The following is a 72,089-nucleotide window of genomic DNA, read 5'->3' on the forward strand; positions in this document are numbered from 1 at the left end:
TTATTCCGGGAAAAAAATCGTTTTTTTTGTTTTTTTGTTATTTGTTAATAAAACCTTAAACAAATTGTAAAACGGGAAAACCCTTTTAAATAGTAAAAAAGTTTAAAAATTTAATAAAGTAGACAAATTTAACATTAATTTGCCATACATACCAGTACAGAATGAAAACAGATTAAATGTGTGAACTTTAAAAAGCCATGTATTAAATAACCAAAACTTGTATCAACGCGGGCTCGCCCTCTCTGAAATTGTTATATTGTACAATAATTATTTATAACGTCAGTGCAAGCATCATATAAAAATGTTCACATGTTACCATATATGTTTGTAGTACTACAGACGCATTCTGATGACTGTAAAAGTAATTAAAGTAAGATAAGTGAACTATATCTATAGAATTTTGGTATGTAACCGCGTAGAGAAATAATAAGAATTAGCGTAGTGCATGTAAGTAGCATATTTTAAAAAGACTATCAGTCTTAGTAACCTTGTTAAAACATACTTTATTTCAATATACATCATGTTTTTATCTGATGTTTTGTTATGACATAGCTTTAATATGAATATTAGTCCGGCAAATACCGACAATAGATAAAAAAGTATGTTTATTAACCATAAAGCAAGGTGTTTACAAAAAGGGGCTACTGCTGAAAATCAATTGTGGTGACAAACAGAAATTTACGGCAGCATAATAAAAAAATCCATTAATGCTTATATGAGAAACATGGTTAAAGCATTATGAATTATAAAGTAATGTTTCGTCAACATTTGTAGAGGCTCTATTGCTTTATGCAATAAATTTATGATTCATCAAAAATAAGATTGAAAGAGTGATATTTGTTTTTTTGACTTTCACTTCATAAAACACCTTGGCATCTAATAATGAATCATTATGAAGATCAACTCTAGAAAGGCTTTGACTTTTGTTTAAGATGCATTGTCTTTTCTTAAACATGAAATACAATAATTTGCATACCTTATTGTAGTGGGAACACATGAAATATCTGGTGTTTTAGATGTGAAAGGTGAAGCAACAGACGCCTCCGCTTCAGACAGAGAGATACCAGCATGGGCTGTCTTCAGCGCACCACAATCATTGGCTCCGTCTCCACACATTCCTACGTAATATCTGAATATAGATTACACCATGTAAACAATAAACATTTATTTACCCATTTACTTGTTGATTTAATTGATGATGGATTTGCCTTTCTTTGGAGCATTCAATTTATTTAAGGATTTCTGTTACATGATACAAAAATAACATTGAGGAACAAACGGTGACGAGTCTGGTAACATGAACGGATGTGTCCAGATTCTACAGAAACGGATATGCAGGTTAATTCGGCTATATCCTTATGGCAAAAGCTAATCACTTTTGATCTCAGCAGATTAAGGGTTACCGTTCACTGAAAATTGCTCATTCAATCCTTTATATTTCTGGTTTTTTTTTTTGTTTGTTTTTTTGTTTTTTTTTTTTTATAAAGCTTTTTGTCATTTTCATAAGGTACAGTTAACTTAATATTTGGAAGAATCCAAGTTTTTTTATCATTGAAAAAGAAATTCCTAAAAGTACAAAGAAGGCACGTTCACATTGTTTTAGTGGAGCAATTTACTTTTATTATATAAAATAAAAGAGTTAAGACTTGTATCATATAGCTCAAGTATGTCGCAATTAAAATGTCTGTATAAGTAAAATTTACCCTAAATCTTGTAACTGTTCAACAAGCTGAGCCTTCTGGTCAGGTGACATTCTGGCGAATATTGTCCCTCGAACTACAATCTAGAATATACAGGATATTTCAAAACAATAAAAAATGTAGTACATTATCCTGTCCAGGCTCAAAAATAAGTGGATTTGTATATCTTTCAATAAAACCATAAGCATGCGTCATTTTAGGATTAAAAACAAAAGCATACTGACTGGTAGAAGATGATCAAGTGCCGGATGCGCCTGATGATCTTGGTCTGCACTGGCCCAATGGTCAGAATTACTTGCCACCTGCAGCAGGCCATGGGTGAAGACATTTTGTTGAAAATTTCTTATATCAAATCATCATAGATTCAGTGCAGAATTACCGTGAACTCATTTTGATAATTTAAGTTGGATTAACTGGTTAAGATGCATTTAATTGTTTGATAAAGAAATGATACCATTGTGGTATAGCTTTGATGGGAAAATCAAATTAATTCCACATGTAATAGAGAATGTAAAACTTGACCTGGCACAAAATACTCTAAAAATGGACAAAAACTATGATAATTTCCGTTATTTAATGGGCATGTATGATAAAAAATGGAATAAAACGTCCCCTAACATTATATTCGTTTGGCTTAGCGATGATTTCACACATGCGTACCCGTCAAATCAGAAATACACATTTCAATTACCTATTTTGTGTAGTTGATCCAAATGTATATTTTCTAAAGCATGCCAGTTATTTTACCAGTTTGAATATCAATTTCGTTATAAAAATATAAATAAACATTTTAACATAAGATACACATATTTACGGGTTATTTGTATGAAAGTGAACAAGTTACCTTCTGTATAAGATCGGGATAGTACTGTCTAAGTACAGACCATGATTTCCCTGTCACTGCAAAATGATACCGCTCTTTCTTGCCTACTTCTACATCTAAAGATTTGCCATTCTATTCGATCAAATAGACAGAAACATATAGAAATGTTATTTTCATCTTTTACATATAAATTCTATTTTGATAGATGGAGATTAAATATTTAACTATAGAAACACACTGAATTATTTTGTCTGGCGGATAAGTTTATATCAAAAACCGTTGGTATTTGGCAATGTAACATGTCAAAAAGTGCTATATAACTTATGTTCTTATAGATCTTTAGCAAGCTTTAGTACATTTTCTGATACAAATTTAACAAAGCCTATTTGAAATGAAATCTAGTGTTCATAAGATTTATCTTTACTACATAGTTATAACTTCTCGACTCGAAAATGTCCAAAAAAGCGTTGACAAATCGTTTAAAATACCGTTAATTGGGCCATATTTATATAAAAAGTGTATCATACAAAGAAAAACATTTTCATAATGGTTAAATACTGTATTGCAACGATCGAATTCATTTGATATAATCATATATTACACGTAAATAGTAATAACTACATCACCAGATTTAAAACATATGAATTAAGTACCTGACTTCCTTGGAACGTTTGACTTTTTTCTTTCGATAAAACTTCCCGCTCTTCTTGTGTCTCCGTATAGACATATTCCACGTGCGGGGCAGATACCTCATTACCATACTGGTCAGTTTGCACGGGAAACGCTTGCACGAGTACGATAGGTTCAGTTGGTTTAACAAAACCACATTCCCGTGCAACGCTTAATGCCGTCAACATATTGTCTCCTGAAAGGCACTCGACGGTTAATAAAGTCATAATAGACCGATCACGATAAAGAAAATGCAAGACTAAAGGTTATTTATATGGCACCAAAAAGGTGTTAATATATATCAATAAAACCTCTATGTTTAATGCAAGGATAAACAACGGGAAGCTTAAGGTTTCAGTAAAATACTATGATTTACATGTAACTGTAATGTTATGGATAATCCTTTTTGTGTGTTTTTTATGTTTTTTTCCTTTGAGTTAAGTAAGATCATTAAATTAGATCTATTCTTATAACGGTGTATGTTACTTTGATATGTACTTTATATTATCACATTATCAAAAGAAGTATTATTTATATCATCTGCATTTCACATGTTTTATATGAAATGTGTTAGTATATGTAGCATACACGTGTCTAAATGGTAAATAAAGTATGTACTCAGGTATGCTTGAATGCTATACTAGCTTTCTTTCAGTTTCGTTTCGGTAAGACTGATTTAATATGAGATTATTAGTATCATCATTTATCATTATTATTATTACTATTATTAAAATATATATAACATAACATAACATAATGTAATGTAATGTGATATGATATAAATTAGTATATCATATGATATATTATGAAATAATATAATATAAATACAATACAATACAATAAATATACAATACAATACAATATAAGTATGTCTCTTGTCTCAATAATTAGATATGTCGATAAACTAATTGAATATAATGATTTATGTAATGAACATTAATTATGTTTGTTGTGACACTACTTCATAGTTAAATATTGGTAAACTTTATAAAAAAATTTCGGGTAGCTTAACATTTACCGGAATTGAGGACTTGTAAATCATACAATCATTTTAACAGATAGGAAGGAGGTGAGTGAAACACAAAACATAAATAAATATTTTTCATTATTCTATGTTCTTACGATGAGTTGTTATTATGACCTTCTCCTGTAAAGTCATAATTATATTGTGTTATTGTGATAATGTTTTATACATTAAAATATACACAGTTCATTAACCAGTAAACAAGGTCTTATCATGACGTCATAGGCGTATAAGCCTTATTTAAATGAAATGTATAATATTATCGCAAAACTCAAATTCACTGATTTTAAAGACATTTCTTATGCTTAAACATGACACTGATTTTAATAGACATTACGCACGAAATAACTGGGCGTACCAAATCAAAACAATACTAGATAACCATGGTTTTAGTTATATTTGGGACCACCAATTTGAAATCGACATTCCTTTTGATGAAATTAAGAAAAGAATTTATGATTCATACATGCAAACATGGTATTGGGAAATTAATCATTCAAATCGACTTAATTCATACGCAATATATAAATATAAATTCGAGCTTGAGAAATACCTTAATATCATCTACGAAAATAAATACCGAATAGCATTAACTAGATTTAGAACTTCGTCACATAGCTTAAATATTGAAACTGGAAGATATAATAACATCCAAAGAGAAGATAGATTATGTAGGTTATGTAATATGAATCAAATCGAATCGGAATACCATTTTCTTCTAGTTTGTCCTTTTTATCGTGTTTTGAGAAGAAAATACTTTCAGCATCAAGAAACTTGAGTTACTGTTATCATCACGTTCGAATAAAACTATTTATAATGTAGCTAAATTTATATACTATGCGAATCTAAGTCGCGACGCGTAAATAATGTTCAATCTATAATTAGTTTAACTCACGATTTTTTCCCGTATTTAGTTGGTTTACTACTAGATAGAAGTATTTTAAGTATTGATAACGTTTAACATACACGCGCACGAATCTCATTTTACGCGCGGGTGGTAATAAACAGAAACCTTGTGTAGCCGATTCAATTTATATTAAAATGATCAATCTTTTTCTTGTATCAAAAGTTAAATATAATCAATTAAGTATTAATCATTATTGATAATCATGTACTCTTCTGTAAACCATTTTCTCTTTGTATATTATACTCTGTATGCTAAAAACATTGTAAAATGTTTAATGCGGAATAAACTATTAAGTTTATAGTTATTTAGTACTTTGTATGGAAGTCAAAATACTATTTGTTTACATTTTGTTAATTTTATGACAAATTATTTCATATTCAGCTCTACTTTCTCCGCGTTAAAAGCGTCCTTACATGCTTTAGAATCATTATCTACATGTTATAAAAATCATAAATGAAAAAAACCACGAACCTGTTACCATTATAGGCCGGATGTTTGATTCTTTGAGACCTAGGATAATCGGGGTGGTTTGAGGTTTAAGTCTATTCTCCATCACAATTAATCCAAGAAATGTTAGACCTCTTTCAACCTGTTCTCTGAAAATATATTAGCATGACTAGAGTTACTTATTAAATGTTTTCATGAGTTAATTGAGAAATGTTTAACATACGATTTATAACATCTAAAATTACATTAAGGCTATCTAATGATCGCAATAAAATAAGTGTATTGTATAATCTTATATGATTGATATAATCTGATTACAAAACATTTATTTACTTAATTAATGAGCTATAAACATTTTGAAGTTTTAAGGGAGCCCATATCAAGCCTTAGACAATAAGTACATGCAGAGTAAATCACTAAGGAGGAAAAAGTCCTATGAGGATAAAAAGCATAATGAAAACTCTTAAAAAAGTAAGAATTATTAACAACCAACAAAGTTTTGGTTTTTATAATTCAAGTATCATATGCACAGGTATGTACTGTATGTGATATTATTTATCATAATTATTTATGATTTCTTTAAGATTCCAAAAGAAATCGATAAATAAATCGGAAATGAAAAAAAAAGTAAATGGCAGATAAATACAAAGTGGATTCTCAAAAACTCTAAAGTATTTGCACATTTCTTTTTTATTTACTTTACTCCTGCTTAGAGATTTTTTTTAATTTTTCTACTGGAAGTTTAGTTAACAAACTCATCATTAACTTTATTTCAAACATGTCTTACCTCTGTATACGTTGTAGTTTCGGATACTTCAGTTTAGATGGTAAAGGTTTATGTGCAAGTGCGAGTACTCTATACCCATGTCTCGTGTATCCGTTAAGGACTTCGTGAAAATCGGAAGGCACTAAAAATGGTGATATCGTTATGAATATAACATTCAAATTTCATGGTTCAGATTTGTTCAATTTAGGGGATAAGATGTCTAGTGGTCAGCTAACTCAGTCGGTTAAGTCACGAAACAGTATGCCGCGGATTCCGGGTTCGAGTGCCAATTCAGGCTGAATATTTTTCTCGACCTGTAACATTTGGCGCCCAACGGGGGATCGTCACTGCATATATTTCAGAATGTAATTTAACTCTGTTACCCTGAGAACGAGTTTCAATATAACAGGGAGGTTTGTTACGGTTTAGAACTATTCACTATTTAGGGGAGATGATGTGTCGGATAGCTCAGTAAAAAGATCCTCGGAACGATATTCCGAGGGTCCGGGCTTCTGGTTCAAGTCAGGCAGCACATTTGTCTTACAAATATCAACCAGCTTTAATAAGAATCTATTTTGATTATATTGATATAATAAGATTTTATAGGTCAAAACGTACATTTTATTGAATAGAGGTGAGGCATTTTAAGTATGTATTTGCTTGAAATTATGTAGACCAAACTCGATCAAAACCAAATGTAACCACAAACGTACCTGTATCTGTTACACAAAGGGAGGCAATCATTTCAGGTGCACCTTTAGTATAGATGTCAAAGTGATCTGCCCCTAGGTGACGAATTACTACAGACATTCTCTGCAAACTTGACGTAAATGTAAATTGTCTCACGATGCCGATTTCTTCTGATAATGTCTATGTAAAAATGAATATTTTATAAACAATAGTTGAAAGTAAGATATAAGTTTGAAGAGCGTTCTGTTTCTAGTTTCCGGTAGTAAAACATGACTTAAAAGGTGAGTTATTATAATTATTAAAACATACCAACTTCTACAAATATAGCTTGAAAATGGCTCTATGTATAACTATTTTTAAGGCCATTTAATGTAAATTTATATTAAAAGGCAAATTTTTAAGATGCTATATTTAAAAAATTGATAAAAGTCCGAATTAGTTAACATGGTGTCACTGGCCCGATCCTTAGATGGGGCGAAATTTCTCCGTGACAATTGATCTTTGACATAGAGTCAATTAGTTATCTGTCTGTCAGAAATCATGTGGGATTTGTTAGTTTGATTTTAAGGCGCACCACCACCGTTTAGAAAGAAGAAAGATGATTCTGGCTAACCTCTGGTGTTACAAACAACAATGGAGGTCAAAACCACTTCACCTGCAGAAGCTAAGAGATGCATAGACTCCAGTTACTCGAACTGATTTAGTCGTCTTTTACGATCACGCAGGATAAGATGGTGGGTTATATTCTGATTCCTCAACTCGTACAGGCAACCTCTCAGCAACAAAAGGAATGTGCGATTAGAAGTAGGTTACTTTCGGATAAGTATAATTACTGGTTTGTTATCCACGAAAACCGGTTACGTGAATCGTCTGCTGAGATATAACTAAATATCTGATTAATCGGCGTAAAAAGCAGATAAAAACAAACAAACAAAAACAACAATAACACCACCAACAATAAACAACAAAACAAACGAACCGTGTTTCCAGACGATAGATCTGCAGACGCTGTAAGTCGTGTAGCTTTCGGACAGACAATAGTCGGACATATCATATCAAATCTTGATGACTCTTCGTTCCCAGGCTCTGATAATTCCTGAAGAGGTCAAGGTCATTGTAAAATTGTAATGACGATAATGTAAAACTAATGTAAAAAATATCATTTCAATGTATTTTTAAATAATACAATTTATGTAATGAAATTTGAATGCGCCTTTTTATCTCCATATGCGTTATAAATATGCCACAAAGTAGGCGCGTGTATTTTAATGCGCTTTTCAACAGGCCAAGAACTGTGTGTCTATTTTTTAAACGAAATGACTGAGTTATCACTAATTTTCTTAAAAAATCAAAATAAAAACAATCACTACAAAAGACAAAATGCAAACAATACCTTGAATAGGTAATTTTGATAGTCATATACCGGACAAATATACACATAAACATTTACAATATTAATTTGGAATGAACAATTTCTGGCGGTATCTTCTAAATTACCTATTCACTTATGCTATCCACATAGTTCTGTTTCTTTTGGGGTTTTTTAAAATTTTATTAGTAGACGACATGTGCTTACCCAGCCAGTTGATTCGAACATTATCAGCTCTAGGGGATCTCCACTGAGAACTCCGTCAATAATAGTAAGACTGTGACACGTTGCCATACCAACCATAAATGAACCACGTGGTACAAGATTCACGTTCTTTATTTCTGTGTCAAACCTTTTTGACAGTTAAAAATGCAAAAGTAATCATAATTGTATCTATCTGAATCAATGTTCTTTCTTTCTTTCTTTTTTTTTTTTTTTGGGGGGGGGGGTATTGTAAGTAGCATTCTTGTAACATAAGCTTATTATTAGAAAAAAAGACGATCAACTGTTTTCATGACATTATAACGAGAGAAATAAAAAGAAATTTAAAAGAGAATAAACGAATTCTATGATATTTATTATCATATACAAAAAAGTCTAGACGAAAGTGTTTGAAAAGAAAATTTGACAAAAGCAATGTCAATAAGACAAGATATTTACTTTCCTTCCTTTGCGGTAACGACTCCGTGCATGTCTAACCCGTCTTCTGTTAAGGTTCCAGTCTGACAGAAAAAAAAGAATATAAAAATAATAAATAAATACCAAACGTAAGTCTGTCAGTAAAAAATAATATTAATTCAATCTTATTTTGCAGGAAGATAATTTTAGGGATGAATATCCTAAAATCCTTCGAGTTTATTTTTTAAGCCTTGATTATTTTTATTGATTTATTTTTCAAATAACAGTCGTGGATTGCATTTCGAGAAAAAAGATTATATGAATTATTATCACTAATTCATTAGGGTAAAACTAATGTATACATTGTAGATAAAGACAAATTTTACAAGACGAGTATGACTGTCTCAACATTAAATTTGAACGTCAGTTCCCCATTCAAAATATGAGCCGTGTCATGACAAAACCAATATAATGGGTTTGCGACCAGCATGGATCCAGACCAGCCTGCGCATTCGCGCAGTCTGATCAGGATCCATGCTGTTCGCTTATCAACTCTATTACAAGTGGAGAAACTGACAGCGAACAGCATGGATCCTGATCAGACTGCGCGGATGCGCAGGCTGGTCTGGATCCATGCTGGTCGCAAAACCACTATGTTGGTTTTGTCATGACACGGCTCATATGTCTTTATTTATCAAAGAGTTTACACCTTTCAAGCGCCGCTTATTTTTAATACAGACAGTCAGATACTTTACAGGAAGAATTGATGTGCATCAGCACGCAAGTCATATTTTTAATATTGATTGGTGTGTTCTGCATTCACTATATTAGTTATAAATGCTGTGAGTTCGTCCGTTGAGGTTTCATTCATTGAATGCAACCTTTCCTTGTTGATCTTGTTTATCATATTTTTGGTCAATATGGAAAGCATTGGATTTGAAATCCGCCGTCGATGGTTATATTTTCGGGCGAGGCAAAAAAAATTCCATTGCATTTGTTTTCGGACATTGGGTGTAATAGTCATTTGACTCTCTCTGCTGATTCAGAGATGGTATGGGATAGGTAGATGGTCATTTGCTGAGAAAATGGTAATTCCTCGTTAGTTACCCAGGAAAGCCAGTGAGGTTGATCGACTGCCGAAAATGACAAAAACCTGTTTTAAAATTCGGGAAAAAAATCAGAAAAAAACAACAAACAAACAAGTGATTTGAATGTCTTACTTTGTCAAAACACACAGTATTAAGGCTACCACAGACGTTTATACTTCTAGGACTAATACAGTAGATCTTGGCTTGTTTCATTCTCCTCTGGGCAAAAACAATACCGACAGTCAACGCGGCCGGAAGTGCTGGAGGAACAGCGATTGTAATCAGATCTAGTGAACGCTTGACAATGTCCCCAGCGCTATCTCCTCTTTCAGTCTGAAAAAAGAAATATTTCAAATATGATTTACTTATGATTTTGCCACTGTTTATTACTGCAGACAAATAATATGAAATAATTTGAAATAATTTGTGAGTCCAAAAAAAAAAAACGTGAATCTTCGGCATGTTCCGTAGCTTTTCGTACCTAATAAAGATCAGATGAGCGTTTCAATTATCATGATTAAGGATATCTTGCAAGACTAAGTTATATCACGACAAATTACGAGTTATAAAAGTGACAAGTGACGACGATCACATAATTTGTACAAAGCATTGAGGGATCGAATTTCACTTCTTAACGCGCTTCAATTCTTAATGGACTTGTCCATTTTTCAATCACAACAAAACTTTTGTATCACTTTTAACTTTGTTTCACATTACGACCTTGTATATTTATCTTTTAGAAAAAAAAAAACAATGGGAGGAAAAGTTAAATGACACGCTTATACTAAAAACACGTGATCGCAGTGGAAAGCAATTTTTCAATTTTGACAAATTCGTTTCGAAACAGCATGTTACATAATTTAAGAAGTTTAAATACAATCGACATTCGCTCATTTGAAATATATATTGTTAAATAACACAAAATAGATAATATAAGTATATTACCATTAGAACTACTGTGTAAATGAAGCCCATCAGTGCAATGCCAGCTAAAATACCGACAAACTTGTACGTATCTCTGTTAAACTTGAAATCTACCGGCTTTGGGTATAAAATACTTCTCACCAGTCCTCCTTTTGCGGTAGAAAACCCTAAATGAAAAAATATATATTACATAAATTTCTTATTTGCTGAAAAAAATGATATGGATGCAATGTGTTTTTATATACTTCTCTTCTGTTATATCTACATAACTTACTTTGTAAATATGTTTTGCTTTCCAGAATTGGGGGATAATAAAAAATAGAAAAAACAGACATTGATGATTATATTTTCGTTTCATTGATAAAGAATGGTCACGTGTATCATGATTGATGATTTATTTATTTGTGTGATAGTGGAATAGTTAATGAAATATAGTCTACTTTGATATTGAGATTAAACGCTTTTTATAGACTTTTTTTCCATGCTTCTATTTATGAATAGCAATACGAACATTAAAAAAAATAAAAATAAAAAAGGAACTAGTGTAACAATCGAAATTGGCGACTTTGCTCTCTACCAATTCTGCAGGTAAGCTTGTGGCGTCAAGAGTCGTGTGGCAGCAGCTGTTGAAAAAGGTTTGCCTGTGTGCACTTCAATTCAGTTTTCCTGTTTATGATTTATGTCAATGATTCGATTCCAGCACAGTGTTAAAGATTGAGTACCGCATAAGCCGGTGCGGGGGGGGGGTTTAAGAGAGATGTACTTTTACATTATTTTTTATGGACAGACGCAATCAAACCGAGCATGTAACTTTAAAATCATTGTGTTGTTTTCATTGCTTCTGGGGTATTTTTCATTTTTATAGGTTTTTATCACTTCATGAAAATAAAAATGCTCATTTTTATTTGTTATGGTCGTCAGACAAAACAAATAATGGTAGCGAAATTTCAGACCTGGGTTAATTGCAAATGCCGAAAGTAGTCCGCTATTTTGAAGCGGTTACTTCCCTTTATATGTACACCAACGCCGAAAAATTCAGGGGAGATCACTGCGTAAAGATGGTCAAATGACAGGCGCATTAATTTTCAAGCAAAATAATTCCGAATGGTCGAATATTTCTAATATTGTTTTATTCTTTATAGATATACATGCTTATAGTAAGCTCCATGATTATTTACATCTGTGTTATACAACAGTTAGCGTCGCAATAATAAGGGTTACAAATCCTTGGTTTTCTTCAGGCCGTTAACATATAACTTCACCATGGCCGAGGGGTTTGCGCGCTTGCTTAGGGAGCGAGAGGTCTGGAATACAAATCCAAGTTAAGGCAACTCATTTTTTTTTCAAATTGTTTAAGTCAAATAAATATTGAATAGAATATCAGTCTTGCAATGAGTCTAATAGCCAATTTACTACAATTAAAACGCTGAAAAGCATTGGTGGCACTATACAAAACAAATTGGTTTATAATCTCACAACCTTCACCTTTCTGACATTCTGAGACCCAAACAAATTCAGTGCCTTCTGTGCTTTGATTAAGGCCTGTTATCTTATTTTCTATTTCAAAATTAAATTTCTTCTTGAGAACTCTTGTGATCAAAGACAAGTTTCTTTTTTCTAAGGCATTCCTTTCTGCTGTTCTTAAGAATGTAAGAAATCAAACTGACCTGTCCTAAATACCACTGCTTTTACTTTATGCCCGCCGTAGAAACGCGTCTGTATCACGTGGGTTCCAGAGAAGAGCACGTGACGAGCATGATCCTTTATATTAAAGTAGAGGGTGCTTTCCTCGTGCGTCAACAACGGGTTTGGTAAGGGTGTTTTTGTTACTGGGACACTCTCCCCTACAATGTATACAAGCAACAGCATGATTGATTTGTCTGTACAATTTAACTCATAATTTAGGACTTTAATTATTTTAAGTAATACATGAAACATTGAAAAAGCACCAACCAATTCACAAGCATACATTGTGTACATATTGTATATTGTTTTTATTTGAATGGAACTAGTAAAGCAACCATTCCTTTACCATACTTGAGCATCATTTTCATCATCGTCATCACCATTATCATCGTTATCATCATCATCATCATCATTTTCGTAATCATCATCATCATCATCATAATTTTCATCATCATCATCACCATTATCATGGTTATCATTATCATTATCATCATCATCATCATCATCACTTTCATCATCATCATTATCATTATCACCATCAATTTCACAATCATCATAATCCTTATCATCATAATTACCTTAATTATCATACAAATCATCGTCACCATCATCATCATTATCATAACTGTTGTTGTCATCATGATTAAGCATAACATTTTTGTCCTTTTAAATAATTAGCATCATCTTAATTGGCAGCAACAGCAGCAACAACAGTAACAACAACAGTAATAACATCAGCGACATCAGTCACAATTACATCATTATCATCATAAATTGATTTTTTCTTGTGACTGTTTTACCTGTTAACATGCTTTCATTGACAATACAGTTTCCGGTGATAAGGATAGCGTCGCACTGCATTATACATCCGCCACGTGGTATTTCAATAATATCTCCAGGGACAAGATCTTCTGATGACACTTCGTGAAATTCTTTAATACAAACAAGGCAGTTTCAGCATCGGTTGAAGAAGATGTATTACCATTCATGTACAGTATGTATGATATGTATATAAAAAATTGCATATACTGGTGTAAGTTTTAATAAAAAGTACTTTTAACAGAATAATACATGTACTATTTTTATTGAATTGACAATGTCAATGACGATAGTAAAACGTGATACATTGTACTCGACTTGTTAACATGCGATCGATAAGAAAATGGTATTTTATTGTAAAAGAAAAAATGAAAAAAGCAAGTTAGTGCACGTGAGTTAAAATATCTAACCATTTTCTCCTCTACAAACACTGACAGTGGTCGAAGACTGGATTGTGTTTCTCAATGCCCGTTGCATCTAACAAATAAAAGAAAGTAGAAACAAATTTAAACGATGTCTTGACTTGTTATAACATAATTTACTTATTTCCTTGTGACACCCTGTGACAAATGTGTTACAGTGTAGTAAAATTTTATTTTTGATCTATTTTGCATGTGAAAATTGATCTGATGCGAAAACGATTTTGAATTGAAAAATCGGCATGAATCATATTCGTGGCAAAGCAAGTGCTTTATTTCTATGATACGTTTGTAGCATCTATTAAGCATGTGATTACATTTGTAGCACGTGTTACAAATGCGATGTGTTACAACTTTGGTCAAATTAAGCACAACTTGATAGAGCATGAATGTACTGGAATATATATAAAAAAAGATACATTAGAACGTATCATACGAATTCGTAGTAATGTATTAACACTTCAAGCACGTATAAAGTTTTAAAAATAAAACCTATTTCTCATCAGTTAATCCTTATCCTTCGTCATAAAACATTGTAATTAATACACAATAGAAATGTACGTAATAAAAAGTAGGCCTTGATCGCCAGAAAGCAAACATACTATGGAATGGACATGATACACATGTAGAATAATTATAAAATTCGGTCTAAAATGATTTATCGCATACGTCAAAACATAAAAACTAGTAAATTATTGTAAAAGCAATTTATACCTTTCTAGTTTGATATATTGTGGCTATGATGGACACTATTGAAATGAAAACAATACACGCGGCATAATAGTAATACTCGTCCGCAAACCAGAGACTACAACTGAAAATTTGAAATATGTAGAATGGCGACAAAACCTGAAAATAAAACATAAAATACAATCATGGAAATTCGCGATTACTGATGGTATATAACTATTCTCATATATTTAAAGTCAATTACATTGAATTAAAAAAAGAAAGAGAAAGAAAGAAAGAAAGAAAGAAAGAAAGAAAGAAAGAAAGAAAGAAAGAAAGAAAGAAAGAAAGAAAGATAAAGGGAAAATTTAAATTTATATCATGCAATTTTTAACTAATCTCTTTATCGTAATGCGGAAAAAGGTCGTTAGGTTGAAAGGGAGAAAACTCGTCACCAGAAAGTATACGTTAGCTAGCAAGAGTTATCTGCATACGTGCGCATGTAATTTAAACATGACTCAGTATTTTATAACTAACACCCCAGTTACACAGAGCCATCGGTGATTGATCGGTAGTTTTTTTTAGCCAAATTATGTAGTGAACCGATGACAACGTATTTAACACCGATATCACCTATTGGTCACCTGTTTTCCACCTATCAACTGCTATTGGGGAAAGATAAGTTTCATCGGTGAAAAATTACCGATTGGGAATTTTAAACATGTTTAAAATTCTCAATCGGTGAAAATATTTTACAAATAACCGACAGCAACCTATATGCAAGCTCTTAATCACCGATATCGCCGATCGGACAAAGATAATCAAATATGAATCACCGGCCATATCTGACGGAAAGTGTTTAACCACTGATGACTAGCTATCAAACACCGATTAATCAGCGTTACGCCCGATTTAGCTCCGATTTACAAACGATGAAAACCGATAGTATTTCAGCATTTTAATCATCGACCCAACCCCGTTTGAGTTTGCTTTCTGTCACCGATGGCCGTTTACACAGAAAACCAGAAAAAAATCACGCATGACAACCGATCATAACAGCGAGTAAATTTAAAATTAAATGACCGATTTGGGACCGACCGTCTGTGTAACTGGCCCCTAAGACTGTGCGTCAGATATCACAGTTTATATCCCATTCTCTGTTCTTGGAAATTAGTATGTAAACATCATAATATCATTTTTCTCAAAAAAATTTTATGATTGACATTACGCCGCCTGCCAAACAATCTGACAGGGGTCATCCAGATAAGCCAGTCGGCGATCGTAATCAGTTTCATGCTAAGATGTCTGCAAAATCCGCCATTTTCCTTAGACAAGCTATTTGTATAAGACAATGGTGCAGCAGTATTTATATTGAAATTATTTTGAATTTTGTCAATGACGGTAATGGAATGTGCAAGTAACCGTCCACGCCCCTACCACTGGCTTAAGCAGTATTCAACATGACCTGGTAAAATTTGGAATTTTTAAACATCCACAGATGTGTCCATATGGCGGTCATCATGGAACCTTCAATGTGACACGTTAGTGCCATTCCAAGAAAAGCGGCATATGGTCCCCGAGTTAAAAAAAATGCGTTTGCCCTAAGCTTCCTAAATAAAATGGAATTTTGAATGGGGATCAGAGATTATGAAGCCTGGCTATACCATAATGCATTAAATAAGGAAAGAGTTTAAACAAATACTTTATTCCTTCCTTTATAACAATTATGTCAGTTAATAATCACATAATATATATTATAAGGTCTGATATGACATTTTTTGTTCGTTCTTAACATAGTGTCAATAAAATGCTGCAGTAGAAAAAAAGTACTTGCAAATAAAATGAGAGGATATGCAATGAATATTCTATGATAGATTATATTCTACCTAAATATTTCTATGAAAGCTCAATGAATTAAGATTAAATATTTGGATACATCTGCTTCAATAGCATCATACCTGATCACGGTTTTAATTCAAAACCGAGGTCTTACCGTCGGGTTGATGCGAAACTTATTTTGAAGTGGATAATATTGCGTTGAATCACGAAACATATCTAATGTGCAAATATACATATAATCATATATCATACTAAAAAGTTATGCAAGGGCAATTTTCTCATTAAATGTTAACAGTTTATGCACAAATGCATTATATATAAGTGATTTCGCACATAAAACCCTAAAAACATTTGTAAATGTTTCTGTGTTATTGATATAATTTTACTATTTATATGTTCCACTATTTTAATTTTAACTATCTTTGAATTTGTAAACTAAAATGATATTTTGTAAGAAACGTCTTTCTTGAAGTCAACGAAAAATAATTATAACAATATCTTTACCAAACGTTTAATTCATAATTAATGCATGGGTGCAGTTATTTTTACTTTTTAAATACCAAAATACATTGAACTAACCAAGAAAAGCATTAAAATTTTATATATACCAAGTTATATAAGGCAAATTCATTAGTCACTTTAGTGGCATAATAGTTTCCTGTAAACGCCGGTACCGTGTTTTGTCTAAGGTTCTGAATGACCGGGTCAAGTGTATCAGTGGGCGGAGCAATCTCTTCTCTGGCGTAATGTCAATTATGTTACAACAATTTAGCTATTTCTTTCACCGGAGTATCGCTAAAAATGATGATACTACTACTACTACTACTACTACTACTACTACTACTACTACTACTACTACTAATAATAATAATAATAATAATAATAATAAATAATAATAATAATTTATAATAATAATAATGATCGCGGTGATAATGACATTGAGTATGTTGTTGATGTGGAAATAGCAAAGCAGATACCTCTTTAAAAAGCAGTTTCACAATTGGGGTAACGTGTATTCGGATTGAGTTATAGCCGTATATTACACGTCTTCTTGTGGCATCATCGTATGATAAATATGATATGTCATGAAAAAAGCCGCACGACACGTTGTCTTCTATACCTCTGAAATAAAATACAAAATATATAGAATAAATTGAATGTGTGTGGTTCAATACTGAATTTATTGAATCTGTTGAATAAAAGTTTACTATGCGAGCCTCTGGTGAGCATTACATAATTTTATTCAACGAGTTTGATAAATTTATTAATGAATCTATAAAAATATAACATTCTATTTATCAGATATCCGAAATAAGAACAAACGGGTGTGTGAGAGCTTTTATCTAAAAATTGAAAATGTATCCTAAATTATGGCGGCACATGTTTAGCTGTATCTATTTTCAGTAATTTGCATTCTCTATTTTTTTATTTTAATCATATAATATGGTCATTCATTGTCAAAATGTAACAATTACACAATGTTTTTCTTTTTTCGCAAGTACATATTTCTTTTTTTTCTTACAACATGAACGCCCAACTGCATAAAGTGCATGTACCCAAAAAGGTTCTAGATAGAAATATATATAGTTTTAAAGTTTGCGAAGTTGTTAATCAAGTAAGGAACTCTTTGTTACCTGAGTTTGAGAAAAGATGAGCTTTCATTGTTCCAGATATATTTCACTTTCTTCGTGATGAAATACCTGATAATTTCAGAACGTGCCTGAAAATGAAATTATCATGATATCGTTAGACTATGTTTCAATAAAATAGAGCAAAACGCATAAATAAATCAGGAGTACTTCAACTATGTGTGTGTGTCGAGATCATTAATCATTCTGTAAAGGTTTTAATCAAAATAGTTCACATGCATTAATTAAAGAATGCATTACAATAATTTGAACATTATTTACTAGCGATACATTTAGGAAGCTATATTTGTACTGTAAGTTTTAGATTGGATAATTTAATATATAACTTTCGTCATGCATCTAATAGTTTATAACATTTTTTCTTAGTTAAATCACAATTAATTGTAAATGTTGTTGTTTTGTTTCTTTCTATACAAAACAGATAAATTTTCACATGCAAACGTAAGACATTAAACATTAACGAACAAATTTACAGTATTTTCGTCATTACTGTAGTTGTACATTATGGGCCACACATTTTAACATCATTAGTGAGTTGTCCTTTCCAACAATTGTTTTCTATTTGATAACATAAATAAACATTGATTTTGTCCTTATCAAAATTACTTAAGCAGATAACAAACGGAGACTATACATATTGTCAATATCTTGATAAGGCACACGTTTTGAATGTTGAAATCGGAATACTAAGTTTTTAGCTAGTATATTTTTATGATTAAATTCATGAATTGTGAATGTTTTATAGGCCAAACCTGGCTGGGTGTTGTTATTTGTTATATCTAAATTGTTTATATCTACATGACACAATGTCACTCTAAGCTTATAAAAATATTTCATAGTTTCGTTTTTGTATTAAGTTTAATATTACATTTTTACTTATTTACTTTTTACCCAACTGCTTACTTGCTTACTTACTTAATGACTCAGCTTTGCTTTACTTTACTTTACTGTACTTACTCCCCTCCACTCCCCTTCCCTTCCCTTCCCTTCCCTCCCCTCTCCTCTCATCTGTTCTACTCTCCTCAAATTATTCTAATCATGATATGATATGAACAAATTTAAAAATTTGTAAGTACAAAAATAGGTGCAATCATTATTGAGATAATACTTATGTTATCTTGAAAGTAACTTAGATTGGTTGGGTATTTTACAAGCGGTGTGTAAGCATATTTTGTGCATGTACTATAAATACATGTAATATGTACTGTAGTCATTTTTCACGACCTGAATAAGAAATATACATCGGTAAAACGAAATCTTGCATTATGCAAAGTTTATAAATCCCCAAAAATAATTTTACAAATATGCTGCAACCGAAGCACCCAAGCGTTATAAATTTACATAATAATTTACATATATGTATACGTAGTTTTCATCCTTAAAATGGTTCAATATAATTATATTTTCTCTAAAATACATTTTGACATATTTCAGAATATGATACAGAAATCGTTTAGTAAAGTGATAATTATAGGGATCACCGATGTTATTTTTGAAATATTTACAATTGAATTTGACTTGTTTTACTTATGTCAGGTAGATAACAAATGCATATGTCTGTAAAATCTAATATTCATTGTTGGTTATGTTTTTTTTATTTAACTTATAGTCACAGTGGTAAATTTCATGTCATTCTAATTCATACCATTATTTCCAGTTGAAATATAGTATATGTTTAAAAATTGAATGTTTTCTAAGAATGTTGGTAAATGTTCAGGTAAAGAAGAAAACTACAGCAATACAATGATTTAAAAGGGAGTCAGCCACATGCCCATCAGAGCAAGAAGACATTGTTTACCTAAATCCATATTTGTTAAACACGCAATTCGTATTCGAAAAGATATAGCTCAAACACGTTACATCAACCTTTCTAACTTAAAAATTTTCTGTTTTTTATATTCCTGAATTATAAATTTAATGAAAGAGTTTTTGCCATCATCCTATCCTTTACATTTTATATGAAAGCAAATGTTTTTTTAATAATTATATAAACACACTAAAATAATTGTACTCTTTTATGTAACAGAGAGCTTTTGCATTCTAAATTGTGTTACAATGGATGAAGTTCTAATGCCTCAATGATTTAAAAGCAATAAGCCATTCCAATGAAACTGTCACCCATCAGCACAATTACATTTAAACTTGTCTGGCTTTTAAAACAGATAACTGTGAGTTTGTACTTATTTCACCAGTTGTTAAACTTATTGAACTAATTATATACACATGCAAAATAAATACATTACATTCATTACTTAGTCTATATCACCTGTTTTTAAACATTGCCCGCTTTCATACCATTTCGATTTTTTTATATCAATGTCTTGTAAATAAAAGTTGTTCAGTACAACCCGACACCCGGAGCATGTCACATACCAATAAAGTGCAATTTGTATTCCTTTTCACCAGACCCAAATGCCATTTAAAACCATTACAAATTTAATATCTTAGAAATGAAGTATTTACGATAATTGATAAGACGACACCTCCATTACTGTGCTGTTGATAAAACAAAATAAACAGAAATAAATTAACTGAAATGTACGTGCATTCAGTGCAAATTCAGACGAAAATGAACTTCAATTATGAGTTGTTAAGAAACGAAACTTCCCCTTTTGTTAGTTAAGTTATATATCATGAAGTAATCAAATGAATATTTCTGTACAGTACACGTAGTTTGAATGCAATCCGTTGGACTATTAAAATACCCATGACTTTATAAATACCGCTGCAGAGAATGGGTTCATTTACATAAGGATTCGAAGAATAAATAACTACTTCCTGAATGAATGTTTGTCTTTTTAATGACTGTTCTTTTAAATAAATATCTTAAATTCTACCAAATTGAAAGTTTACTAACTAATTTATTATACAATATTCCACTAAAATGTTAAGCAAAGGTGGGCCACCAGAACTGCCATTAAATGCAACAAAATATGCATGAACCACCCCACACGTTCAGTCGAGAACTTCTAAAAGTAAACATATTAAGTTGTCTAACAAGGCAAGCTTGTAGTTCTACTCGTACATCTTTCTGTTAGTATAAATATATTTTCGGTTTCCTCATTGCTTAAACTGGACTCGTGTAGATTAAATACAGCCAAGGAAATAAGATTTTGCCTTATTGATACATTGCATATGAACATTTTGAAAAAAAAGAAAGAAAAAAAAACACGTCTGACAATTCTTAATGATCAATCTACAACTATACCATCGAATGATTATATTGTCAATTATAATTAAGTTGATTTCAATTGGCGTTTTGCAAAATCTCTGATACATACCCGTGCAGTTCCGCTGCCAGATAACGGTGTGCTACTGCCAACCGACCAACTGCGCCGAGAATCCTGTTTGACCCTTTAAAATAGCATGACATTCAAAATCTAATGAACCATCAAATATCAACGACGATAAAAATTACCTTTACAGTTTTTAATAAGAATATAAATGTCTGAAGGTTCGTTAACCTAGGGGTTAATATTTTCATAACAACTACAATTGCTATTTGTAAAATATTCAAATGTTGCACATTTATTCAATTTTAAAGTTTGAAACATATTATCACAAAAACAAACAACGTTTTACTCTAAAATTCATGTTTCTTTTTAAAAACATTAAAATTTATTTGTTTCTGTTGCATAATGTGTCTTTAAAACACATTGAGTCTAAAATTCCGTAAATCAAAGAGAAAATAAAAACAATATATTTTTTCTTGCTTCAGTTCATTCTTTCATACTTTCATTCTTTAAATAGAAGCAGTAAAATGGCACATTTAATTAATTTGTGTGACTGTGCTTTTGGATATTAATTATGACACTTAGCTGACAATTTATACATCACAACACCAACAATGAATCAAACATCAACAGAAATAAAATAAAAAATGATATAATTAATACTAGTATTATAACATCAATTATTGAAATATTTTTGAAAATATAACTTACATTTCACCATTCTTTGTAATCATCTGGACATTCGATACAAACCATTGATCATACTCATCCTGTATGTGAAAAATCAAATAAATTCACATTCTTAAAGGGATTCCACTGGGGTTTATTGACATGACGGGACTGGAAATAATTTTTCGGGATCAATGATCCATTTGATTTAGGGTTTGACCAATAACTTGTGTGCTAAATTTCAGATCATTCGCTCTCTCTGTTTTCCCTACATGATTATTTTAATTGTGAAAAATGACAACAACAAAACAAGCTTAAAAGCGTTGAAACGCTTTTCACTCTGATCGAACCAAGACTGGCACAAAAAACGATTACCAGTTATCTCTGAGTACATTTTTTAATTATCATTTGAACATTTTTCTTTTTTAAGTGTCCCGGCAAATTTATGTAAGAGAGTTAATGAATATGTAATGCTTTCAAAACGAAATACAGGTCAAATGTTCTTACTCTTCGATAGAGCTTAAAGTAAATTTCTGGTTAGCATGCTGTGTGTCTGGGTTAAGAAAGGATATCACTTTTGAATTAAATGTCATTGACTTTCCGGGTTTTCATTTTTTTGAGAAACGGGGGTCATGATAATTTACCTTTCCGCATCAAGTCCATTTTTAAGAAAGCAAAAATAAAGATTTATCAAGCAGAATATAAAATATTGTGCACATAAGAATATCTAGCGACCTTCCGTCTTCTACCTGAGTGCAATTCATTTCTAAGTGGAAGTTAAGCCCAGAAATAAGCTCTTGGTAAAGACTAGTTCCTTTACTACTCGGTCAAAGGAGCTCGAAGTATATTTAACTTACCTTTAAAATGACTGTAGTAGCATCTGCAAGGTCACATCTATCATTCATTGCTCTAACCATCAGATGTGGCAACCAAAAGAAAAACAGACGAAGCAGTCCAACCGTGATGACGATGAAAAACCACGTGATTGCTGACTTGATGACGTTCCGGCGATATCCAGTGATTTCCTGAATAGACATGGTTTACTGTCCGTTAAATTAGCAAAATACAATCAAAATTAGTTATATAAAACAATGAAAATAAAATCAGGATCATTTTATCCTGATCCTGATCTTTTCCTAGTGAACACGGTGCAAGATATTATGTTAACGCTGTTTTTTCAGGTCTAATGGAATCAGAAAGATCCAGCAAATCGGCATTTTTAGGAAGATTCCAGTATGTACAGTTTTTTTTTTCGTAGATTTAAATCTAAATGCTACATAATCCAATGATCGAGGTTATTTGATATTAGAAATGTTATGCTAAGACTTTTTTAAGTTGGAGGCCAGTGTAATTGCATCTGACAAGGAAAAATTGCATTGCTTTTGACTGGAAATGTATTAAGGATATCTAACTTTGTATATAATTTATGTAATTAATATGCCATGTTTATCTAACATATCTGTGCGAATTAAAATAAGTTAAGATATGAAGGGTGACAATCTAACATTTATAAACCGTTACCAATAGTAAAAGTAATGTAATATTATTGTATTACAAAATTAATTTTTATACTGCAAAAGGTTTTTTTTTTTCTATTTTTTTGACATTTCTTTTTCATTTTCATTTTTTTTCCGGGAAACCCAAAAAAAATTTTTATTTCCTTTAAAAACCATGTTTTTAAAAAGGGTTTTAAAAAATCAGTTTGGGCCCTTCTAAAGGAAAATATTTAAATTTATTCTGAGGGAAAAATGGGGGCCCCCTTTAAACAAATTAAAAAAGAACCCCCTTTCCTTCTTCCTAAACTTTTCTTTAACCTTAACAATTTTACATTTTTCCCCTTTGGAAAATATTCACAAAACAAATTGGGGCTTATTACCCCCTCATTTTTTCGAAAAAGCCCAAAATTTCCCCTAGGCCCCCTGGAGGTTTTTTTAAATGTTTTAAAGCAAAATGTACCCCTAAATAAAAAAATTTTTAAATGTACATAGGAACAGTATTTTTAAACAGTATAAAATCTGGTCACGTGGTCTATTTTTTAAATAAAATAAAGTAAAATGGCGGCCATTTTTTTCTCGATTCATTCTTGTTTACTTCTCTGGAGTAACTATGACACTCATAAATTTAGTTGTTCGTACCCTGGTGTGCTTTTAGCGTATAAAATATATTTTTGTTAAATAGTCAAAAAGTGAACATCCGTTTTCAACGGAAGTAATTGCAATATAAATAATTATGTTTCAAACTTGAACATGCAGACGATTTAAGCATGCAACAAAGGGTTATATAACAATTTGTTTCAGTGAAACGTTACAGATATGGTGGACACACATAGGATATCATCGTTATTTTGTCAAAAACCATGCTAAGAATATTCTGGAAACAGAAGGATCAGATTTCACAGATCATAACCGTGTAAATGGGTTAGTGTTTTGTTTTCTAAACAAAACCTAGCTTATTGTATGTTTTATGATTTTTAGATATCATCACTTGCTTAAAAGAATAAAGCAAAAGAAAACTTCTCAAGTAGGCCTTAAGTACACTTAAACCTTAAAAGGTAAGGGCAGTTTAGTTATTGTTACTCTGGTTATTTTTGTTACAGTTAGATTGAGTTGACAATTTCAGATCATCACAGTATTTTTGTTCGAGGTAATAATATAAATAACACATGGGTTTGTGAGTAACAGTAAAAATATCATCCCTCGTAAAAATACGCCTCGGGTAACAGTATTTTCCTTGGGATGATATTTTTACTGTTTTCCACAAACCCATGTGTTATTTACATAATATTTTCAAAACGTTTCCCTAGAAATGATGAATGGTTACGTCTAAATTGTTATCTTTTTACGATGGACAAATCCATTTAAGATATTTAGGAATGTATGGGTTAATATCGTTTTAAAATAAACAACATATTGTAGTACCGCTTTAAATATAAAATGTGACAAAGAGTGACGACAGTAAAGTTGCCATTTCTAAAACAGAGGTTCAGTGTGAAAATGATAAAAATTTGATAATGTGGCATTATTTTAATTAAATAATTTAACCCCCTACTTTTAACCGAGCTAAATTTGTGTGATAAAATCAAAGCAGACCGAATCAACACAATTGTTTCAAGGTGGGCATTTGTATATAAAGTAACAATGTAATTTGAAATTTAATAGTTTGAAAAAAAGTTTTTTTTACAAGTGGTTTTGAAAAATTCTTTGAACATTTTAAACTGGGTGTTAGCCATTTAATAAGATTTTCAGAATGGGTCATGGGTAAATAATTTGCAAACTTTCACCGGTTTTCACGTATTTTCACTGAAAAAAAGATAAGTTGCAATCCAACGTTTATACATGTATAATCTATAATTTCAGATTTTTTTCTATTTTGCACATTTCCACATTAGTTTTGCTAGAATAAATTCCAAATAGTAATTAGACTCTAGATTTTTTTTAAGAATAAAGAAGATAACTAAAATAATTACAATATAGCTCTTATCAAGTCACTAACCACTTAAAAAGTTATATTTAGAATAAGAATAACTTTTTATGTTAGAACAGACAGTCTTACTGTTACGAAAAACCGACTGGGCCATTTCAATTTCATGAAATCCCGAGTGCATCTTCGTGAATTCATAATTTTAACTTCGTGAATTTACGTTTATTCACGACTTCAACTTCAACAAATTCAATTGCACGATTTTACGATTTCAACTTCATGCATTCACGTTTTCATGAATTCATGAAGTTGAAATCGTGAATTCATGACGTTGAAATGCTGATTTCGTGAAGTTGAAATCGTGAATTCACGAACTTGAATTCGTGAAGGTAAAATCGTGAATTCGTGAAGTTGACATCGTAAATACATAAACTTTTAAGATGAAATCGGGAATTCATGACATTGAAATGTCCCCACCGGTCTTTCGTATAATGTGACATTATTGTGACCTTAACTATCGCTGGTTAATGTTAGTTTGACCTTTTCGTAGACAACAGTGTCCTTAAAAAAGATTTCACACAAAACTGAACGAAATATTACCATCTGATCATCTTCGCCTTGATTTAGAAAATCCTTGCTGCCCATAGGTGGCGCCATGATCTAGGGTGTGTCACCTGAAAAATGTTAGAAAATATAATTATTACTCTTCCACTATATACTTTTTGAACTCCATTTATACAAATAAACGGCGGCACAGAGGTGGCTGTGTGTTTTTATTTATCTCGTGCGCACGAGATAATCAGTTTGTGCGCACAAGATACATACACATGTCACCTCTGTGCCACCTTAATGTTCCCAGCATGTAACGACAACCATTCACCAATATTGAAAAAAATTATGTTTATAATATTTGAAGGCTATGCATATGTTTTGAACATTAATTGAAAGTGCGCATGAACTACGTAAGGCTTTAACCGTAAGTCCATCTAAATAAAGTAGATTGATCTGAAACGTCTCAAATTCACAATGTAGAGTAAGTTTATGCATCAAAAGAAGTAGGCTATGATATACAGACTTTCGTCTATGCACTAAATATCAAATTCATACTAAAACCATAAAGAATTTCATTTTGTGCAAAGCACCGTTTCATTTTGTATTAAAGAGGGCTTACTTTAGCTTTTAACCAGTTTTGCAATTATAGTGTGTGTTTACAATAATGGATGTAACCTTAGTTGCGAATGTTAATTAAACCTATAAGAGATATACGAGATATACAAGGGGGAATAGTTTTGCAGAAATAAATATAACCACCGGCTGGCACCTTGGGTAATATTCATCTTATTCAGGCTTTTTTATACCCGGTATATCCCGTCAGCAACTTGTATAAAAAGTATATTTGATTGTGAAAAACGACTAGTATAGTTTATGATTTGTAATTTTCTAAAGAGTTAAACTTGTCATGAACTTTTTGGCTAAACTTGCAACGCTTGTCATGAAAATAAGTCGTCTCTGATTAAGTGTTTAAGTGTCCTGCATATGAAAATTTAAGAAATATATATATTAAGAATTATTATAGAAATAGACCAAGTATTTTAAGTTTACTCAGTTATTAAAAGTGATAAAAATAAAGAAACAATTATGCTTTTTCAATATATTAATGAAGCTTTCAAATTACGATATCAGATTATTAATGCTTAGATATGTTTTTCAACCTACTTTTATGTATACCTAACAGGTCCAAACTAATGAAAATTTTATTGTGTATACTACTGTGTATGTAATAGCCATTATGCTTTAATATTTGTGTCATCTCTATTTTGTTTTGTCCATCCAATATAATTATTATGTTTACTTTCATGTCATTGTATTTTTCATGTCATTATATATGTATGCTTGTATATATGTTAATCACGAGAAATTTGTAGTTTAAGTGAAATAAACGTTCTTCTTCTTCTTCTGATTCTCCTTCTTTAACGGAAACTAGCGGGTTAAATCGGTCTTGCCCGAATGGTCAATTGGAGACATTCAACATTGTTTGTCGTTCTCTCATTCATCAAAATGGGTAAATAGCATTAGATTTATAAATACATGTATAAATAAACTTATTTACATAAAATGACCGCATATTTGACGATGTATCAGAATTGTTGGTTTGTAATTAACAATAAAGCCAGTTTAAGAATCGCGCGGTCTTTGTAACGTTATTATGAAATAATCGTATAATTTTATGATAATTAGATAACAGCTTTTGGTGTAATTTAAGGTAATAAAACAGTACACAGATAAAGGAGGTCATATTGTACTGATATCACATATATGAGGTCATATCTACTACATTAATGTCGTCTCGTGTCATCATATGGTATTTAGAACGAATCTGTCATTAACTTTAAAGGGACTCAACTGTGAATTTTTGAGATGACGGGACTAAAAATATTTTTTTCGAGATAGGTAATGCTTTTGATGTAGGTCTAGACTAATAATTTGTATGCAAAATTTCTGATCATTCGCTCACAACATTTTTTCCTGAAGTTTTTTTTTTCTAATTGTGAACAACGAAAAATTTAAAAAGCGTTGCTATTATTTTCACTCAAATTGGGCTAAAAAGGCAAAAACATACGATTTTCAATTTACATCTGACGATAATTCTTCTTTATATATTGCATCTATTCTTGTTTAAAGATGGTCTATGTAAGAATTTCAAATGTTTTGGCTTAGAACTTTGGACCTCATTGGAGTATCTTTCATAAAGCTATGTTGAAATAATGACACAGTACTGCGGGGTATTCTTAAAATGCCCCCAGCTTTGCTTGAGATTAAATATGTTATTTTTAGATAAATAATTTCATATAATACTCAGATCAAAAGAATTAAAGTGGAAAAAGAAGTTTGCCCTCGATAAAATACATAAAAGATAAGACCCCCCCCCCCATAGCTAAAATTGATTTATGCTTCCGGATGTATTTAATATTGACTTATCAACTTGTAAAATTATTGAAAACTTTTATGAATTTATTGATATTTGTGCTATGAATTTGTTACTTTTAAATATAACTAACTAAACTATTGCCTATATATATCGTGTGTATAATGTATGTTGTTTAACCTTTTTTTTAAGGATTTAACGTAATGATTATAACATACAAAATAATTCATTTTAAGCACTGTTGAAATGAGCGACTTAAACCTCAAAGACTCATTTTTTACTTCATTGTATGAAACACATTGATTATATGATTTAAAAATATCTTGTTTTGTATAATAAGCAATGACCAATCACTGTGAGCCTTTTCATATTGATTTATACCATCAGTAAAGTTTAACACAGAAAACTCAGTTATATTATAATATTATAACTCTATTATAATATACAGTTTTAGCCCAATGACTTAATGTACGCTCTTCAGTCGAATAACTGAAAAAAAAATTGGATGGGGTGGGGGCTTATTTAAGCAATTTAAGACGATATCTTGATAAGATTTTAGACAGATCTTTTATATATCAAGTTGTACCGGTTAATCACGAACCGGTTAAAACAAGTTGGTTTTAGTTGTTAATAATAAAACAAAAACACTCTTAAACCAGTTTTTAAGAGGTAAATACATCGTGTACACAATCATTGAAAAAATTGGCTTATACGTTATCGTAAATAGATTTCTAATTACCTCCCTTTATTTACATAAAATGTTAAGTCGGTAATGTCTTTGCAAATAATTCCTTTTTTGAACATATAATATTGATAAATCTTCATTTGAGCACCGGACCATAACAAATGAGTTACACGATCTTTAAACGTTTGTTTAAATATGTTAATGTATTGAACAGTGTCCCTAACTTAGCATATATATTCACATCCATAAATAAGTTATTTTAATAATTTCAAAACTCAGTAGATTTAAGCACATAAATTGAAAGTTCATACTTGTTCAGGGACGCGATTTCAAAGATTTTGTTAAAAATACACGCTTGACTTGATTCTGACATAAACATGTACGTTAACATTCAATTGAGTCATTTTATACATTCTGTTATCAATATAAGTTTATTATGATAATGAGATCCTCAGCTGACGGTGTATAAATGTACTTTGTCGAGCAATACTTGTACCTGTTAATGAATGATTAATCACGAACCGGTTAAAACAAGTTAGTTTTAGTTGTTAATAATAAAACAACATTCTTAAACAGGTGGTTTTAAATAAGGTAAATTCATCGTATACACTGGTATACCTCTCTTTACAATCTGTAAATTTAAGTTAAAAAGTATGTTTAAATATTTACATGATTCTATAATTATTCAAGCGGAAATTCATTTTAAATTTCATTTATACATATACATCGAAAGGTTATTCACTTTATCGTTAAAATTTGTTGTTATTATTTAAAGTTTATGAATTATTATGAAAAATATATATCCCGTTAGATGCTAAATATGCATGACTTTTCATACATTGTGTACCATCAAAATCACAGTGATCATATCTTGATCGATACAAAGTACAGTAACTGTTTATATAGATCTAAATTAAAACAATGTATACGTTACCCGCCTAGTCCAACTTTACAATCAAGTCCTTTTAAATTTAATTCCGTAGCATAATATGAATCTTCCGTCTCGAAGACCCTAAAATAGCCTATCATTAAATAACACACTTTTTTCTTAAATAAAAAAACCCTACACGGCCCACTACCCCCAAAGCCTATCCAAAACTTTTTTTTGTATCGCGAAGTCCAACTTATCGCGATTTTAAAGATCAAACAACACTACTACTGTGACAGTAATATAGGGTTTAGATAAACAAACCTAAATTGTATCCTCTCTATTTACATACCTACAGGTAAACCTTACCGCGTGACTGTCATAAATTTTAAGACATGATAAAGCAAATGACACTAACATCAACCGAAAAACGTTTCACCGGATTGTACATGTAATGCATTGGTGCAGATGCATTGAAACGCGTCAAATAACAAAATAAAATAAATGAAATAAAATAAAATAAAATAAAAATGAAATAAATTGAAAAAATATAATAAAAATCAATAAATAAAATAAAATAAATGAATAAAAACGTGAATGAGTGTCTAATATAATTTATTGTTTTTGTATTTGTTATATATTATGGATATTTTTATGAATATCAAGTACATGAAGTACATTGTACATTGTATATTTTTTCAATACCAAGAATGACAGTCTGGTATGTTGTGTCTGATTTCATTCGACGATTATCATGATAACACATAACAATGTAACCTGACGAATAGTTTGCCTTTGGCTAGAGAAGATGTCTTAAAATAATACCTGTATAAATAAACGATAGAAAAAAATACGAAAGTCCGGTGGGGTCATCTCAACTTCACGAATTTACAATTTTAACTACGAGAACTCGCGATTTAAATATGGATTTTACGCATTCACGATTTTAACTTTATGAATACACGAAATTAGCTGGACGAATTCAACCTTGCGAATTTGCGTTCTGAACTTCACGATTTTTCCTCTATGAATACACGGTTTCAACTTTTCAAATTTAGGATTTCTGAATGTTTCCGACTCCAGTGGCTATACCTCCGGTATGTTTCCCAATACGCTTGCAGAAATTTGTGACACCATAAAATAATTTCATCAGAAAATTGCCAAATAGAAAACTTTCTCAAGCGTAACATGACAATTAAACTTAAAAGGCAAGTCCTTTGTTGCCTATAGAAGGCCTAAGATTAAATAAATAAATTTTATTACTAAGTATCTTTTTAAAAGCGGTCGTATAAAGGTGTAGTTATTGTCCATTGTCCATCAGCCGTTCGTCTGTCCTCTTCAAACATTTATGTCTGCCAAAACATCATGCTTCCTGGAGGTTGGTCATGGTAATAAGAATATTGAGGTCATTATCTTTCAAGATACCTTACTGGAAACTATATACCATCATTGAGGTTATAAAACTTTTTTCTGAGGTCAGTCTCAAAGCTCAGGATTTTTATTGGTCAGTGCATATTATGAGCCGGTTTTTGACCAATCAAATATCTGAGTTTGAGCAGAGAAAATTTCTTTATAACCGTGGTGATTACAATAAAACAGTACAGTTTGACAGACCTTGCCGTACAAACGGTTTCAACTAGTCAGCTTTCGTTATTGCGTTGGCTATACATTTTATTTAGAAGAAGGTGAAATGTTCTAGAGAATGATCGGAGAAGGACAACTGGTGTTATCACGTGATATCGAGGCAACAAGTATTAGAAAGAGCACCGAAACTTGAGGCTTTCTGATTTGTACGAGGGGCGAAGCCTTATTGCAGTGCTTTAATGTTTTTGCCTCTTTTGTATCATCTAGGCAAAAACTAAAAACACGTTCCATGTCGTCACAATATGAAACCCCCAGAAAAAAGAAGCCAATGTAGGAGCATCTAAATATGACATTTTCTATCGTTATCCCTTTCCCTGTCGTCAAAATAAGTAAATAAAAAATGAGACAATCGAAGAGCATGCTCTACTTCTATTCCCAACATAAAAAGCGGTAACTTGAGTACGGATAATTAAAGCCTGCGCTATTGTTAACGTACTGTTCATGTATATGTATACGATTTAACTTTGACATAATTAGATCTTTTTTCAACAAAAAACGTCTCAAAACTATGATACAATATGCAACCGTTTACTGTATGATTATGTCGTTAATGTCCGCTAATTGGGATTGACACCAAAATCTTTATAAAGTAACTAACAAGAATAAAATAAATTGTATCATAGTGTAGAGACCTTTTTTACCCATAAATGCAAAGTGCATTCAGTGGATTGCAGGTATTAGCTACCTGTAGTTACTCCAGTTACCGCACTGTCTGTCGGGGATAAAAGTAGTGCATGTCGGTAGAGTGTCTTAACTTTCCGGGGGGAGGGAGTTTGGGGGTATCTATTGTAACAACAGGATAATGGATAATGATAGAAAAATCATATTCATGTATTTTGTGTGTGTATGATTTTTATATTATTTATTTCGTACATTGTTCAGTTGTCAGATATTCCGTGTCAAACGTTTAAGGTATGACCCACTAATGCATTACCTCCGCTTTAAAAAATATTCAAACAGACTAAAATTACCGTCAACTGTATTGAATCTGAGGAGGACGGGTTCAATCCCCAGAAGGGTCAACATTTTTTTTTCTTTTATTTCTTTTTAAACATTATTTAAGTATCTCTCAAAGCCCACATGGGAAGAAATAAGACGTTAGTGTTTACTTTCAATTATATACTTATTATATGTATTCGATAGAAAATGCAAATTTATTAAGAAATGTGATATTTTCAAAGTCTAATAAGATTTATCTGCAAGGTAAAAGTATTTTATGTTTAACAGATCAAACAATATACCTATACAAATTATGACAAACTTTAAAAACAGCCCTTAATCTTAGTATATTTTATGTTAAAAAAGGCTCTCAAAGTAGGAAAATGGCCAAACAAGTGTTTAAAATGATTGGGGTAGGGCAACCTTTTTTATACACATTTCAAACATTTTGAATAAAAACAAGCCTTTTGCTTGTGTGATTTGTTTGCTGAATACTTTAATTTGTATCTTAGCTAGTGATTCTTTGAATTAAACTGCCAATATAACAAGTAATAGGGGCACCCAAATCGATACTGTAAAATATTTTGAAGAGACATGAAATACAATATGCTTCCATTCAATGTCTATGTTTACAAAATGTATTTTTCTTAGCTACTAGAAATTATTATAATAACATAATATATATGCAAATTAACCAGTTTTACTTCAGACGAGTATATTTTTCCAGCTAAAATCAGTTTGACTTTTTAAAATTACAAAATTTTAAATTTGGGAATCCCCCATTGGCTTTCTTTAAATTTAAAAAGTTAAGGATATTTTTTTTGCCATTTTTAAAAATAAATGTTAAAAGGGGAAAGCTCTAAAAAAGGGACATTTAAAAAGTTCTTTTTTAAAAATTTTTCAAATAAAAGTTCTGTTTTTTAAACCAAAAATTTCCCCCAAAAAAATTTTGGGAGGGCATTCAGATCGCCTTTTTAAAATTTTTTAAATTTAAACAGTTCAATTTTTTTGAAAAAACTTTTTTGAATTTTTTTAACCAAAAAAAAAAACTGAATTTTTAAATTTTTTCCCAAAAAAAAAGGAAATTTAAACAGAAATTTTAAAGGGTTTTTCCTTTCCCTTATGATTTTTGTCTTTTACATTATATGGATTATTGATGTATAATTTTAATTTTAAAGTATTTTTTTTTCATATTTTTGCATATTAATTTTACTTTTTAGTATTTATTAAAGTCAGTGCCTACCGACTGCGTAGATAATGGTGCTAGAACTTGAGTTCATTTACAAAAAAAAAAAAACGACATACATCTTGAAATGTTGTTTTATTCAACAAAATAAACCCTACAAGAAGTTATTATTTCATTGTTATGCTAACTATTCTACATGACTTTGCATGGAAAACAAAGAACTAACATTATGCAAGTTAATCAGTGTTACTTCGACAAAGTATCTCTTTATAAAAAGATACTTTTTGTTTGTCATATGTTTTGAACTGTTTTGACAAAAAGTGATCAAATTTGGGCATAAAATTTAAAGTAACCTGGTTGTTCAGTTCTTTCAATAAATATCGCAGATTGTTTTAAATCTGAAAATATCCCAAAAACATGTTTATGTTTTTTGTGTGTGTGATAAATTTTAAAAAAAATGAATTAAAAGTAAATTGTTTAAATAATACTACCCAGTCTCCTAAATCCAAAGGGGTAATCTCCCTCTATTGTTTCGCCAATGATGTTAAGCGCTTTTTGATTCACGGTAAATAGAAATAACTACCATTAGCGGTTTTTCCTGAAAAGGGTAGGGTTTTATGAGATAGGTTAAAGAGGTGATAGAAAACTTTTATACCCGATGTTTACAATAAAACAGTTTGTAAAGACTATATTACGCCTGTTTCGGACAGGTCAATGTCTGTAAAATTATGGCGTGTTTGCTCTAAATTGTTTTGAAAAATACGTAAAATATTTCCGGGGAAATTTTGAAATTTTAATTAAATTACAAAGAGGGCAAACTTGTAAAATTTTAAAACAGCGTTACAAACTAGATAAAAGACTACAGTTTCCCAATAATTTATGAACCGGGACCAAAAAACATAATACATTATTTTCCTTAATGTTTCTGATTTGTTTTATATAAATTATAACAAATGTCATCCGTTATTATAGAATAGGAGTTTATTATATCAATATTGTTTTCAACTTGATGCTATGATGGATACTTTCATTCCAAAAACAAATGAGTGGTCATCAAAGCTTATCATTTAAATTATGTATGTTAACTTATAATCTTTAGTCTGGTTCTACCCACTATCGTGGTATTTTAAGCAATAATCCATCTTTTGTTAACCTTTTTTATTCTATTTCTCCACTACTATCATTAGGCGAAAAACCATATTTTTATGTGTATGTTAATCTTGATTATCCGTTCCTTGCATCTGCTCTGCATCAACCTTATACGTTTAGTATCTTATATGATAATTATTTAGTATATTAGTGTATTTTTTAATGACTCACCTGGGATTTAAACCCAGGTTTAACTTTTTAATTACATTCATAAACTCTCGTGTAAGGTTCTTGCTATAAACGTTATTGTAATGTACTTTAAGACTACAGAACGGATATTTATTAAATGTTCTGATGTATTTGATTAGGTAAATAATGTCTTACTTTTTGGGTTAAAGTATTAGGATTTCGAATAAATAGAGAAGAAGTCAAGGTGATTAATTAAATTGAATCAGATGCTGTTTGAATCTATAGATAAGTGATAATTTCTTTTAATTTGTCCGACATTATGTTACATTATACGCATGCGTTATAGTAGAATATTTGTTAATCGCCTAGTAAGTGTTGGACAGGAAAGCTTAACTCAGATGCAAAATAATAGCTAAACAGGTTAAGCAAGTATGTCTCGCCTTGGTTTTTACTACATTAGTGTAAATTATATATCCTTATTCATTCAAAGGTTTTGTACATTCTGATGTGCAAAAACAAACAATATTGTTATGTCGGTAATTGTCAATTTAATAAAATTTAAGCTAAACGTCTATTAATGTGCAAATTTATTCATTTTTTTGGGGGCCAAATTTAAATTGCAGATGAATAAGTCTATACGCAAATGTCGGTTATTAAATTTGGTAAATAATACAATTTTATATCTATGATAGTGAACTCAAAGGAACTTAAATCGGTTTTAAGGGTTATAATTACGAGCTTTGACTAAGGACAGGGATTATATGCGCATATACATTTTTTTTAAATTATAGATATATTGTCAAAAGCGCAAATTAGGTAAAACATTTTAATCTTTCAGTGATATAAAGTGTTCATGATAATTCAAACTTGCAATCAGTTTTACTGAGATTACTATATATAAAAGTGCATTTCCTCCTATAACAATATTAAATCGAGTATTATTTAATATGTTATCAGAGAACTTAATCAATGAATTTGTAATGCTATAATTTGTTATGATTTTTACAGCAAATTTACAACATGTATAATAATAACTCGTCTGCACAGTTCTTTTATTTGATGCCAAATGAAAATTGATTCGTAAACTTAAAGCAGTCGTGTATATGCTCGTGTATATATATATATGTTCTAGTATATATAGCTGAATTATTATCCAATGACAAACCACATTACACAGGTACAGTGTTAAAATTTTGTACAGTCGGTGCAGAAAAACTTCTTCCACGTTGAAAGGAATATATGTGTTAGTACAGCTTCTATTTTTTCATTTTCCACAATCTGCAGCAAGTCATCAAGATTTTGCTTTTGAAGTCATTTATCAAGATACTTTCTAAATTGGTTTGTACCGCAGGTCATTTTAACAGCTACCAATTTGAATAATTTTAGTAAAAAATATCCTTTTTTTACATTTGCCGACCGTCTCAAGAACTTATTTTAAGCATTTTTATCAAAATGTTAATGTATTATGTAATCTTGATATTGTACTAATAAGAAATATACAGTATATTAACAAAAAATATCTTCAAAATATTTTTTCATTAAACTATAATTTATTTTTTAACAGAGATCTTTACTTTAATCAATCAATGCTTGGAAGCAATATTGAACAAAAAAGTACAAACTGACATGTCTCTTGGCATTAAAATGGAACTATAGTGTTTTTTGAAGGAGCGAAATTGCGTGTTCTGCATATAATATATACTATTTGAATCTCGTGTTACAATCAAATCCTAAGCGTAAAAAGTCAGATGCTCGAATAAAGATTTTTTATTTTATGCTTTTTTCAGTTGGTTTACTGATTTATCGTGAAAAATTATATTTGATAATTTCAACAGTGAAAATTATCAAAATATAATTTGTCACTTTTTTCAATGACGAAACTACTTTTTTAAAGCTTTTTTTTCCCCATGTGGTACCCTCAATTTTATTTTTACTGACAATTTTGAGACAATGTACAGGCTGTTAAAAGAAATAGCAAAAGCTGAAATAGATAAATAACTTAAATGTCATATTAAAAGAGATAAAGAGAGAAAACTGTACTTCTATTCATTCAAGATTCCAATCATTCAAATTACGTCTCTAAATTTTTTTGTTTCGTTTTTGCAGTCTGAAAAATACATTCCTATCCCCATGCAAAACTGCTCTTGATGAGCATTTGGGCTAATATTAAAAGTATCCTACGAGCAATAACTGCCGTTGCCTTATGAAAAATTGAAAAGCATTTGACAGCCATCACTCGTAGAATGAAGTAAAACCCCAGCGTTCCTAAGCAAGCTTCCAAGTTTTCCATTTTCCTAGCTCCCTTTCTGAATGTTTTCACTTCTGTCAACACTTAATGTTTTTGTCTGTTACAATCCTCAAATAAGTTTTCTTTCTTATTATAAAAGGTGTATGACTAAACAAATCGAAATTATATCCCTCTGAATCTCACACAATTATTTTCCGCCCATGAAACACACACTTTAAAAAATGGCTGCTCTTACATTTTACAAAGCCAGGGTCTTATAGTAAATTCGGCAGTGAGTAACAACGAAATTATGGATGGATGGTTGGACTTTTCTCCTACAAGATTGTTTGTTTTTATTATTAAAAAACAAGCGATCATTCATATTTTTTTGATAAATGAATATAAATAATCACCGTCATTTGAACGTTGTTATTGTGTGGACTTATTTTCAGCTCAAGACTTCTTTGTTTTTAATGAGTAAATTCGTCTAAATGGGGCTTCTCAAATGGGGGAAACAGCATTTCATATTAACGTTAAAATTATTGAAATTTCGGTTTTAACTTGTTTTTAAGCATAAAATGAAAAGAAAATTTGTCTGTTTGTTGTGTAAGATGTAATTTTATTTTATATCGTGAACTTACGCCACTCGTGAGAATACTGTTTTTAAAGCCCACTCGATGAAATAAAATTTCATCTTACACACAAACAAACAAATATCCTCTATGTGACTTATACTTTTGCTTGTAGAAATGATCGTGAAGCTATCAATTTATGTATAATAAATGCCCTAATAATAATTAGAATATAACATACCTATATAGAATAAGCAATATTTAACGTCTAAATATCAAACAAAACGTCATAAAACCACTACTCTACAGCAGTTTGCCAAAGAAAAAGAGAGAATTGATTAAGTGGCCAATAAAAAGCCCTCATAAAATTGTTGAAAATCTGATGCTTCACATCTGATTTTGTTTTATAAATTTAAAAATCAAACCATTTAGAGCTATATTAAATCAGTTATATGGCACATTTTACACTTAAATGTAATAATAATAAAAAAACATCTCGTATACCGGATAAGAAACTACGGTTTTTTTCATTTATAAATTATTTGTTTAAGAGAGGGAATATTTTAGTGCAATAATTAATGCCAACATTATTAACGTTAAGCAGGACATTGTCGTCTGAATTACAAAAAATTCTAAAAAAAACCTGGTCAGTCTGCAAATATATTCATTGCTGTGATAATTTAAAAGGCTTTTTAGTCAATCGGCCATTTTAAGAAAAAAATATTGCCGCGAAAAAATTGAAAATCTGTCGTAGGTCTTTATACAGATGGCATCCGAACAATTGAAATGGCATTCTGTCTGAGTTTAACAATCAATAGGAATTTGAATAGAAAAAAATAAGAGTTTTGAAATGAAGTTTTGTATCAATGTCTTCAGATAGACTGTTTATGTTAAATATAGGACCTGTTATTTATTTCCCTGTTAATATCTAAATAAACTCTCATGAAATAAACATTTAAAATTATTTAATTTTTCTTTACTTTATTCGTTTTTTTTTATTATTTGTACCTGTATCCGTTTTTGTAACCTTGACCAAAATGAGCTTCATCAATAGATTATCGAAGTAACGCTTTGCGATAATTGATCAGTACATTTAAATTGAAATGATAAACTTAGTATTAAAATGTCAGTTATCAGTACATTTCATTTGATGAAAAACACTTTAACCGATTTAAATCGTTGTGTGTATCAATCACTGTATTGTTTTTGTTGTTTATTTTTTTCTTCTTTTTTTTGCAAAAATAATTAGGAGTAGGAAAAAATAAAACGATAAGACAACTATGGCATTCTGATATATAAGTGCAGTAATTTACGAAATTTTAAAATTGTTACAGCTACATGTAGGTACCTTGCAATTTTGCATTTACAGACAAGTTTTTATGAAAGAGTTAATTAATTCGTTATGTAATATCGATGGCTATGGTAGAAATTTCCTTTACAATCATGCTTTTCACTCGGTCGAATATCTCATTAACTTTATTCTTACAAATGTCATCACCTAAAAAGTTAAGATAAATCATATACATGTAATGTACTACTACGAGTTTATATGTTTTTATTGGAACATATATCAATACCACTTTATATGTCATCAGACATAACTGACATTATGCAGAAATATGTCAAAGGAATTGAATTTGAAATTAAATCAATTTGATTTTAAATAATAAATTTCATATAGCCTATCACAGTGTGCATTTCCTTCACAGCACTTCTCTTAACAGATTTTATGCCTATTTCTACGATAGTCTTGGAAGCAATTTGTCAGGATAATTTCTAAATTGATTTTGACCGCAGGTCAATTTTACAGCTACAGTATTTAATGAGAATGAATATTTTTATATGCATGGAAAATATATGACTATTTCATGGTCAGCTGTAAAAGGTTGGCCCGTTCTTTACTTTAGTGTTGTTCCGCGGGATCATTGATTCCAGTACATTATCGTTGGTATATGTATACCGCTTATGCCGGTGCCAGTGAGCGTGACAATTGATGCACTTTTACAATTTTTCTCATGAATGGACTCAGTTAAACAGAGTCTGCAATGTTCATATATTGTTGGTGCCGTTGTTTCCAGTGAGTCATTCTTTTTCCAGATTTTTGTTTATTATTTAAAATTTCTAAACAGAACAATGCTTATTTCGCAGAAGAAGTATGTGATGTTTTATATAAATGGAAGTATTGAGCAATAATTGTTGTTTTCTTTCAGACGAAGTCCGTCTGTTATCAGTTTGACTTCCTGTAAAATTAACAGGGAAGGACTGAATATAAGAAGATTTTCATTGGTCATTTTAAAATTAGAAATTAAAATCGGTGAATCTCATTATTCATTCTGAAATAAAATATAAAGGACAGTTCTAACCATTATAAAATTAAATGTAAACGACAGTTCTTACCTTTCTAATATAAACTTTTAAGGATAGCTCTATGATAAAATGAAAGGAATGGTTTTGCCACTATAAAATAAAGTATAGAGGATAGTTCTAAAATAAAATGTTACAGCAATAAGGATTGTATTTTTTTATTTAAAGGTTAAATTGTAAATGATTACAAAATTGATAAAGTCATCGTAAAACAAGTATAAAGTTTCCTTTTAAAAGGAAAGGCTTGCTCAGTTGTGCCATCATCCCATCCCTTTAAAATTGTATATTTTTTGTTTCAATTTATTATCACAATTTACATTACGGTATTTGTATATCATTTATCTCTCGAAAAAAAAAGTTCCACTTTTAAAGGCAGAGGTAGGGTAAGCCCAAGACTGGACGAGCACCTGTGCCCATTTGCTTGAGCAGCAGTGTTATGCGTGCAAATTTGGACCAAATAGGGACCAGAAGTCCACTGATTATAACTTCAAACGGGAACATGCTGACAATAACAGTAGCAACTTTTTTTTTTGTAAAAACGAATATTTTTTTGTCAAAAACGATTCGAAATCTATTGTCTATTGTATAAAAAACTAATAAAGAAAATAATCAATCGTAAAAATACTAACATTGGCTCTCACGTGGAGATCAATCTATCATACTGAAGGGAAACAAGTGTGCACATTTCATTTCCACTTTTTTCGCAGAGAGAGTCATTCGTTTTGGCAGTTGCTAATTTCATTTATATTGCAGCTTTAGAGACAAGTAAATGCACTAAAAGACTTCGTTACGTGGTACCAATTAATAAGCATGTATCAACTATGTTACACCTAAAATATCTATGGACAACACAGGAGATCAGCACGTGGTAAGGTTAATGATATGCATGGGCTATTTTGAGATTACCTCACCAAGACGTTTTAACTCGTGCACTAATATTCTGCGTGATTCGGTCACGATCTTTTAGTAAGCAGTACTGCCCTTTGGAGACGGAATACTACTACAGTAACCATTCTCTATTGTATAAAACTAATAAAGACAAAAACCAATCATTTTGCGTCTTGAAAAAGAATTGAAACGGAAAAATTTCGATAAATCAAGTAAAAATAGAAATCCTATTTATATAAACAAACTGGGATTACCGAAGTAACTAAAATAGCTTAGATTTCCGTAATATTACTTCGTCTGATACCGCAGTATGACGGAATCGCCCGCATTGTCACGATTGCAATCGAAACAACCTCGGCTATTATCATTAATCCGAAGAGTAACGGAAGGGGCCGAAAAGTTGCGTTTGGCACGATTGCAGCTGGTTTCCCGTTCAATCATGCACTAACAAATGTAAGCAGGAAACCACCTAACCGGAACACCTTTTCCAAAACAAACAAGACAAAAAGGGACACCATAAATAAAAGACTTCTTTGAAAAATCATCAATATAAATTTGCTATAATTTAATTCCAATGTTTTCAAAATGGGTACTTCTTAATAGCTTAAAGAAATAATTATCATGACATTGTTATGAAAGCATTGCTAACATTTTATTTTTGTATTAAAAATGCATACTTTTGCATGTTAAACCGATTAACTTCGGTTGAGTATCGTTTTAAAAGATACTTCTTGTGTTATAGCTGCTGGGTAAAGCAAGAGCAAAATTATCAATTCATGTAAACGCATGTGTATCCAAGTTTTATAATACAAGGCAAAACATATTTTTATCTGTAATAAAACAAGTTGTGTTCATATATAACGTTATCTTCTTATCGATATTTATGTATTAAAGGTAGTAAGGTTTCGGTAGAATTATTAATGTCAACATTATTTACCCGGTGAGGGAATTCGTCGTCTGGCAAAGAAACAAATTACAATTTACGACAGTCTTCTAATATATTCACTGTTGTGGCATTTCGAAAGGCTTAAGGCCAAACGTTCATTTTTATAAATAATGTGTATACATGATAAATAAGCATGAATATATGGTACCTACAAAAGTTCTGATACTACGGTAAATAATTTATATGGGTGAGGTTTATTTGTCGACATATATCTTATGTTAAAACATATATCTTATGTTAAACAAATAATGCCGGATCTGTTCTTAACAAGAAATAAAAATACAAAATAAATAAAAAAGTGTCCCAAATGCCAACATAAACCTATATACAAAGGACACGTGAGGAATAATATGACAAGTTAGATAAAGCTTTGTGACAATATTGTTGTAACCTGGGGAATATTGTGCAACAGTGTACGATATATTGTCATTATAAAGGCTAGGCATCACGCAATCTAGAATTTACAGAAAAATCGCTCAAACAAGAGAACAGTCTGACTTTATATTTGATAGATATATTGATGTACTTGAAAGAAAGTTGTCGTGTTCTGTTATAATCATGAGTTTGTTATAATAAAGTGTTTAGCTGTAGCGCTAGAATGATGTATTACACTTTATATTTTGTTTTTTGACTCCGAGGGATCACTTTCATTCCAGATTTTTATACTTCACAACAACAGGTGTCAAGTGCCGTGAGGCAGCTGATAAAAGTTAGCCCGTACTTTATTTCAGTGTTGTTATATTCTTTTTGTCTTTCGGTATCATTGATGCTAGCACTATTATAAGTTGAGAATTGAGTACCGCTCAAGCCGGTGCGAGGGGTGTGAGGGATGTTGCACTTATTCAATATCCCTCTTGTACAGAATCAATCAAACAGAGTCTGCACTTTTCATGTAATTCTTCTGTGATTAACGCTTCCGAGGGATGTACAGGTGTGTCGATGTTTATCGGTATTTTGTTAGTGTTTTTGTCGACCATTTGTCGCATCAATCTTTTGACTTGTTGGTCTTATGTCCCGTCAGCATTTTGTATGTCGGCGTTTTGTCTGTAGGCTTTTTGTCGTGCTCCCATTTGAAGACTTCTAGAAATTACAGGCACTTCTTAGCTAATTTTTTATAGTGTTGAATATGAAAATTAATACAATGTAAATACAATGTAAATCAGATAACAATAGAGCATTCAATTAAAATGATAAGTAATATATGAATTATTTGATTGCCAAGACTATTTAAGGTGAATCAAATTTCCACAGCTCAAACCTTGAACACCATAAAACTGTATAGAATTTGTACAATTAATTATTGATTTAACACATGTGGAATTCTTTACCAGTTAAGGATTTTAGCTCCTCTAACCCCTTGTCAAGTCTGACCGTAGTATATGAACCCTTTTTGTTCATATTTTCTCCAATAACCATTGAAATTAACTGGACCTCTTCTCCATATTTATCCGGATTTTCGGCACAGACTATCGCCCCACTATCGCCTTCTTTACAAAAAGCATTTCCTCCATACCTATCTTCTACAATAATGTGGTTCTCATCCAAATTGTCGTTTTGGACTGCAATTTGTTCCGGAATAGTAATTGTGCCAAGACCTAGTTCGGTTGAAGCTCCTTTAATATGTACGTTTAAACCCCTTAGACTGTCGGCATCGTAAAAACATCGCTTTCCTGGAACAAGGACCTTTTCTTCAGTAATGTACCTAGGATCGAATGATATTTCACTTTCTAATGATGCAGCGGCGATATCGAGGTATTGCTTATCAACCGTTTCTTCCTTTACTTCTTTCATAACCTTTCCAATATATGTTTGTTCGTCATTTGCTATGTACAGCTTCATGTCAAAACTACCTTTAACAACATGTCTCGATAGGATTGCCCAGGTACGCTCAGATTCTCCCGAGGAGGTTGTAGCGAATCCGCCTAGTGTCCCATTAAAATATTTACCCTTTTCATATTCAATTTTTACTTCTTTACCAACATGACAGGTTAAGTAATCCCGTACCCCCGAAGAGACTATCGTGTATTTTTTAATGCTGTATGATTCCATTATTCGTTCGACGCTTCTTTTAAGCTCGTCTGAAATCGGATTGCAGTTTACATTAACCTGGAGAGTGCTGCAGTGATATCCAATGCTTTCAATGGAATGACTTTGCTTCTGAAGTGTGTACAATAACTGTAAAACAAAACAAAGGGTTTTACTACGAAAACCATCGCTAAAGTTTGATGTACACTATGTATTTTGACAAGACATGTTGTATTTTATGTTACAAAATAATTCATATATTGCAATGTTCATACATGTTCATATCATTTATGTACAGGGCGAGGAATTTGATACGTCCAAGGTGCACGGAAAAGGTGCATTAGCTCTTTTATTCTATTAAAGTATGCGTCGGATTCGGGGGCATTTTGCGTATTACGCTATTGCCAAAACGAATAACACAGTAAGTAAACAAACGAAACTATCTTATTCTAAGTTTAATTAAAAGAAATGAATTAGCGCATACGTCTACAATGACATTATACTTTAACCAGTATTACATATTTTTTTCAGGAATATGTTTACTTTTTTTTAGATCATTCGTGAGAAAGACAACCTGATGACTGTTTTGAAGCTGACTTTTGTGTTTCGTCAAATAAATATGTACTTTTAACACATTTAAAACTTTTTTCCTTCATATTCTGTATATCTTAGACATCTGTCAAACTGCAAGTGTCGTGAAAGAATAGGAGGAAGCTTGTAAAATAGGATTTAGCTACTTCTAATGAGATAACCGCTGTTGCTCACGTGCTCCATTCACGAATTCGTCGTTACCTCGTAAAAATGGTCTCAATTACGTTTGATCTGCTAAATTAAGTGTAATATGACACGAGGAGTTTGGAAAATGTCTCAGGTACACAGAATATAAAAAAAAATATATAGTAAAATGTATGTTATTGTATTTAAAGATATCAAGGAAACTAAAAATTGCCATCATTACGCTAATGAGGTCGTCATTTTCACGAATGATCTTGAAAAATAAACATGTTCATGGAAATATTTTTTTAAGAGGTTTAGAATATAATATATCAGCAACCGTATGCGCCGATTCATTTCTTCCAATTTGGTGTTCAATAAAAATATTGGTCCATTTACTTATCACGGTGCTCGTTTTAGCCACTAAACTGCACAATTCTGCGTTACTTTTGCACAATTCCTGTGTTATCTGCGCATTCCTGCGTTACTGGATATACACTGTGATATTACGAAATGTGCATCGAAGCTCCCGCGTGACTATATCGGTTATTGCATCTTTTCTTCTCTGTGTTTTTTTTTGTATATATGTGTACTGATAGTGTTATAGTAAGGTAATCGTTATAGAACAAAAGGTATTAAACCAACCGTTTTATCAATCGTGTACAACTTGTCAGCAAAATAAGGTTTTTCGTCTTCAGGAAGAACACTCCTGTTGAATGTACCAACGAATTCGTCATGAAGACGTTCAATTACATTTAAGTCTGCTTCTGGAATATCTGTAGGAATTTGACTCTGTTCTGAAACTTAAAACAAAACAATTTCAAATCATACTATTGCTGTAAACACAAAATTTAATTTCGATAATTTCAATTTCCTTCTTAGATTCACATACCTCTTCCAATTTTTGCATCATACAAACTTTCTTTCTTATTTTTGGCCGGGCCAAGTCGGATTGAACATCTATTTGAATCGTCTTTGGCTGAAAACATAGATGAAGATGAGGTACATCATGAAAAGCTGATTTACAATACATAATAAAAAATATTCATTTTATTTTTGAAGTAACCTTATATACAATGTACAAAACTACGAAAGCTTAAAAGTATAAAATAAAATACAATTTAAAAATGTAAAGGCGTAATACATGTAATAACTAAAAAAGGCGTATAACGTGAAATTAAAGGCGTAATTACGCAAACAAATGCGTTGAAACGCGAACCAGAATGCGTTATAACGTTAATCTAATACCATATTAATTCTAATCAAATGAATTGGCAACGCGATCTGAATTAATTGTTCAAGATCTATATAACAATATAGTTTACATTTACAATTTATATCATTCGATTTGCGCAGTAATACTATACGCTAATGACGAATCTTTGATATTTGTCAATATTTTTTGCCTTATAGGTCTTTTAGGCCTGGGCAGTTACTCTTTATTCACATGTATCATATTAATGATACTACACATGTCACTGTAGTAAATAAATAGATCAGCTTGTCTTATCAAACCTTTTCTTATCTTATGATGTGCGTCATATTTTCAAATATCTACTGATATGGCTTGTGTAATTACCTAATTACCTGATACTATTTTATAGTTACGTGACAGTGACTCCTAATTAGGCTATAAAAACAGATCTGGAAAAACATAAGGTATTGGTAAATCACATTATGGTGAAAGTTTATTTCAGTTATATAAAAAGTAAGCCAAAAAGGGTGAAACTGTTAAGGTAATACATAATAACAAGACATTATCTTTGAAAGTAAATACTGTTCAAATTAGGGGGAAATCTTAAAGGCGGGTGATAATTTACTCCTTCTTGGATGAAGGTATTTTCTAATAAGAGATAAAAATCAGACGTTAAGATGTATCCGTAGATAATCAAAAATACAATACACATATATAATAGCTTGAGCAATTAATTCAGATCAATATAGTTCATCTTTTTTTTTTACGTTACTAAGCCATTTTATTTAATCCCCTTCCGCGTAGCTGAAATGGGATTATAGGAATTGCATCCGTCTGTCAGTCCGTATTGGTCAGTATGTCTGTATGTCCGTCCGTAACACTCTTGTGTCCGCTCCATAACTTTTAAACCGATGAATTTTTTTAAATAACTTGACACAAACAATTACCATAATGACATATGAATGAGACGAAGTGCAGAGCGCAATAATCGGGTTGCCACACCAAAGGTCAAGGTCACACTTAAAGATTACATGTTAAAAAGTCTTCATTTCATAACAACAAGTTTACATTTGTGCCCGCTCCATAACTTTTAAACTGCTGAAAACTTTTTGAAAATACTTGGCACAAGTGATCATCATAATAAGGCGATGTGCAGAGCGCAATTATTGAGTTGTTACCCCCAAAATCAAGATCACACTTAAAGGTCAAACGTTAAAAATCTTCATTTTCATAATTAATAGTCTACATTTTGTGTCTGCTCCATAACTTTTTAACCACTGAAATTTTAAAAGATAGCTTGGCGCAATTGATCACCATTAAAATAACATGTGCAGGGAGCAATAGTTGGGTTGCTACCTCAAAGGTCATGGTCACACTTAAAGGTCAAATGTATAAAAGTCTACATTACATGTCCCCTCCATAACATTTAAACCTCTGAAACTGAAATGTTTTTGGAAATCACTTGGCACAAGTGATCACCATTATGAGACGATGTGCAGAGCGCAATAATTAAATTGCTACACCAAGGTCAAGGCCACACTTTTGGGACAAATGTTAAAGAGTTAACATTTTGTTTCTGTCCATAAAATTTCAACCGTTGCAATGTTTTTGAGATAATAATCGCCAGTATGAGACAGTATTGGCAGAGCACAATTATCTAGTCAAAACCCTGAAGGTCAGGGTCACCTCAGAAGTCCAATGTAAAAAACATATATTTTTCATGTCCGCTCTATTACTTATTGACAATATAATAGTTTTAAAATTACTTGGCACAAATGATCCTCATCATGACACAATCTGAAGAGATCAACAGCTAATGTTATGCAGGGCACAACATCAAGGTCATGTTTGGTAAAATGTCAAGAAGTACACATTCATATTTACTGTGGAAGGGGATTTAGCTGTCCTTCAGACTGCTTTGTTAGCATTAATATGGTATTAACGCCTTATGTGTTGCGTTATTAGGCCTTCCGGGTCTCGCGTTATAAGGCGAATTTATTTCATTTGATACTACTAGACTTTCGAACAAAAGGAATTATTGAGAGAGACAGAAAAACATACTGCCCTGTCCTACTGATAACGCGCGTTGTTTTATCAACTTTATATCCCCAGAACCACGAATTATCTCTCCTTAAATAAAGAATACAAAGTTATTAACATTTTGATTTATCATCACTGTTTATTTTTGCTTTAGATTGTTTATAATGTTATCACTGAATAATTAAACCAATATTTGGGTTCTTATTGATAATGCCTATAATAGTTGTATTGTTATGTTTAAAATGTATCGGTCTATTATAACGTTTACGTTGATAATATTTAATGTTAGACATAACTAGAAGCCACTAGAGAGGGAAGTTATTGGCAAAGTCAAAATAGATGACCCAATAGATTTATTTAGCAGATAATGCAATGGTCTACACTTTAATATTATTATTTATCGTATAAATGTTCATTCTAAATCATTTAGAACAAAAATATTTTTTTCAAATCAATTTTTTGTATAAAGATCCAAATGATGCATTTCATTGTTTTTATCAATATTTAAAATGCTTTGTAGACCTATTCAATGAAACTCACATATGAAAATGCAAGCATGATTATTTCCAATCCTGAAAACCTCAGTATAGCTCCTTTAAGCACCAAGTATTGACAATTGAACTGCAGTTATGAGCAATCCTCAGACAAGAACAAACATGTTTTAGATAAAGCCATTGACTGATATAAATTCGGGTTTTAAGTGTTTTCATGTATGCAAGATCAAACGCAAACATACGGAAAATGTATATAGTTTGTAAATACGTATCATCACTATCTACAATGATACTCTTCAATGATAATGTGATAATCATTATTATTTGTCCCTATTTTTGTATGTTTTGTCTCATGTTAAGTATATTTTTGTCCATGAAATGATATTAATAAATCTTAATAAAAATCGTGTCGGTTAAAATATAATTTCGACTCTGGAAAGATTTAATATTCTTTGACGTATTTTTATGTATTCTAATAAAAAAATATTTAAATACATGTATTTCTCCTACACCATCAATTAAATGCCTTAAAAGGATATTTTCGTCATATTTCAATTCTAATGCATATTGACAAACATTAAATCTGTGCATATTATTAGTACAAAAGAAACAATATGACAACCCGTCATAAAAGCTAATTTTTAACAAATACCTATTTCAACCCATTATATAGACAGTAATAATATACTCAAATCAAAACGTGAAAACAAACCTTTGGTCTTTTGTTTTGTTTGTGATACACCAAGTTCTCCAGCACTTTTACCTGTAAGTAAAAAATTCAAATTGTCGCAGGCATCCCTCATTCCCGTCAAGGCATCTCTTTCTAAATGCTTTGTCAGTACTGTACTTATATTTTCTTCTAGGCACACGTCGATGTTTCTGAGACCACGTATTATATCTGATAAAATACTTGTTTCTTTGATGTCCTTTCCTAACAAAATAGTAGTTACAGGCAAGCCTTCAAGCCATTTCAAATGGTCATATGTCAAAGTATCTCCACCAATTAAAAGTATAAAGCACTTGTCACCTGTTAAAGTAAGTCCTTCTCTGAAATTGCTGCTGATATATATCCTTTTGTTAATAGTGTCAAGATATCTTGGAACAACTAATTCTATGCTTGGAAAAAGGTTTTTTGAATTAACTGATTTACAAAACAAGATACGGATATTGTCATCATTAACCGCGTTTAGTGTACAGTTGTCTAATTTATACTTTCTCATCAATATGTTATATCGTCCAGACAAATCATTTCTTCTGTTTAGCATGTACTGAAACCGCGGAAAACATTTAACTGGTACCCTGACGTCGATCACTTCCATAGTTCAAAACCGGATTGAGAATAATCACAGTACAACCGAAAGGTACAGAATATTATTTTAAATTAATCTTTTCTTCATATCTATACAAAACACTACCTTAATATCAAATATCATTATAATAGTAACCAAATATGGTAACATGCGGTTTGTAATCTCATTTAATTGTACCCAAATCTTGTTCACTCCTGTACAATCTGTTTATGTATATACCGTATAAGTTCTTTTTTCAGCGGTATTATTATTCAGCATTTTTTTGTTACAAAAAGAGGTTGTAAATTTCTGCGTATCTTATTTCTGCGTTGTCATCTTCTTGCAAGAGAAGAGAATTACCTGTAGCAAAATACATTCCTTTTATTATAATTAATTTAAATGATTTAAGTTAAGGTTATATAAACCAAACGTACACAGTACAATCTTATTTTCTTTCAAAAACATATTGATTAATTGACCCTATTGGTCAAACTTATATACGTCATAGAAAATCATTTAAATAACAAAGGAATAGCAAAGAGGAAAGGTGAAAAGATAGAGTTATTGTAAATCAGTAGTTGATTTACAAAGTTACGGCATACTGCTGAAATTTAGATAATTAGTATATATTTGGGATATAGGGATGTTATACTATAAGGTAAATTTGTAAACCTGTGACATAAACAGACAACATTTCAAGATTTGTTGATGTAAAATGTACATAACTTCCGGTTAAGATGCAGACAATTATAATGGGTTTCATCGTAATCATCATGTATCGGTACATACACGTCATTAAAAAAATCAACAACGTGCAATGACAATTAATCGTGATACTGCATGTGTATTAATATAAAGTGTGTAAAATAAACAATGGTAACATCGCACGTAGACACAAGATATTGTTCAAATACAAAGGGGTATGTATATTGCACCCGTCATATTTTACAAAAAAATCAAGCTTAGGGTGAGCGAAAATCATGCAAACATGATATTTATTTAAACACAAAGGACAAGTAAAGTAACTTTTTTCTAATATTTTATTCATGACGGATACATAAAGAATTATCCAAAGTAGTCCAAAGCGCTTCTAGTTGATTTCAATATCATAACGATTTTTTTTCCGTAAAACTTTACCTTTTTGTATATAAAGTCTTGAAGCCTATTTTGCAATATATCAAGGTCAATGGTAGGATATTACCTCATCGCACACATGCAAAAGGCTCCCTCTTTTTGTCGACTCGAAGATATTTTTATTTTTCTAAGAAATTGTTAGAAAATCAAAAAATATGTATCGTACCAACAATTGACTTTTGTACTTGTACTCGTTTTACTATCTGGTTTAAGTCTGAAAATGGGATAGATTTTGTTTTGGAGTCTGAATGAGAGCATTTAGAAAAAAAAACTTTATCCCAGTTTCAGGATGAACTAGGCAGTAAATCGAAACTAAATAATTTTAAAATAATATTCAAAACGGGATGCACGAATTTTCAATTGTGAATTCATGAAGATGAAATCGGGAATTCATGAAGTTGAAATGGCCCTACCGGTCTTTCGTATAAAACTGTTTACCTGTGTAACTGCGCTCTGTGTTCAAAACTGTCTTTGATAACCGCCGTATGAACACATCTGCGGATGTTTCTAAATTCAAAATTTTACTATTTCATGTTTAAATGTTGAATTCTGCTTAAGCCGGTGCTATGGGGCGTGGACGGTAACTTGCACTTTCCAGTACCGTCCATGAACAGGCTCAATCAAACCGAGCCTGCAACATTTTCAATTTTGCCGTGTTGGGCTTTCTTTAGGGATTTTGTATTTATCTATTTTAAGAATTATATCAAGTGCTTGCGATCGTTGTGTCAGCCATTGCTTAAGCAAAAGGTTTGACGGTGTGCAAGTTGGACAGTTAATTAGTTTATTAGATTTCTTTCACATCGGGTGGCCCGAAAAAGTTTTTATTCACGTTTTTCTTAATATTTAGCTTGTTTGCACTCATGGTCAAACCATTGTTTACCCGTTTTGTGTATATACTTTTTCTTCATTCTTTTAAATGGCTCACAATTCTCTTGTATGATATGTTCTGTCTGTGAAATAATCTCAATGACACTTACAGTTAGATCATTTAACATTCTGTAAATGTGGTCAAATTTCCTTCCATAGCACTCTCTGAAAGGTTTTTTAAATAGACATCAGCATTATCTATGTCCATATTATACACCACTGAAGACTGATCTTCATTGCAGCTTTGTGGTACAAATTATTGCTGGTACCTAATTCTAAACTTAGAGGTAGGTGATCACTTTCAGTTCTATTTAAAACATCAAGTTTACAAGCGTTGTCAATCAAGCCTTTTGATAATATAAAGTAGACAATAGTTCTACTTCCATTGCTGTTTATAAAGGTGAATACATCCCATTAGCTATATAACATAAATTAGTTTACATAAAGTTAATAATTCCCGTCCAGACTGGTTAATAACTTTGTCAGCTGATCTAGGATTCAGCACAATTTCACAAGTAACCATATCTCTCACTTCATGAAATTCTGGAATATTCTCGGAACAACATATTAAATCATCAGCACTCCCTGTGCGAGCATTCAAATCAACATTCAACAAAAGCTCAAAGTCCAGGTATTTATTCTTAACAATTATGTTGGGGCTAAGAGCGAGGTTTGGTGCACCATTAACCGGTTTAAACTCCCCAGCAGTCATTATTATGCTGCTGACCGTTCCAAGGCGGCGCCCCACTGTGTTCCTCAGATGTATGTCTTATGTTGTTTCATACTGTTTTGGTGACACTTTTGCTTGTGTCCCTTGTTGTTTTCTCGTCTACGGTAAGTATCTTCCCCATTGCCTCTAGTTTTTATTTCTTTGATTACTCCCCACCCCCTCCCCCGGTCTCCTGTCCCCTTCCCCTTTGTGGGCCTATTTTTATTTTCTTTGAATTCCTAATCAGTTACAAATTAATTATCATTTAATGAATAACCTGTCCGTGCTCTGTCTTTGCCCTGTCCTGTTTTTGTTTGGGGTCCCCCTGGGCTCCTTGCCATTGGTTCTTGTTGCTGGGTCATGTGGGGGTTGCGTTCATTGAACGCCGCCTTTCCTTGTTGATCTTGTTTATCATATGTTCTAATTGTTGTTAACCAGATATACTGGCATTATCATAAAAGGGGGAATTATGAGGTGGAATATATAAAGTTACATAAAGCATATCAGTATCCAGTGAAAATAATGTTTTGTCAATGATAAGAACAATGCCATATTGAAATCTGGAGACAGCTGCCACACAGCACTTGACACCTGCTGTTGTGAAGTATAAAAATCTGGAAAAAAAGTGATCCCTCGGAAGCATTAATCACAACAAAATTACATAAGAACTGCAGACTCGGTTTGATTGAGTCTGTACATCAGGGATGATGAATAAGTGCAACATCACTCACGCCCCATAGCACCGGCTTGAGCGGTACTCAATTCTCAATGATATATCAATGATCCCGAAGGACCAGAAAAATATAACAACACTGAAGTGAAGTACGGGGCAACTTTTTACAGCTGCCACACAGCACTTGACACCTGCTGTTGTGAAGTATAACAAGAGCGATCAGTAATCACATGTGTCGCCTCGTGATGGCCAATTTCATGTTGGGACAAATTTTGTGACTGACGGACAGACAGACGGACAGTGCACAACTAGACTTGGTACTGATCATTCCTGTAAAGTTTGGATAAAATTGCACCAGTAGTTTATGAGGAGTAGTCCGGACAAGCTTTTGCGTATCTGGCAACACACAGAAAAAAAAACATTTTTATCAAAGGGCCATAACTCGGCCAAAATCATTCAACCGGAAAACCCGTGCAATATGCGCAAGGACTTGAGCTACAGATCAATCCTGTAAAGTTTCATTGAAATTGCATTAGTGGTATAAGAGAAGTAGTCCGGACAAACTTTAAAAATAAAAATTATTAAAGGGCCATAACTCTGACAAAAATCATTGAACCGGAAAATGCTGACAATATGCACAACTAGACTTGGTACTGATCATTCCTGTAAAGTTTGGATGAAATTGCACCAGTAGTTTATGAGGAGTAGTCCGGACAAGCTTTTGTGTATCTGGCAACACACAGAAAAAAAACACCTTTTTATCAAAGGGCCATAACTCGGCCAAAAATCATTCAACCGGAAAACCCGTGCAATATGCGCAAGGACTTGAGCTACAGATCAATCCTGTAAAGTTTCATTGAAATTGCATTAGTGGTATAAGAGAAGTAGTCCGGACAAACTTTAAAATTAAAAATTATTAAAGGGCCATAACTCTGACAAAAATCATTGAACCGGAAAATGCTGACAATATGCACAACTAGACTTGGTACTGATCATTCCTGTAAAGTTTGGATGAAATTGCACCAGTAGTTTATGAGGAGTAGTCCGGACAAGTTTTGTGACGGACGGACGGACAGACAGACAGACGGACAGACAGACGACGGAGAAGTGATCCCTATATGTCGCCACTACTCCGTAGAGGCGACACAAAAATTTGGAAACAAAGTGATCCCTCGGAAGCATTAATCAAAACAAAATTACCATAAGAATTGCAGACTCGGTTTGATTGAGTGAAGTCTTCTTTCACACGTTTAACTGCATAAGCAATGATTGCTTTGACAAACACTGTTACTCCCCCATAGGTCTTCCACCAAAAGAAGATTTCTTTGCATTTAATGAAAACATAACATGGTTACAGAAATAGCTTTCACAATAACTCGTATCTACATCCCAAGTTTCTTGCAAAGAAATAAAATCATACGAATGCAGCATTTCAGCAATATCAAATGTGTGTAACTTATTACGTAATCCTTCTATGTTCCATGTCAATAAATTTGAGTTTATCCTGTGTAGGGCCTCCGCCACTATCCTATTTACCCATACTAGCGCCAGCTGCATTATGGTTTTCATGTCGTCGTCCTTGTCTAAAGACTCGAGATGAAAGGTATTGTCCTTCTTTTACATGGTCGTCATTACATATGATGCTTAAATTTCCATTTTAAAGTATCTAGACTGACCTTTATTTTTGAGAGATTTCAGTTGCTGTCTTTGTATAAAATTGTTATTGGAAATTCTAATACAATTTATCCTTAACATATCTCGAAATCTTAAAAGTTTGAATTTATCATCACTATCATGGAAATGTGCGATAACCATGCGTTCACCCCTATCCTTTGCACCCACTCTCCATGCTCGCTTGATAGAACTGATATTCAAATTTTCAGATGGATCTAAAATGTTAAACACCTTTTCTTGTACTAACTCTTTCAGGGGCAATTCATTATTTTCATTTTCTGGTAGTCCGAAAAAGTCACAATTAATATCATCATGAAATGATAGTTCTTTTAAGTCATTACTAACTGTATTATACTCATATTGTAGTGCATTTAGTTTTTCATCAAAAATCTCCAGTTTACTATCGAAGTGGTCCTGTCGCTTTTCAATCCGCCCATTTGTTTCCTTATTGTATAAATATCAACTTTCAAACAAGACAGCTAAGTTTTAATTTCCGCAATATCCTTTGATACAATTTTTGACTTCCTGTATAGCATTTAGTATCAGTTGCGTATCCTCCAAAATTCCTGGTCCAGGATTTAGTTCCACATTAGATGATAGCATAAGCAGTCTGCTATAGTAGTTTATGTACATTCCACCACTCATTTCACTCACGGTGGACAATAAACATGTAGCACCATGCTCCATATTTGGTCTGTCATAATATTCAAATGATGTATCAGCATAATTGTCTATTATATATTTATGCCCTTGAACTATACTGTATAATAACAAAATTGACGTCATTAAAACGATGTTGCATGCTTAACGTCTTAAATGTACATCCGCCCCTGTAGTGCAGCTATAGTACTTTGTTTAATAACGTTTAAATACTCTATGCCTATGCTTGGTTACGAACATCCCTATTCTGACAGTCCAAACTAGCAGTCGAAACAGTTTTGAATAATGTTCATTTACAGCTGTATACACACAATTGGTTAATACTGTCTTTACACTACCTTTACTGTTATACCTTTACTGTTATACTGTAAACTACTGAGGTTCCAGGTGATTACACATTCCACCTTGTAGTATATAGACTTGATTTACACAAAAAGTTTAAGAGCTTCTAAGTCAAAAATAGATTATCTTACACTTTAAATTTATTTCCAATAAGAAGTCCAAATACACCCCCAACAATGAGAACAGTTTATAAATACTTTTAAGTCAATTTATGTATTTTTATAACACTTTTTTATCAGAGCACATTATTAAACCATGTTATGCCTCACCAGGTCAAGGACATATAAGCACATATACTTCTTTCGGTAGCCATTTTCCTAATTAAAGCTACATTTTAACAGTTACATACATGATTTTTCAGCTGGCAACAAATTTGTCCACTGAAGCTGTCATAGATATATTGGATCAGCTTTTTTGTCTTGATCAAGGTTTGTAACCAGTTTATATATTGGCTTATATTGAAATCGAAGGGTTCTGCGGTGCCAAATTCAACAACTGATCAACTTCACAGGGTTTAATGGCCTGTTAAAAGATGAGAATCTGTAACTCTATTGTGTCATGTTGAAAATATCAGACAAACCACCTGATCATGATGGTTTATAAGAGAAAGAGATAGCGGCAAGTTCAGTCAGGAGTTTATATCGTTTGTTACAATTTGATTTCCATTCAGATGATATATGTTTTCTTACTAAGTTTTTAAGGTTTCTTAAGCCAAACTTTTCATTTCCATGTACTCCTTCGTGGACTGGGATCCAACATAATTTCACTGCTTGGTTTTTAATACATCATGAAATCAAAACAAGAGCTTAGCTTCTTTGTCATAATTTTATCAAGTTTTCTTTATTTTGATTGATATTAAATAGCACGAAGAGATAATCTGAAAAAGTTACAAATCATTATGCTGTGACATGTTTGACAAGTGTAAATCAATAGTTTTTGTTTCAGCAGTAAATATAGATACATTATTAGGTAGTCTCATTCACGAATAAATTTGAACGACTAATTTGAACTTCTGGAGAATTTAAGTCCACAGAGAAACATCTTCAACATTTCGAAAAATATACTTTGGGTCTACTTTATGTTTTTCTAAACTGTCTTTTAAACGAAGGGGATAGCTTCCTTTAGTTTGTTTTTCATTCATTATTTTGTAAATGTCTTTTTCGCATTATTTAGATTAAAGTGGTGGTTCCCTAACGTGACCCACGTTGGTCAGGTTGGGGCGTTTAGATTTCACAAAAGTTGTCAAAGTGAACTCTGGCAACGTTAGAGAACATGTCAAATGAATGACTTAGACTTGATTCAATCATTAAAATACAATATCTGTTATCGTAGCTTCAAGGATTTGTTAACGTCACCTGACTTGTTTTAAAACAACTCGGTGATTCTGTTGGCGTCTAAATTTTGTTCAATATAAACAAATATATTTACGCTTAAATCAAAAAATATATAGAATTTGAACATAGATTCATGCTGGGACGACACTTATTTCATTTTAGCGTGATTTGAGTACATAAGATCATTTCATTATTTTAATCATTAATTTGCCTGCGTATCCCTTTAATATTGCATCCTTTATATCTTTAAGAATACCAAGTTTCCATGCTGTATCATAAGGTTTTACAATCAAATTAAATTGAAGCCAAGTTCTATAAAAAATTGAGGTGAACATGATGACTGTTTGTACTATGTTATTCACGGAAACATGACTGAAAGCTAGAAAGTATTGCTTTAACTTCTAAATACCATATCAGGGGATTATTTACCATTATATCCAATGTTTTTCATAAGTAGCTTGTTAGTGAAATTGTATGGTAATTTGCAGGGTCAGTGCTATCCCTTTCAGGTTTAGGAATTGGGATAACTTTTCGAAATTCACCAGATAACAAACTGTTGTTAAATATCTCAAGAAGCACGTATGGCACAAAATGGCAGTAATTCAAGAGATTGATGTGGAAGGTGTTTAAGAAATCGATAGTAAATGTCATCTGGACCTGCTGCTGTATCTTTTGCTTTGTTGATCGGATCAACTAAATCTTTGATAGAAAAGAGGGAATTGTAATTTTGTTATTCGCTGAAGTAAATCTTATTTGGTTTCCTATAACTTTAGAAATTATGCTGTAGAAACTCATTTGAAATTATTATTTGAAGAATAGTTTTTTTGTTGTTTTTTTTGCAAATGTTTTCTTAATTACCTTTTGTGTTCTTGCATCTTGACAATTATTAGATTTCAATTGACTGAGTAGTGGAATATTTTTTAAATGTACAGCTTATCTATCTAACTGCATCCCATACTTTCTTTATAGGGATATTTGAAATAATATCGGAAACTTGACTTCCATGACTTGCGCTTAGCTGATGAATTGATCTATTATATTTGGCTCTAAATATTTCATGATGTTTAGGTTTTCGGATGTTGGATAATGCTCAAATTTTTAAAGAGAACCTTTCTATTGACTAACGACTTTCTAACATTCATTTTTGAACCATGGTTTGCAATACATCTATTCTTATTTTGGTGGCGAGCAATCTGTTATAATGCTGAAGAAAAGGTAACAGCTATTTTATCAGAATTAAAATCAGAATCGGTCTGATTTTTTTGAAAATCAGACTACATTAAGAAATCAATAAAATCTCCAAATGAATTGGAATAACTTTAGAAAATAATGTCACAGGTACCAGTGTAAAGGGCTATATGTTTTTGTGTTTTATCTTACTTTAAATATATAACAAGAACTGTCGGAGAACAGCCACGTTCGACTATTCGAAAAAGTTGTCACAAGGGAGTTTCATTGAGTATAGTAATGCTTAACTATATGAATACATAAAATTGTCTGAAAAGGTACAAAGGCTTGTTATTAAGATGTTTTATCGGGTAAATCACTGCTTTATTATTATAAATGCATAAAATTGTCCAAGAAAGGCACAAGGAGGTGCCAACTTAACCAAGAATTTCTAAGTCGATAAAGAGGCATAATTATGCAAAAAAGCAAATCAGTGTTATGGGACTTGTGACAAACATGTTAGATAGAGAACAAGCGTGTGAAGTTTCAATCCATTCCCTTCAATAGTTATGCAGTTACTTGTTTACACGCAAAATCTTAACCACCGGGACGCCGACGCCAACAAATGGATGACTGCATTAGCTCGATTATTTTGACAATAGTCGAGCTAAAAATGAGAAACTGTACTTATACTTAAGAAATAAATCTGCAATTGAGCCAAACATCAGTAGGATTTAAAATCATTATTTTTGATAAAATGACTGTGTTAGGATTGCACAAAGGCAGCGTTCGTGATTACCATTATTTCTATTAGGGTCTGTTTACCCCACCCAATTTTCGTGACGCCTCAGCAAGTCAAAGAAAAGCCATAAGTGTAGCAAACCTTTGTAAAATGACAAAATATATCATATATTAGTTATCTAATGATTGTTTGATATACTTGATGGCTCATTTGAAGCACCAGTAAAAGAGAAAGTTAGTCTTTTTGGTAATTAATTCGATTTTTCATACATTTTTCAAGTATAAAATGACTGAAAATGTGTTATTTTATTCTTCTTGTTTCATGAAAAATCAATTTATTTAAGAATATCAATCCGATTACAATATTTGTATTTAACGAAAATAATGAGAATATCCTAATTGGGTAGTTTTAATATATATATATACAGTGAAATTTGAGAAAACCGGACGCTGAGAAAATCGGAACTCTCTAAATACCGGACAAATTATTCAGTCCCAAATTTTCCCTTCTTTAAACTATTGCATTAAACATTGACAATACCGGAATCTGTAAAAACCGAATATCGGACAGTTGATAGGGGACTATAAAGTCAATTATATAGACAATTACCCTGACAATACCGGACGACGAAGGTGTGAATAACCTTGTGTACTTGTCAATTGGTTGTGTCTAAAACGCTACCTGAGCGGTAACGGAACACTGATTGTCTTATTTGTTTATTATGTCTCTTTTCACAGTTTGATTTATTGTAAGGCATAGATTTTACCGTTTTATATAAATGCCAAAATGCACGATGAATTGGTAAGTAAAAATCAGTATGAATAAAGAATAGAGTATTTTTATATTGCGTTGCTTATTTTACATTCATTTCCTCAAATGACAACGCAATGGAAACAACATTTATCGGCACTAAATTCTATTCCATGGCCGAAAAGAATTCGACGAGAACTGTCTGTAAGTTACAAAGTGAAATTAATTAAAGACAGTGAAACTTTGCCGAGACCTACTTTAAAAATCTTTATCTGACAAATAATTATGGTATCGGCAATATTTACAATAGGAGCATTTTTGTAAACAAATAAAGTAAACTATGTTTGTTAAATCATTATCCATTACCCAAATGCATATATGGATGTAATTGGACTATATCCTTATGAGGTAACTGCTGTTGGTTTACATCGCAATTTTAAAGTATTTATATGCAATAATAGGACAAAAAACAATAAAACATATTTTATTGTATTTTTATCATTTAGCAATATAAGTACACATGATCATGAACATGCAAATATAAAGCATCCTTTGTAAGTCATTTGTTTGGTACATAGGATCCTGAACAGCTGACGGGACATTGAGAATACCGGACTGCTAAGAAAACCGGACAAAACCCTCGGTCCGTAAGCCGTCCGGTTTTCTCAACTTTCACTATATATATATATATATATACATTGTATATATATATATATATATATATATATATATATATATATATATATATATATATATATATATATATATATATATATATATATATATATATAATATATATATATATACGAGTATAAAGAATATCTAATAAAGGTCAGCCGCCATCTTGGTGGCCATCTTGAATTTTGGGAACCACATTGATTTTGAGCTTGGGATCTCGATAAAATATGATGGGCAAGATGTCTGACTTTTAACATACAAAGTGGTTTGCATGTAAACCTCTCTTTTTTGGTCCTCAAAGAACTCATTGACCGCCTCCATGACACCTTCATTGCTTCCAAAACGTCTACCACGAAGCTTGGTTTTCAGTTTTGAAAACTAGAAGTCAGAGGGGGCAAGTCCGGAGAATATGGGGGATTGAGAAGAATTAAAAAGCCGCAGTCTGTTGCAGCAGTCATCGCAACATTTGATGTGTGAGCTGGCGCGTTGTAGCACAGGAGCAGAACACCTTGGTCAGTTTTACCCCCCTTTTTTGCGCGGTTTCTTGAAGCAGACGTCTCAGCTCGTCTGCATAATATGTAATGTTTATGGTACGACCTTTCTCAAGATAGTCAATGATGTTTATCCATTGATTATCAAAAAGGAAATTGAAGCAATCATCTTTTGTTTGTTTGTTTGTTTGTTTTATTTTACGCCTTTTCCCAACAGTATTTCAGTCATATAGTCGGGTAGTTTCCTACGCATCGTTCCTGGAGAGTTACACCAGTACTAGACTACCTTCCTCCGTGCAGATGGCACCCTCTTAAATTTTTTCGGAGGGGTGAACCAGGGTGCTTCCACTGCATGCTCTGCTTTTTTATGGATTCTGGATCAAAGTGAAGGACCCATGTTTCATCATGAGTTACGATCCGGTAGATATAATCATGTTCATGCTCGTAGCGAGACAAAATATATCTTAGATGTCAAGCCAGGTCCGTTTCTGGTCGTCCGTCAACTGTTTTGGGACCCATCTAGCGGAAACCTTTGACATGCCATAGACATCAGTCAGAATTGCCTTAACAGAACCAAAGCTTAAACCCTTTTCCCTAGCAGTTTCGGCAGTTTCATCGTTGTGGCCTCTTTTGGCCGCTCAGGCCGCTCATCATCTCCAATGCTCTCCCTGCCCCTCTATAATTCAGCAGCCCATTTTTTCACAGTGCTATAGGAAGGGGACTCCTTCCCAAGTGATTGATTAAGTCTTCATGTATTTCCTTGGGTGGCATCCCTTTCTTACAGAGGTACTTAATGACGGCTCTGATTTCAATTTTCTCCATTTTGTCTTTAAGACACACACCTTTACTGATCAAAGTGTGTTTTATGTAACTTAATCTGTGTAAAACCGCGTGTAACTCCGTTAGTAATCTTCAAAAAGATATCGGTATCGACGTATTGTGTGTAAATTCAGTGTAGTGGCCAGAAGTATATCGGGCCGAGAACTTTTTGATCATACCTCGTATTGCAAACGTGTTATAATACCTAACTTCAGGCTAAAATTACGAAAGTGCACTGTGAATTCCGTACAAAAATTTTAATCTTTCTTTTTTAAACCTAAAAAAGCAACAGGGGCAATAGATGTATTACGTCTTTTGCAACTTTTTTTTTTTTTTTTGGGGGGGGGGGGGGAACTTTAATAGGACAACAAAAATAAAAAGGTTAAGCAGAATTATAGTGACACATTTCTTATTTATAAAATGCCTTTAATAAAACCTCCTGATCGGAATCAGAAAGACATCACAAAAGCTAGAACATTTTGAACTTGAGGATAACTTTATTTTTTCCTACTATTATTTTATATCATCTTTGTATAAAACACTGTTCAACATGGAAAAAAAGTACACGATTTCATGTATGGCTCGGTTTGATTGAGCCGGTTGATGTACGTATGGCAGTATAAATAAGTCTCAATGAATTTAAACAACTAAATGGTAAGATTATCCCGTATATTCCTAATTAATTTATAAAAGTGTTATTTTGATAATTAAATGTATAAATTTAAAGTATAATATATCATTAGGATAAATTTAGGTACTTGTCAGTAAAATGCATAATCATATAACAACATTATTTTCCTATAATGAAAATTACACGAAGGTAGCGTCATGATTGTTTTCTAAATGGGCATACAGAACACAGTGATATAAATATAGACTCCTAAACAAAAAGTTCATGGTTCGTGTCCTATCAAGGAAAATAACTTTTCTTCGTAACAACAAATTAAGAGCCTTATAAACGCTATCGTTTCACTTTTCAGCAATCATCTTAATGTTGTACACGAGATAGATGTTGTTTTGGGGAATGCTCATCAAATTTTGGAGCAATATTTGATGAAAAACAAAGGCAAATCAGATAATTAGCATTTCTTCCAAACGTGCATTTATTATGTCGATTCCCTCTAGCCGTTTGATAAATATGTCATTGACATCACTGCAAATACGAATACTTACGCAACTCAAGATTATTTTTTCATTCTGTTTAGTTTTTTAAAGTATATTCTCTTAAACATATTAATAGTATATGCTGATTTCATGTTTAATTAATTTTGCATTATAAACACCAAATGACATTAAATATGGTCTATATACAAAATTATTTAAAATAAATGTCGCAGTCCACTCTTACGATATGGCAAAGGTGCTGCTAAGAGGTTCTGGGCTTGAGGGTTGCTATAAAAATACAGAAATACGCTCTCAGAAAATATTTATTATCGATGAATACGAAGTCTGGCTCGCGCCATGAAAATCTTCAGTAGGAGTGCAAAGACAAAATAATGACAAATGACACAAAATCATGAATGGCAAAATGTAGAATAACAAGTATGGGATCAATACAGACATTCATATTTACCTATAAAAATACAGAAATACGCTCTCAGAAAATATTTATTATCGATGAATACGAAGTCTGGCTCGCGCCATGAAAATCTTCAGTAGGAGTGCGCATGCGTGAAGGTACTTAGTGCGGAAATAGAATATTTAAGATTGAGGCCCGTACCAATGGTTAGTACATACTTGTTAATAAATGAATAAATGAAGAAATGAATGAATGAGTAAATGAATAAAAGGATGAATGTATGGAATATAGGATAAGGACACAAATATAGGACTTCACAATCCACGGTGTACAGTACGGGACATACATTTACAAATAACATCTAACATTAATAAATCAATATGACCCTGCGACATAAATATGAAATTTAGTATTATATATTATTACTTATTAGTATTATATATATTAACTTGTGGGTGTTACTGTCGCTGTAAGAATGTTTGTGTACTTTAATAGTAAATAACTTGTATGATTGCTGATTTAAAGAAATCTTTAAATGAAGACATTTAAAAATCGTATTTTCATCTCTTATTACTGATACAATTAGTAATTATTTTTATTGACTTTTATGTGTTATAATTATTTTCTATTGGATGAGTTTCATTTATAATCGATCAGCCATATCCTCAGCAATGTACATAAGAAATATTCTGTAAACATGATGAATATTTCAAAATTATATTCATATTATCATATATTCATTATCTAAGAAAATAGAAAAAATCGTTCATATATTTTTCCGTTCACATGATAATTATTTGTAAAAAAACATATTCATCGTATACCGACGGTTTAAACACATGCATTTCTAATAGTATTTCGTGATTAAGATTTTATTTTCCTGATTGTAAGTAACGAAAAGTTTTCAGTATCATACGAATATTAGAACAACTAATTTGCAAATAAGCTGTACAAGAATACAATAAGGAAAATTATTTTTCTGTGTTATGTTTAAACTCACAAATCATCCAGTCAAAAGAAATTAACATTTTTTTTACGCAGAAAAATAATTATACTTATTTGGGACAGGATAATTTTTACTTATAATTCCGCATGTCAGCCTGTAGAAGAACATTTGACATATAACATTTTGTAATGTTCAATCTTGCAGATATGAAATGTATTAAACTTATTATTATTTTGTGTTTTCTTACAATTATTACGGCGAGGCATCACGCAATTGTGCATGTTATTTATTGTTTAGATTATTAATGTAAGATGAGAAACTTCTCATGTTCTATTATAATCTTGGTTGCGTTGTTGCTGAGCTTTTGTCATTCTGTAGAAAGTTACATTTTTTATTTTTGTTAAATTACTTTCATAACGTTAAAGCTTTGAACGTTTCAAAGTACATTGGAAAATGTACTTTTTAGTTTCATATTCAGTCTTCTTTATATAATAGTTTGCAATCATGCAATTTTGCATGAAATTTTGCATTAACATAAGTTTCGTTAATACAATATAACAATGCGTCTGTTTTTTTTTTATATAGTTATTATATCGATGTCAACTTTTTGAACATATTTCTATGGCAACGAATTTCACAAAATTGCTACAAGACATGCAGTTTTTATGACAGAAAGCTCAGCGGGGATCCAAGCTCCAATAAAAAAAGTATTTAGTGACCTACAATTATCTACAGCTAGTTTTGTTGACATTTTACTCGCACAGTCTATGTGCATTTCTGGAGAAAACAAAAAGTCAGAATGTGTGTGTGTGTGTGTGTGTGTGTGTGTGTGTGTGTGTGCGTGCGCGTGTGTTTGTGTGTGTGCTTGCGTGCATGTTGTGAGTGTATGCGTGTGTGCTTTGGTGCGTGCGTGCGTGCGTGTGTGTGAGTCTGATTGCGTGCATGCTGTGATTGTGTGTTGGTGTCAGTGCGTGTGTGTGTGCTTTTAATGCCACAATACTTATCGTATGGATGAGCAAGGAGGCGATAAACGCTAAAAAATATTTTATAATTATTCAATTTGATATTTTATATAAAAATATCATTCACTGTGTTGATATATTAAGGTCAAAACTCCAACAGCCGGTGTATTTATTCTTTCAATTTATTGTCATTCTGCTGCCAAAGGATCCATTATGCTATGATATAAAGTTGTTGTTTTGTTTTCCCCAGCGGACAACCGCGATAAAGTCGTTAAATAAAACATGGAGTTGCCTTGGACCATTTCACCAATAAAATTGCAGTCAAGTTTTTATTATCGTTGATCTTTATCTAACCTTTTTTATCACAATTTCAGTAATAAGTACATAAAAATCAACAAGAAAGCAATCATGTTTCTTTCTGAAAACATTTCTGTGATTGCATTTTTTTATGTAAAATTAAAAACCTAATGGGCACACACGCTGTTTGAAAGGCATTTTTAACATTTATGTGTTAAGAGCATGCATCAATGCCACTTTGATGGAAATTTATTCAAAAAAGCAAAACAAATGTTCATACAATGTGAACAAAGCACCAAATTGAACTATACACATTAAAGCATTGTAGAAAATTCAATGTTTTTCAACGAAAATGATAAAAAAATAATAAATTATAACATTCTTTTGTTTTAAAAGAAATCTGAACTTTCACGATTTTGAGTTTTCTCAACATCTGTGATTTCCGAGAATTATAATTATATCATATTATCTTGGTATATACGATGCTTCAGATGATTTAAGTCAAAGTTTACCTATTTAAGGACTATAAATGTAAGACTTTGTTTAGAATAGAATCATATTTTATCATTATTAGTACACAAGCATGTACTCTAAAGTACATGTAATATTAGTAAATTGGACTATTATGTTTTTCAACATTAGCATTTACTATAATATTAATGATAACTTTTTTATGTTTGCATTCACGCCCTTACACAGTATAAGCGATATGGTGACTTTTCAGTCTTTACAGGTAGAAGACGACCTCGTGATTTTTGTACCTTTTCATACCCAGTTTCAACTTAAACTAGTTTATCTAAAACTATTTTTAGACTTGTTTTATTTATTACTAAAACATAAAGAAGGTACGTCTTTTATTCATCTATATGAAATTCTGACAGCATCTTAGTCATATTTTCAGAGAGTATTTGCTCACAAATGTATTGACTGATACAATAGTCAACACTAACCTAGCAAAAATAATAATGATGATCACATTTTACATTACATATAAAATATTTAACTGCAGATTTCTGACAAATGAAAAACAATACATCAACAATTACCTTAAAGGATTGTGTCTCTTACAGAAGTGTATTTTATAAATTACACAATACACGGGATGCACCAATGTGTTTTTTAACATTCTATTTTAGTTTTCAAACTAAGACTTACAAATCTTAATTGTAACACATTTTACAGATAATCATTTTTTATAACTTAGCAAGAATCTTGACAAACTCATGCAAATCTTCAGCAAATAATTAATTTAATCACGCCTCTTTCAATTTGTAATGTTTAAAACATCACATTCTCAGGGTAATCGATTCACTACATACTTATGCAATGGCAAAAGATAATTATCAATTAATTATTCATTTATTTAAGTCTTCTTTTTTTATGTATTCTTACCTGTATAAATATATATAAAACATAAAATACAAACAAAGAGAATTAAAAGAGACTGTTATATTTTTGCTTCTTATCAATAGACATAGATACCCAGCCACAATTTTGTTGTTTGATAATATTTCTTCTCTGTTCACCAATCATTATAATTAAAAGCTAGAGAAAGTATTATGAAATTTTTATATCGAATATTTGTCTAAGAGGGGATATAGTAAAAACATCGTGTATGTAGTCTAATTTTGTTGACATTGTGAGTTCTGTTCATCAATTACCTTCAAGCTGGATATTTTTGTTATTCTAAATTACGAACATTATTTGGATCGAAACACATTGTAATTTACGTTTGCTTTTATATTCGCATATGGTTCTCACAATACTTATCAGTTCCCTTTATCCTTAAAACAACGTTTATTGTATAAATGTTTTAGAAAATGAAACTGTCTTTATGCCTTCTGGGTCGACCTAAGGTTACTTTTATCATTTATATTCATAATTTATAGGTACTCAACTGAGGTAATTTGCCACTGCTGATCTGATTGTATTCTTTTGTTTTGTACATCAGTTCCTTTAAGTTCCTTTTTGGACACTTAAGTAAATCAAAACACACAAGAAACCCACAAAATAATTAAGAAAATTAACACGAAAGCAAATTATATAACTAAATTACTTTGTGTTAGGAGCTGAAAATGGTTTGCACATTTTATGCGTCATGGAATCTTACAACAGTTTATTATCATCTCGGCCACAAGGATCAACTCGGCTTTCTTATGAAATTCATTTAACGCTTGAATTTCGTCTTAACTTATTAAACTTCTTTTATATTGGTTAAATGTAGGTTGAAGGATAATGTAGTTACAGGTTAAGGCATTCTAAATTTAATTTAAGTAAAGCAGTTACTGTGACGATCGGTGTTTTATGTACAGTGATATAATATATTAGGTGCAATTCACAATCAAAATGTTGTTTGATCTAGGAGAGCGTTTTCTTTCTTTGTATAAACATTATTTTACATAATACGCTGTAATAACGCGACCAGTATCATTTATAAGGTTAGACAACTCCGTCGCAACATAGCACCTGACTGAGCAATATTTCTCGCCCTTGGTGGCTATATATATTTGAGTATAATTATACTAGTGTAAATATACATTGTATATCTGAGTCTTCAAGGATCTTTGGTAATCTGTGTGCAAAATAGACATACATGAATTTATTGTTGGTAAATGTCAATTTATTAAATAAATCTAATACAAAAAAAATAGTATTAAACAATTTACATAGATATTTTTCATTGGCTAGGACTAAAATTGTAGGCGAATAAGCATATCTAAATAAGTAGGTGGTCTTCACTAAAAGAATATTATTCAAAAACTAAGATAAATGGATATTTTTAAAAACAGAAATAACAAACATTTAACATCTTATTTTTTATTATTATTTTTTCAATAGCCAAGACTTGATATTTAATCCATAAATTTTCAGCAGCTGTGATATACATAGTTAATTTATCATCCAATTTGTCCATTTGATATTATTTATTTCTTAAAACTTAAAAAGGTCCAATATTCCGCGGCAAGCTTAAATTTTCCCCCGTAGACTGACGCATATCTCAGGAAATTGGTCCAAAGAGGCTATAATTATTTATTTTTCGAATGTTTGTTTTAAAAATGATGTCGAAAATGACATCATGGTCACGTTGCATTTCTACTTTGGATCAGCCTCTGTCACTTCAATATTATTACTGTTGTTATGAACACAACAACTAAATGTTAAATGATAACATTATGTTATATATGGATACTATATTTGATACACTGGGCACTTAATTTAGCACCATCAATTTCAAATAGTTGTTTAAGCTGAGATCAACTAGCTTTCTTTTTCCTCACATGCATTTTATACCTATACGTATAACTTTTTTTTATTATAAATTTATTGAATTTTATGTTACTGCTACCGCTTTGACAATATCATCAGAACGATAATAAAATCATTTACATGAAAACGACGTCGTAGGTTTGTTGAAGGTCGTCTAAAATCAGTTAGACCCTCTGTAAAATTTACAAGGAACAACTGAATATACTCGTAACAAGATTTTTTATGTTACAGAGTGAAACGAAACTGAGAATCTCATTGCCAAATCTTAAACAAAATGTAAAGGATGGATTCTTTCATTATTAAATAAAATGTAAAGGGTAGTTCTTAAATAAAATGTACAAGATGGTTCTTTATCTTTCTAGTTAAATTGCTCAGATATTTTAGTTCTTAAACTGCGTTTAGATCTCATTATATAGTGAGCATTTATTTTTACATAAAAACTAAACTAACTGAATTTATTTCACACACGAACTTACTGAGTTATTAATCTTGCCCAAAATAACGAGGCAACCAAAAAGTTTAAATATGAAAATATCGAAAAACACACCAAACATACCAGGTACTCTCAGTTGGTGTAAGAAATTGAGTTCCCTTACCGAAACACGACAGGTTCATACATCTGATAGTGTTCCATTTTTCGAGATTAATGCATTGAAGTCATCAATTTAACTTTTATTGTTTAAGTAATTCTATTTTAATCAAAAAATGACATTCGTTATATTAAAAATAGACAATTTAAATTGATAGTAAAATAAACTGAACTAAATTATTGAGTAAAAAATAAATTGTTCTCTTTGTACGTGGAATTTGAATTTGGCTTCATACCCCAAACGTTCACATGATGTGATGGATGGGGTTATGGACCTTTAGATCTATCTCTAGTTATCACAATTGTTTTATTTTTAGCTCACCTGTCACAAAGTGTCAGGGTGAGCTTTTGTGATCGCTTTTCGTCCGGCGTCCGTGCGTCGTCCGTCTGTCGTCCGTAAACTTTTAATTTAAATGACATCTCCTCATAAACCACTAAGCCAATTTCATCCAAACTTCACAGGAATGTTCCTTTGGTGGTCACCTTTGAAAATTGTTCAAAGAATTTAATTCCATGCAGAACTCTGTTTGCCATGGCAACCAAAAGAAAAAACTTAAAATATCATCTGCTAAAAAAGCCAAAGAGCTAGAGCTTAGATTTTTGGCATGAAACATCTTCTGGTGAGTGTCTACCAAGTTTGTTCAAATAAAAGCCCTTGGGTCAAAATTGGCCCCGCCCCAGGGGGTCATTGATTTTCCCTATATGCATATAGTAAAAACTTAAAAAATCTTCTTTTAAAGAACCCAAAGAGCTAGAGCTAAGATATTTAGCATGAAACATCTTCTAATGGGTGTCAACCAAGTTTGTTCAAATAAAAGCCCTGGGGTCAAAATTGGCCCCGCCCCAGGGGTCATTGATTTTCCCTATATGCATATAGTAAAAACTTAAAAAATCTTCTTTTAAAGAACCAAAAGAGCTAGAGCTAAGATATTTAGCATGAAACATCTTCTAATGGATGTCTACCAAGTTTGTTCAAATAAAAGCCCTGGGGTCAAAATTGGCCCGGCCCCAGGGGGTCATTGATTTTCCCTATATACATATAGTAAAAACTTTAAAAAATCTTCTTTTAAAGAACCAAAAGAGCTAGAGCTAAGATATTTGGCATGTAACATCTTCTAATGGATGTCTACCAAGTTTGTTCAAATAAAAGCCCTCGGGTCAAAATTTGCCCCGCCCCAGGGGTCATGATTTTCCCCATATGCATATAGTAAAAACTTAAAAATCTTCTTATAAAGAACCAAAAGAGCTAGAGCTAAGATATTTAGCATGAAACATCTTCAAATGGATGCCTACCAAGTTTGTTCAAATAAGAGCCCTGGGGTCAAAATTGGCCCGCCCCGGGGGACATTGATTTTCCTTATACGAGTATAGAAAAAACTTAAAAATCTTCTTTGAAAAAACCCGAATAGCTAGAGTTAAGATATTAAGCATGAAACATTTTCTAGTAAGTGTCTACAAAGATTGTTTAAATAAAAGCCCTGGGGTCAAAACTGGCCCTGCCCCAGGGTGTCATTGTTTTTAACTATATGTGTAAAGAAAGAACTTAAAAAAATCTTCTTTTAAAAATCCCAACGAGCTAGACCTTAGATGTTTAGCATGAAACATCTTCTAAGGGTTGTCTACCAAGTTAGTTCAAATAAAAGCCCCGGGCTTTAAACTGGCCCCGCTCCGGGGGCCTATGTACAGGTGAGCGACTTCAGGGCCATCATGGCCCTCTTGTTTTATGAAACAATGACCGGTTTACAAAATTTTAACAGAGTTTTATTTGTTTTTTCATCATGAAAGCTGTTTGCATTAGATTAAAGATAAATCATTTATAAGGTGTTTGTTGATTTTATATTATCCATTATACTTTCATTCAGTATTTCATATGTGATTCTTTTAATTATACTGCCAATATTACATATGATTACAAACTTTATAAAGTCAAACCTAAAATAAACAAGTAATAGGGACATCCAATTGAATACTGTAAATAGATTGATGAGACATAAAATACAGTATGCTTTTACATAATTTCTATGCTTACACAATGAATTTTTCTTAGCTACTAGAAATTATCATAATAACATATTGATATATATGCAAGTTAACCAGTTTTACTCCAGTCGAGTAAATTTTTCCAACTAAAATCAGTTTGACTTCCTGTAAAATTTATAGGGGAGAACTGAATATAAAAAGTGTTTTCACTGGTCATTTCAAAATAAAAAAAATGAAATTTGTTAATCTTATTGGCCATTCTAGACTAAAATGTTTAGGATAGTTCTTGCCATAATAACATAAAATGTAAAGGATAGCTCTAAAATGTACATGACAGTTCTAGTTAAATTGTTCAAATAATAAGTTCTGTTTAAACAAACTTCCTCCAAAAACATTGTGCACGACATTCAGATCGCATTACATTTTCATATTAACAGTTCAATTTACGAAGAACTTATTGAATTTATTTAACACACGATCTGAATTTTAAATTTTGTCCAAAATAACGAGAATATAATCAGAACTTATCAGGTATCCTACCTTATGATGTTGTCTAATATATTATATGATTATTGATGTGTTCAATTGATATAATGTTTATAATTTTCATATTTTTTACATATCAATTATTATATTAATAAGTATTTATTAAAATCATTGCTCACCTTCTGCGTAGATGTTGGTTTTAGAAATTTAGTTCACTGACCAAAAAAAACCGACAATTTCGTTAAGAAACACATACATGTTGAAGTGTTTTTCTTTGAACATTATTCACCCACTT

At 31.6% G+C, this 72,089-nt stretch overlaps 2 protein-coding genes across 3 annotated transcripts; both read right to left on the bottom strand.

Annotated features, from left to right (window-relative positions):
• Positions 1-927: 927 nt before the first annotated feature.
• On the bottom strand, positions 928-30,313 carry LOC132737188 (polyamine-transporting ATPase 13A3-like). Its single transcript, XM_060724451.1, has 24 exons — positions 30,232-30,313; positions 26,029-26,102; positions 22,866-23,033; positions 22,051-22,109; positions 21,388-21,460; positions 20,570-20,602; positions 18,092-18,177; positions 17,435-17,579; positions 14,664-14,798; positions 13,941-14,007; positions 13,512-13,643; positions 12,693-12,869; positions 11,047-11,192; positions 10,234-10,434; positions 9,056-9,117; positions 8,603-8,747; positions 8,006-8,122; positions 7,050-7,206; positions 6,358-6,478; positions 5,595-5,719; positions 3,177-3,388; positions 2,545-2,655; positions 1,704-1,783; positions 928-1,129 (listed from the first exon to the last, which is right to left on the bottom strand). The coding sequence occupies exons 2-24, from the start codon at positions 26,083-26,085 to the stop codon at positions 928-930; spliced, it is 2,811 nt and encodes a 936-aa protein (XP_060580434.1). The 5' UTR covers positions 26,086-26,102; positions 30,232-30,313.
• Positions 30,314-42,369: 12,056 nt separating this feature from the next.
• LOC132737250 (uncharacterized) lies at positions 42,370-49,812 on the bottom strand. Of its 2 annotated transcripts, XM_060724517.1 has the most exons (6): positions 49,132-49,812; positions 47,947-48,015; positions 45,583-45,669; positions 45,336-45,493; positions 43,280-44,126; positions 42,370-43,055 (listed from the first exon to the last, which is right to left on the bottom strand). In XM_060724517.1, the coding sequence occupies exons 1-6, from the start codon at positions 49,736-49,738 to the stop codon at positions 43,039-43,041; spliced, it is 1,785 nt and encodes a 594-aa protein (XP_060580500.1). In that variant the 5' UTR covers positions 49,739-49,812; the 3' UTR covers positions 42,370-43,038. The 2 variants fall into 2 exon arrangements, with proteins under 2 accessions (XP_060580500.1, XP_060580492.1); XM_060724509.1 differs by having other exon boundaries at positions 42,370-44,126; positions 49,132-49,811.
• Between the last annotated feature and the right edge of the window lie 22,277 nt (positions 49,813-72,089).

This window comes from Ruditapes philippinarum, unplaced genomic scaffold, assembly GCF_026571515.1.
Source record: "Ruditapes philippinarum isolate M1 unplaced genomic scaffold, ASM2657151v2 ctg1662_1_1_1_1, whole genome shotgun sequence".
In the NCBI taxonomy this organism is placed as follows: Eukaryota; Metazoa; Mollusca; class Bivalvia; order Venerida; family Veneridae; genus Ruditapes; species Ruditapes philippinarum.

Excerpts from the sequence above, each read along its gene's own strand:
- LOC132737250 (XM_060724509.1), bottom strand. The coding sequence starts at position 49,738 with ATGGAAGTGATCGACGTCAGGGTACCAGTTAAATGTTTTCCGCGGTTT. Across the intron at positions 45,670-47,946 it reads GTTATCAGTAGGACAGGGCA|CCAAAGACGATTCAAATAGA; the intron begins GTATGTTTTTCT and ends CTATGTTTTCAG. Across the intron at positions 45,494-45,582 it reads TGATGCAAAAATTGGAAGAG|TTTCAGAACAGAGTCAAATT; the intron begins GTATGTGAATCT and ends TTTTGTTTTAAG.
- LOC132737188 (XM_060724451.1), bottom strand. The coding sequence starts at position 26,085 with ATGGCGCCACCTATGGGCAGCAAGGATTTTCTAAATCAAGGCGAAGAT. Across the intron at positions 14,799-17,434 it reads TGAAACTGCTTTTTAAAGAG|GTTTTGTCGCCATTCTACAT; the intron begins GTATCTGCTTTG and ends TTTTATTTTCAG. Across the intron at positions 8,123-8,602 it reads TGTTCGAATCAACTGGCTGG|GAATTATCAGAGCCTGGGAA; the intron begins GTAAGCACATGT and ends TGACCTCTTCAG.